The sequence below is a fragment of the Manacus candei genome, unplaced genomic scaffold (assembly GCF_025592945.1).
Source record: "Manacus candei isolate 608988 ecotype Guabito, Panama unplaced genomic scaffold, ASM2559294v1 h1tg000148l, whole genome shotgun sequence".
Classification (NCBI taxonomy): Eukaryota; Metazoa; Chordata; class Aves; order Passeriformes; family Pipridae; genus Manacus; species Manacus candei.
In genome coordinates this window covers 844,422-913,461 of record NW_026138196.1, presented here as the reverse complement: position 1 = coordinate 913,461, position 69,040 = coordinate 844,422, and the positions used below count along the sequence as shown (strand labels likewise).

Sequence of the window (69,040 nt, the reverse complement as noted above, 5' to 3'; positions counted from 1 at the left end):
AGCAGAGCCCTTCAGCTCTGTAAATATTCTTATCACAGGCTTTAAACTTGGTATGTGCTAAATCATTGTGCTCAAGTTGAGAACGTTAAGGACAAGAAAAGGATCTTATCCACTGTAATCACACTTTTTAAAAAGATCAGCAGAAATTACCCCATGAGCAGCCCCCCTTTGCTGTGCAATCCAAGGTTGGTTCCTCTTCCAATTAATCCTGAAACCGGTGTCAATCCCTGCGCTTCCTAATGCTTCACACATGTAAGAGGTTTATGTGTGTGGCTGGAATTATCCACGAGAACATTTCCCTCGGGGAATGTTCCCCTTCAGTCAGAGCAGAGGTCCTGGTGGGTGCAAGCAGGAGACATCCAGTGCAAAATACACTGATTTTATTTGAGGTAAACCAGCTTAGGCCAGCCTGGTTTAACTCCAGGTTTACACCTTGAGTAGGGTGCTGAAAGAAATAGTTTTCCTTTCCTTCTCAACCCTCAGATACCTGAAGAGATTAAATAAAATTAGAAATGTTTTTCAGTAGAATGACCAAAATTGTCCTCCCTGAGTTCAGGGTCTTAACTGAGATGCCATTTAGGATTCCATCTGCTTCCAGAGTCCCCTAGGGAATGGTGAGTAAGAAATCTCCTGAGGAGAGTCAGAGGTTGGAAAAGGTGATGGAAGGCTCCCAGGGCAACTGGACTCTGAAATGAAGACTCCCAGCTTTGGGAGGATGGGATGAAACAGGATTTGGGCACATGACAAGCTCCACTGTTTCCTGCATTAATTCAGGAAATTATTCTGGGGATGGGCTTGGATTAAAGAAGCTGTATTATTAAGGATTAAGCCAGGCTATGTGTCTGGAAAATCCAGTTTGGGGATTCAGCTTTAGTGTGTTTCTGGGAGGAAAGGGTGGTTCCCAGTGGGGTGGAGCAGAAACATCCCTGGATGGGATTTGCACGAGAAAAGAGAGTGGAGCCACACATTTCTCACACAGATGGTCCTAAGGAGGGTCTCAGACTCGAACAAATAAATTTATCCATCAGGGTCAGGACAATACTGAAGGCAAGAGCCAAGTGAGAGAACTGCTGAGGTTCTGGAGATGGAAATGACTGAGGTAGGAAGGAAATCGCAGCAGTTTTGGTGTGAAGTCAAAGAGAGCCGAAGGTGCCAAGGGTAAGGGGTTTGAAACAACCATGGCAATGGAGGGTGATGGGATCTGAGGCACTGCCAGCCCAGTTTTATGGCCTCTGTCCTCTGTGGCCCCTGCTCATGGCCATTTAGTGGGATATAACAGAGTAGGGAATGGGAGGACTGTGGATCATGAAAGGAAAAGGAAGGTCAGCACTGGGAGGCCACGGAAAGGGAGAAGGGGCTGAGTTGGAGTGGGAGAAGAAGGCAGCTTCCACCGAGGCAGAGGATGAATAGTGACCTAAAAGCCATTTCCTATGGAAACCAGTGATCCCGGGGTCATGGACTGCGCTGGAGCCAGGGCTGAGCCTGTTTGGGCCACATGAACTTGTCTTAAGGTCACACAAGGGCAGGGATGAGGTTGGGACACTACGGACAAAGGTGCTGATGAGCTTGGGCAGGGGAGAGGAAGAGCAAGGAAGATGAAGGGCAAAGAAGGCAAAGATAAAGGGGAGAAAAGTAGAAGAAAGATGAAGGACAAGAGGGAAGAAGAGCAAGGAAGATGAAGGGAGAGGAAGGCAAAGCTAAAGGAGAGAAGAGCAAGGAAGATGAAGAGCAAGGAAGGCAAAGCTAACGGGGAGAAGAGCAAGGAAAATGAAGGGCAAGGAAGGCAAAGATAAAGGGGAGAAAAAGAGAAGAAAGATGAAGGACAAGAGGGAAGAAGAGCAAGGAAGATGAAGGGAAAGGAAGGCAAAGCTAAAGGCCAGTGCTGTTCCAAGAATTAAATGGGTATTAACGGGCCATAGAAAGAGATTCTGGACATGAGGATGAGTCTAATCCCCAGAGGGTGACATTGCTGTCAGGAGTGTTTGTGCCAGATAAAGAGATGAGGAGGAAATTCCTCTTATCATGCAAAAAAACCTTCCCCAAGGATCTCTTTGCCATGAATGGCTGTTTTAGCCTCAGTGAGTGCAAGCTGTTTGCATTCATTCCCATCAGCACAGCGCTTGGCAGATGCAGAGTGTTCCAGATGTGCACATTTTGTGGAGAGAGGATGTTAATACCCATGGATGGCTGTAAAAAGGAATCTGCTGCAGCCCAGGGGGTGATTTGCTCAGCCCTATCTTCTGCAGGTCCAAGATTTTCCTCCTGACGCAGGAGAGCTCTGAAAATGAACCAGAAAAATCATGGGATGGTTTGGGTTTGAAGGGATCTTAAAGATCATCCAGTTCCAACCACATGCCATGGGCAGGGACAACTTCCACTAGACCAGGTTACTCCAAGCCTTATCCAACTTGGCCTTGAACACTTCCAGGGATGGGGCAGCCACAGATTCTCTGGTCCAGTGTCTCCATCCAAGAACTCTTGTCCACCAACCAAGGCTTGAAGGAGCCAGGCTGGAAAGGGATCCCAAGAGCTTCACACTGGAAGTGACAGTAGACCAGGGTGCTCTTTCCAACAGCACACTGGAGATGCCACACATCTAAATGGATTCAAGGCAGAGTCAACTAAATAGCCAGCAGGAAGATCCCTGAGGGTTCCTAAAGGAGCAGAGCACATCTGTGGTGGGAATTTGAGCTTAAACTAACTGGGCTCCTGGGACCAAGTTTAACACATGGAGGTGGTTGTCAAGCTGTGGCCACTGGGCTTGACAGATCCTCCATCCACCACCAGTTTTGTGCTCCTGGGGATGTTTCTGGAGGTGATTGACAGGTGTTCTGTGCTTTTTTGGCAGCTTTCTCCTTGACCTGTTTCTCGTGCAAAGACGCGACTTCCAACATCCACTGTCTCGGCACCACCAAATGCTCCGACAACGAGAAGTACTGTCTGACCACCTATTCCACCACGGGAATGGGTAAGTGGGGAGAGCTTTTCCAAGGCTCTGATGGCGAGATGGGGATCAGGGGAGGCTGATTGCAGAGTCTGCTCCCACCAGGAGGTGTGGTGGAATAATTAATGAGGATCGCAGCACGCAGAGAGTAAATCTTGCAGAACTCAGAGATTATCTCTGTAGCTGCACTGATTAAACACTCCTGGGAAAGGGAGACATTGGAATAGAAAGAATTTCCCTCCACAAACTCCTTCTCTCAACTCCAAGGTCAAGTAGGCGCTCAAGAGGTGGTGGAATTAGAAAGGGCCAGGCACTGTGGAAGGAGCCACTCTGGAGTTGGTCTCCAGAGGTCACAATATACACAAATAATGGTGCAGCCAGAAGGGAAACCAAGAGCAGCAAGAGGGAGTAGCCTGGGATCTACTACCGGATATTGCACATCCAGGTGATCATTGAGGCCTAAAAAAAATACATGAGATAAAAATCCTGACTTTTCCTGCTGTTTTCTGCCCCTCCCACCCCAGGCAGTGACAAGAACCAGCGCATCACCAAGAAGTGTTCTGCATATTGCCCGACAATCGACCTCAACATCGGCATAGCCGGGGTGGCCACCAGCTGCTGCCAGACCTCCCTGTGCAACATCAGCGGCGCCAGCAGCGTGAAAACCAGCGCCACCATCATCGCCCTGGGCCTCCTGGCCAGCCTGGCCTGCATCCTCAGCATGGGTTTTTAAAGGTTTTCCCAGGGGGAAATGAGGCCTTGCACAGCCAGGGCTCGAGGTGGCACCTGCAGGGTGGGAATGCCACCCTGCTTCCCCTGCTCGGGAGGTCACATCCGATGACAAAGCCCAAGGGCACTGCCATACCTCAAAAGGATATTTTTGGAAGAGAAAGGAGTGATGTGGAGCCCACCACGGGCACCATCTCTCCTGCTATTGGCACTTTCTAAATCAGTGCAGTTTTTCCCCTTCGTTTTGTCCCTCGTGCCGTTTTTTTTCTCTTTATACCACTTTTTGCCCTGCATCATTTTGCTCCGAGGAAGCCCTTTAATATCAGAGTTGTTAAGCAGCAACTGGGCACAATAAAGTGTTATTTTATCCTCTCGCGTGGCTGCGTGGTGTGGGACGTGGGGAGGAGCTGCTGGATGCATCCATGGCAGCAGGAATAAAAGTGGAGGCTGCAAGTGGAAGGGAATAATGCTGGAATATGCTCAAATTGCTTTGCATTCACTTCAGAAAGCCTCTCCCCAGATTTTATTTTTCTGCATTGGCAGAAATGTCATTTTTGTGACTCTGTTTCAGAATAAACTCTATTTAACTTGCTTTCAGTTCGTCTTGTGAGTCAGCTGCCCGAAGAGGAGTTGGGCTCCCCAGCAAACAGAGGGGACAGGGCAGGACTCCCCAGGAAGGGACCTCGAGCATTAAGTTTTCTTTAAACTGATGGAAGATCTTCCAGTGGAAATTGCTTTATTATAGGCATTAAGGATTATCTTGAAAGGGGAGAAAAGCATCTTGCACGGTGCTTAAAGGCAGGAAAGCCAGATGTGTGTCTGCTGGAGTCTGGAAATTCCAGCCTCATCTGTGACAAAATATGAATTTGGAAAATGAATCTTTTAGGTTTGCCAGTCAGGTGTCCCAGCGTGGGTAAAATGGAAGGGATTCATCACCCTACCCTACCCTTCCCTGTGGATAATCTTGGGAATGAGAGATTTCCTCACTCAAACCCTTCCAAAGGGAGCCAGGGGAGGATGAGTTGCTTTCTCCCGAGGCAGCTCTTCCCAGGGATCACTCCAAGGAAGATCTCCCAGGATAATTAGTTGTCTGCAGCTGACCCAGCTGGTTTTCCCTCAGTAGACTCGTGTCACAGGGAGAACAGCTGCATGTTCTGCTCCCCCTGATGGGCATTTACTCAGAAACAGCCACATCTTTGTTATTTTGAACAGGTTTTCAAAGGAAACTTGACCTCAAGACCAGCTCACCCCCACCTGCTCTCACCCCTTCCTCCCATCCATATCCCACCTCCAGCTCTGCACTCCTGGCTGTTTTCTCTCCTAGGTTTCCTCTTTGGCTTCTTCATCCAATCTTAGTCCTGTTTTTTCCACCCAACCTCTATTTTCTTGCTACAGCCTCAGCTCAGTGTTTTCTCCTCGGTGTAAATCCAAGGCTGGCCGAGAATACTCTATCTTTAGCCCCGAGACTCTTCCTTCTCCTTGTGGTTTTTATCATCCCCCAGCTGAGCTGGTTCCACTCTTCTGTCAGATTTACCCTCTTCCCTTTTCTTCCCCTCCTGCCACATTTAGAGATATTCAAGTGACAGGCAGATGTGAACACCCCACACGAGCCAAGAGCTGTTCTGTGGCCCTTGGGTGGCCAAATTCTGCCCCACACACAGATCACAGCGTGGCAACAGCTGAACTATTTGGAATAATCCTCAGCCTTTGCTATCCATGGGTTTAGGATTCCTTAGGGACTGGGAAAGGGCAAGATGGGGTTATTAAGGCCCCAGGTCTCGTTGTGCTGAGCTTGTGAGTTCAGGCCAGCTCTTGGCAACCAGGTTTAAAATAAATCGTGTTTTGTGGTGCCTGAACTTGGCAGGTGCCTCTGTATTGGGTTGGGAAGGAACCTGGCATGGCCAAAGGGATGGAGGCACATGGGACACAACCTGCTTCTTGCCTGATTTCTCCCTAATCCAACAGATTCCAGTCCCTACTGCCCAGCAACACGACCCCACGTGTGTGGGGCCAAAGCTGACCCACGTCTCGAGGTCCTTGTCTGGAGGTGGGAGCTCAGCTGCCCTGAGGCACAGGAGGTCCTAAAAAACATGAAAGCTCCCTTAGAGACCCCTCCCTGGGAGGGTTGGGCAAGAGGAGACTCTCTGCCAACCTCCCTGAGAAATCCTGAGGTGCCACCTCCCGCTCACGGACTGGTTCCTAATCCCACATCCCTCCACCCAGGCTTTCCGTTGGATCCCGTGGCTTCATCCTCCTGGCATGGGAGTGTCGAGCTGCCCAGCACAGCCACCTGGGATGCCTGGAGGGCTCTTGGGAAGGAGATGGGAGTCTCATTCAAATACCTGGGATTGCTCCTGGGAGGGAACTGCCTCTCTCTCCCTGTGGATTACATAAGAGCTCAGTTTTCAGGGCTCCAAGTCAAGATTTGGATCAACCAAGGAGGCCTTGCTCTGACTAAATTAGGAAGTGCTTTAACTTTGGCCCTTCCTCTCCTTCACTGGGGGTTTTATCACGGTTGGTTTTGAAGGATCTGTGCTGCCTTCTGCTCTCCTTGAATAATTCCGGTGTCTTTCCCCTCACAACATGAAATTTCTCCCCCTTTTCCCCATTTATCTGCATAGATACAACCAACACCTGGCAACTCAATGACAAAGCAGGAGATGAGATGGATGCAAAAGATCAAAGCAAGGCCTAAAAAAAGCTTCTGGAAGCCATGGAAAGGAACAAAAGCAACCCTTCTCCAAAATTTGCTGCTGCTCTGCTGTCACACAGCCAAGTGATGGCTCCAATTTAAAGTCCATTGCCAGCTCATGGCTCCAATTTGAGGTCCATTTTAATTTTCCCAAATGGATGAGATGAGATGACTCTACAGAGGTGAGTCAGAATCCTTGGGGTTTTTATTGTTTCCAGTCTTCCTCAATCTTGCTCCTCACTTGGTGGCCCTGGTGTGCCTGCAAGATCCTTTCTAGATCCTTCAGTGATGCTTTTGTGATTCATAATCAGTCCTCTTTGAGAAAGAAATCTCTCTTCCCACTCTCCAGACACCGGGAAGAGGGAATATCTCAGTGTTAGGACACCAAGGAAGACATTAATGTCCTGGAAACGGCCCCCAGATAAATTCTTGACACAGAAAAGCTCATTTCCAACCCAAATTTCTCCCCTTGGATGCACTGGGGGAGTTTTAACATCACCACTCCTTCAAATCTAACTCGATCCTATTGCAGGAAAGATCATGCAGGAATAAAATGGATGTTGGGAAACTCAAAAAGACATTTCAAGGCCAGCTTGGACAGACCTTAGAGTAACCTGGTCTAGTGGGAGGTAGATGAGATGATCTTGAAAGTCCCTTCCAAACCAACCCAGCCTATGATTCTCTGAAAGCCAGCATGAGTCTGTGGGATAAAACAGGACCAAAAATAAGGGGGAAATGGTTTCTTCCTTGTACCCTCATTGCAAAATCCCATCAAGAAGCCACACCCACTAATTAAGAAGGAAACCTGTTTATGACACCCTCGGTTATAAAGTTGCCCTCTGAGGAGCACGAGGCTGGATTTGATCATCACCAAGTCCTTGTTGACCTCACCAGCCTTCAAACCCCAGAGTGGGAATGTCCAGTTTGACATCAGGCTTGAACAACCCTGGAATTCACCCCCTGATGATGCCATTCCGGGAGCAGATCAGGACTCAGACACTCACATGGATAAGGAAATCATCCAGTGTTGGGATGATTCATATTAGAGATGGATAAAAATACCCTCCTGGTGGCTGCATCCAGGGAATTTCTGAAGTTATTCCATAATTGCCCAAAAAAGGAGGGTTTGACAATATTTTCTTTCGCACTTTCTGCTCTGCCTGCTGTCCAGGAGTGATTTTATTTTGGAAGAAGCTCTGTTGGGATGGCAACTCATGATGCATGTTGTATCAGGGTCCTCTTTCCCAGACTGTCAGAAACAGATTTTAAGAAATTCAGAGGAGAGGAGCAACACAGAGGAATAAAAGAAAAGGGTTGATTGGAGAGGAGAGAGATTGAAAAAGAGACAGTTTGAGAGATGGCTCTTTGAGAGCAGAGCTGCAACTCCAGGGAGCCAATTTGTGGTTTCATAATTTCGAGAAGCTGTTGGCTTTCTGTTGGAGAAAATCAGCTCCTCTGAAGGATCCTTGGAAGAGGAGCCAGACTTGATTAAATAACAAGCGCCCGGGGTATTTGAGGATTACGAGAGAGAGAAGAGGGATTAACGGGAGGGGAATTGATAAAGGAATGAAGAGTGACATGGAAATTGGAGGCAAATCTTCTGTTTAACTAACCATTAGCTAATTTAATGTGCTGTAAAACACACTGATTTTATTTGAGGTGCTGTAAAACATACTGATTTTATTTGAGGTAAGCCAGCTGAGAGCCTGAGGCCGGTGCTGGTGAATAATTAAGGGAAAGGAACGGTACAAACCCTGATCCATCACTATCCAAAGGGCTTGGAAAAAGTCATGGCTAGGACTGTATCCCTGTGCCTCCAGGCTCTGTTGCTGCATCAGAGCAGCGAGCAAAGTGAGAAACTCTGAGGAGAAAAGAGCAGATCCCAATTTCCCATTGCTCCCAAGACCAGAAGGGCAAGAAATGTGTCACCAAAAGGGTTTTTCCCCCCCTGAGGTGCCGCAGCCTGGAATTGCTCAGACTTTTAGGAATTTAATCTTAATATCCCTTAGCATCCCTTTTTGTACAGATCTCCCATGTTTTCACCACAGGACGTTTAAACCATCACATATTGGCATCACATTCCAAACGGATTTAAGGACAGGCTTTTACACCTTTCTAGCCCGGTGTAAATCAAGAATAAGAGGTTGCAGCTTTCTGGCCTAAAAGAGGGACAACAGAAAACATGGAGGTAACTTGTTTGATCCCTCTCACGCATCTGGGGTCCCATCCAAGATCCCAATAACCAACTTTTGATCAAAACTGTCGATCTTTCAGCCCACCAAAGAGGGTCTGTTGCCTTTTCCAGCTATAAATTCGCTGTTACAGTTAAACTGCATCCGGAAGAACTCTTAAAAGGTTCCGAGAGCTCCAGCCTGGAAAACTCCCACGTGAAACATCCCCCGCCCGTGGGCTGAGTCTGTGTCCACCTGTGGGAACCTGTAAAACTGCTGTTGCAGAGGTATAAAACCTGCCCTCCAAACACCTTCCCAGTGCAGCTGGGAGCATCTGCTGGAGATGAGGACTCCTCTCGTCACCCTGCTGGCTGCTGTCCTGTGTGTGCAACAAGGTGAGCCTCAGCTGCTGCTTCTGGCTAAGATCAGGGGCAGGGAGAAGGGGAGGGCAAACTTTTCAGGTGGCAAAAAATTTAGAGGGTTGTCCCCAGTTTTGTTGTCGCCAATGTCCTTTGGCACCTCGATTGATTTGAGCACCTTCTGTGCTCCAACGATGCAGAAATAAGGTCTTGATAAATTAATCTTCTTTGGATGCCAGGTTAAATCCACTCAGTGGTCTATGGGATCTTCCCAAAAGCTGCAAGCTGGAAGTGCCAGAGAGCCTAAAAACCTGTAATTTTTTAAATGAATACTGTTTTTTGGGTACTTTTAGAGACTTTTCTCTACTGCTGCTTCCTCCACTGTGGTGATCCACGTGGTTTGCCAAGTGTCTTCCACCCTAGGAAGTGCAACACTGGGAATTTTATAGATTAAATCAGAGGCAGAGCTGAAAGAACTTCTCTGTGCCCGTGTCATGTTAAAGGCATCCTTCTCCCAAAGGGAAGTCTGAGGTGCTGGGAATGCACCTCCTCCTTCTGGGACTGTTCCATGTGTTGCTCCATTGCTCTTGGCACGTAGGAATAATGACCAGATTGCCAATATCTGCCCCACACCTGATGGTTTCCCAGAAACCACGATACATATCTAGCAGGCCTTGAGAAAGAGGCACCTCATTAATTCCTGCTCTCTGATGCATCAACCCCCTCACTCCCACGTTTTTGGGATGGATGGTTTTGAAGCGCTCCTGGAAGAGCGGGAGCTCTGGCCAGTTTTGGGGTGGGAAAAGGACTATTTATTATTAAAAAAAAGAAAGGATTTTGTGCCCCTAATTCCTGAATGAAACAGCAGAATGAACAGAAGAGGGTAATTTTCAAAGCAACATCCTCAGTGTGAGCCAGGATAAAACGGAAAGCTCAGGGATGCCGGGCTCTGGAAGCACACGTTCCTGGGGGGATTCCTTACTGGTGTAGGGTTGATGATGTTTTATATTGTCATCAGATTCCAAATGGATTTAAGGACAGGCTTTTACACCTTTCTAGCCCAGTGTAGATCGAGAATAAGAGGTTGCAGCTTTCCGGCCTAAAAGAGGGACAACAGAAAACCTGGAGGTAACTTGTTTGATACTTCTCTGGGGTCCCATCCAAGATCCCAATAACCAACTTTTGGTCAAAACTGTCGATCTTTCAGCCCACCAAAGAGGGTCTGTTGCCTTTTCCATTATAAACTCACTGTTACAGTTAAACTGTATCCAGAAGAAATCTTAAAAGGTCACAATCCTTCCCACAGAATCACAGAATCCTTAAGGTTGGAAAAGACCTCCAAGATCATCAAGTCCTTGCTGTTGGACAAGACCAGGCAGATGTTTGTTTAAAGTATCTTTGAAAGTTTCCAGCAAGGAAGATTTCATGGCCTGGAATTGCTCAGACTTTTAGGAATCTTAATATCCCTTAGCATCCCTTTTTGTGCAGATCTCCTGTGTTTTCACCACAGGACGTATAAACCAGTTTATTATTTTCTCCTCCGCTGCCTCCTTTTTCCTTGCAGGAAGGTGGTTATTGTGCCTTTCCTCAACATATTCTCATTTCTAATAAACACTCTAAAGGCTTCCACCCTTTTCCACGAGGTCACATTTCCAAAACTCCAGTCAGACCCTTTCTCCTCCCTCTCCTCCCTCTCTCCAAATGCCCTGCATAGTTTCTGAAGTGCCGCAGACAGATTTGGGCACCGGGTTTGGTGGCTGGTGTTCCAGCTGAGCCTTTGCCAGGGTGGAAAGGCCACTTTGCATATCTTGCACATGACATTGTGCCTGTGTTCCCTTCCATCCCTGGAATGTGACACTGTTGACTCCTGCTGTTTGCACTGCGGTTCTTGATCGTCGCCGAACCACTCGTTCGTCATCCGACGTTCAAGTGTCTAATTTTTATCCAAGTGTGATTTATTTGTCTTTGTTGAACTTCATTCACTGTTTGTTGCCTTTTTTTCTCTGCTCTTTTATTACATCCATCTGTCAAAATCAGTTGGGATCATAGAATCTTGGAATTATGGGATCATAGAGTCACAGAATCACAGAACGACCTGAGTTGGAAGGGACCTTAAAGATCATCTCATTCCAATGCCCCTGCCATGGGCTGGGACACTTTCCCCCAGACCAGGTTGCTCCAAGTCCTTCCCAACCTGACCTTGGACACTTCCAGGGATGGGGCAGCCACAGCTTCCCTGGGCATCCTGTGCCAAGGCCTCCCCACCCTCACAGTAAAGAATTTCTTCCTAATATCCAATCTAAACCTATTCTTATTTTGAAGCCATTCCCCCTTGTCCTGTCACTTGTTTCTCCATGTTTCTTGTAGCTCCTTCAGGTGCAGGAAGGTCACAATCAGGTCACCCTGAAACCTTTACTTCTCCAGGCTGAACAAACCCACCTCTCCCAGCCTTTCCTCCCAGCAGAGCTGCTCCATCCCTCTGATCGTCCTGGTGCCTCCTCTGGACTCTCTCCAGCAGCTCCATGTCCTTCCTGTGCTGTTCCCCAGGGCTGGAGGAAGCTCTGCAGGAGGGGTCTCACCTTAGAGGGGGTTGGAGGGGCAGAATCCCCTCCCTTGCCCTGCTGCCCACACTGCTTTGGATGCTGCCCAAGATTCCTTGGCTCTGCTTCCAGCACTTACAGAACTCTACCCACAGTGTCTTCTCACCTTTGTTGTCCTTGGCACCATCTGAAAACATGATGTTCATCCTCCATCCCATCCCTTCTGTCGCCAGGGATGATGCTGGACAGACCTGAGCCCACAGCAGAGCTCTGGAGCTGCATTGCTCCAGTTGGTTTGACCACTAATCATCATGAACTACCCTGTGAGAGAGTTTCCATGCCTGGCTTTGCACCCATTCTGAGGCATTTTCACCGCCTTTTCTTTCCTGGTCTTGCTTAAAACATCACTCAAGACTGTGCCAAAACTTTGGCAAAATCTCACTGAATGTCCTCTACTCTGCCCATGAAAATTCAACTTTTAGTGCCAACCAAAGCAAAAAAGATAAACATTGTTCTGACCCTCACAGGATCAACAATTGAGGACTTTTTCCTTCCCTTCCATCACAAACTTCTCATTTAATGGTCTGACCTTTGTTGTCCTTCCACGTTCTCGCCGCCAACTTCTTATCGGGCAAAGCTACTCTCCCAGGAACGTGTCCTCTGCTTGCTTTCTGCCCTTGCCATGCTCACAGACTGCCCCCAGACTTAGCACCAACTCGTGTGGTGCTCTGTTTGCTTCCCTTCAAAAACTATCCGTGTTTTTAAAGGAGCTCATCCTGTCTCCTTCCCACAAAACCACACACTTCACTCTGGGCGATTTCGTGAGCCCAGAACTCGACCGCCACCATAAAATCCTTCAAACCATCTGCCCAGCTGACACTTCGGTGTGTTCTCTCACCCAGACAGTGTCTTTGCTCTTTTTCCTCTTTTTCTTTACCTTCCAGAGGTCTGTCCTACCCCATTCTGGCTTTGAGGGCAAGTGTGTAAATTGTTGACAGGAAAGACAACTCATCGCTGCGAGTTGACGTGAGTCACTCATTGACATGAATCCTCTACCAGAGTTGCAGATATGAATTATCTCACCAAATCTCCCTTTACCACTTCAACCAGACTTTTGGTTAAGACTTTTCCATTTATTCTCTGTTTTACACTACAACAGGACCTTGGTAGAGCATTTGGCAGCTCTCCCCAGACTTCTTAGAACTGAGGTTAGGCCAGGTCAGTGAGTGATGTCCGACTACAAAAAAGGAGATGTGACAGCAGTGTTTGAGCCAGGAAAGACAAGCAGGACACTGGGCATTGTCCACCTCCTCCAAACACCCCAGACACCCTTAAATTCTCCCTGCCAAGCCCTGCCTGGTGTTGCCCAGGAGAAACCACTGGGCAGGAACTGGCAACTCACGTGGCAGAGCCGTCAGGATGGAGACGCTATTTATTGCTCGGCAATAATCGCTAGCATAAAAGCCCCCAAATCCTCAAATTCCACTCACATCTCCTGCTCCCAGAGATTGCAAACAGATCAATAACACTCCTCAGCCTGAGACACAAGAGACAGAGAAGGATTTAGCACAACTGCCACGGGTCAAGGGATAAAGAAATCAGCGGTCACCCACACACAAACATTCATCAGCAAGGAAAACGGAGATCTCTGGGCAGCAGCTTTTGTGGTTCTCAAACCATGTAATGTGCTTTCTCTGTTTTGCTTTTTTTTTCCCAGCTTATGCATTCATGTGCTACACCTGCCAAGAGCAGGAGTCCAACAAGGACTGTTTGACCATTTCCATGTGCTCCGAGGAGGACAAATACTGCGTGACCGTGAGGAAGGACGTCAGAACGAGTACGTTCCTGAGAAGCACCTTGTTTGTTCTGGAGAGGAGCAGCCCCAGGAATGGGCTTTCATCCCAGTCATTGAAACAATAGGCCCTGATCACCAGCTTTTAGGAGACATGGACCTTGTGCCTCCCTTTTGCAGTCACTCAGTGTCGATGTTGCTGCCGGGAGGTGGGAAGTGCTGGAGACACGTTGAGCAGCACCAGGGAGTGAACTCAAGCCTGGGGGTCGAGTTCATGTGCATTTTTCACTCTTAGAGTTGTCTTTAGAGGTTTTTGGGGCAAAAAACTCCATGGCTGACTCCTTGTGCCATGAACAATCCTTCAGGTCTGTGCCCTCAAAGACCTCCAGGTGCTCTCAGCCCAAACCTAAGGTCATGCAGAACATTCCCCCTGTTTTTGTGCTGTAGGAAAACCATCCTGGTGGGAAGTGACCCAGCTTGGGCATCACTTCAGGGAGCTTGAACTGAAAGGCACCCACAGGTGATAATTCCTCCAGGAACAGAAGAGACCTGGAGCCCAGGGAAGACCAGCATCCTGTTGGTGGGCACGCAGGGTGGACGTGGCCAGATTGATGCTGGTCCTGAGCAGAGGACCAAGTCATGGTTGGACTTGATAATCTTAAAGTTCTTTTCCAACCTTAACAGTCCTAGGATTCTGTGACATTGTGGCTGTCCCATCCCTGGAAGTGTTAGATGTTATTCTGAGCAACCTGGTCTAGTGGAAGGTGTCCCTGCCCATGGCAGGGGAGTTGGAATTAGATGATCCTTAAGGTCCCTTCCAACCCAAACCATTCCATGATTCTATGATTCATTCCACGAAATTTGCCTTGAGCATTAGTGCCTGCCCTTCTTTTATTCCCCAGCACCGATTTAGCCATGAAAGCAACTTAACAATGATTTTTACATCCTACTCTTCCTTTATTTCCCCCCTTCTCTTCTCCGTTAGAGCCCAACAAGCCCAAATACATCATCTCCAAGATGTGCTCTCCGACGTGTCCAGCAGCAAGTCAGCAACAAAGCTCTCAGAGGGTTTCTTGCTGTGAGAAACCCTTGTGCAACGTGAATGGAGCCAACAGCAAGAAAAGCAGCTTTGGAGTGATGTCTCTGGCTGTCCTGGCCAGTGTCACCTACATCTTTGCACTTGGACTGTGATGGGTTGGGAAAAGCTCCCCGTGATGGCTTTGTTGGCTGAAATAAAAGTGGGATAATTTCTGCTCTCAAAGATTCGTGTTTTGCGGCTGAGCTTCCCCTCGGGATTTTTGAGAGAGCCTGGATAAGTCAGGTGCTGAACTCCTATTGATTTCCTAAGCCTGCTTGAATCCAAAGCGTCCCCAGACATTCAACTCACCTAAGGAAACCTGTAAAAGATGAGCCTTTTGACATGTTCAGGCTTCCAATCATTATTGCTCTGAAGAGATCCTTGAAGGCGTCTTTTTGTCTCTTTAAGTTTCAAAGCACTGTGAGGAATAACAGCCCACCCTGGATAAAACCCAGGGAATGGCTCTGTCAGCACAGAGGGATGATCAGGATCTTCTGTTCACAGGGAGTCTGGTGATCACACACCGGTTTATAAACAAGGAAGAAGAGGTAGAGCTTTTTTTCTGGCAGCATTTTGGACATTTTTCCAGCCGTAGTAGGGGAGCAATTTCTACCTCTTGGCTCTTGGTGGGGTTTTATCACGATTTGAAATGGCCATCCTTTATCACCCATGTGAGAAAATGGGGAAAGGCAGGGAAAAAGGGGGAAAGGCAGAGAAAAAGGGGGAAAGGCAGAGAAAAAGAAAGGTGGCTGAGAGAGGAAAGGCAGAGAAGAAGAAAGGTGGCTGAGAGAGGAAAGGCAGAGAAGAAGAAAGGTGGCTGAGAGAGGAAAAAGATGGGAGGGAGAAGGGAAGGGAAGAAGCAGAACACGGAGCTGAGAATTACCCTCACGCTGCCTCTTCATGGACCTGGGCCAGCTGGAAAACACATCCCCATATCTATTTCCCTCTTCTTTTCCAGGGTCAAACCAACCTCCCAGCTGTTGCCAACCCAGTCATTTAGAGCTTGTGAGCTGGTTTCTACAAAACCACGTTCCTGGCACAGAAACGACCGATTGTGTCGGGCTTTGTTCTGCTTTGCCCTCCTGGCTCTCGGTTCCCTCCTCTCCCCGCTGGAGCTGCAGCTGAGGGGACACAGAAAAGCTCTGTGGGAGGCCTGGGAGTGTCACAGAGAAGAAGAAGGGCAGCCAGCCAGGCCCTAACACAAACAGCCCAGAGCCCCTCGGGTCATAGCCCTGCTGCAAGCCCGTTTTTCCTGGAAAACATGCAAAAAAAAAGGGAAATCTGGCAGCATCACTAACTCAGCTGTGCTCTGGGAGAAACCAGAGCTGCTCCAAACAAGTGAAGGGTGGGTTTTGTTTTGGGGTTTTTTTGTAGGATGAGATGTTGCACTTGATGGCTAAATGAGATCTGAAGCGTTGCCTTGGAACTCTGCTGTGTTCTGGTGGGAAGATGAGCATTTTGGAGACATTTCATGTTGCTTGGATGACAAAGCAACTGGTTTTCCAAGAGCAGCAAAGATGCCACATCAGCTCCTTGTTTTCTGTTGTGAACTTTAAATCCTGGTGCCTGATTTTAAACACATTTTTAAATGGAATTCCACGAGGATGATCAGCCAAAGACACCACATCAGCTCCATGTTTTGTGCTGCGAGCTCTGAATCCTGGTGCCTGATTTTAAATATTTTGTTTAATGGATGGTGGAAAATGAAGCAAAAAACGAGGTGACACCACACCGGTGGGAAAGGACAAGAAGATGCTGACACTCAGCTGTGTTTTGGTTGCACATATGGAAGGATGAGTATTCTGAAGATGTTTCATGTTGCTTGGATGACAAAGCAACTGGTTTTCCAAGAGCAGCCAAAGATGCCACATCAGCTCCTTGTTTTTTGTTGTGAACTTTAAATCCTGGTGCCTGATTTTAAACATTTTGTTTAATGGAATTGAAGCAAGTTAAGGAGGTGACCCCACAGTAGTGGGAAAGGACTAGGAGATGCTGACAGCCTGTGATCTGAGCAGACTGGGGAGCTGTGATGACAAGATGTCAAAAGGCCCAAATGTGAACTTGCCAGCAGAACCAGCTGATAATTTTCTCTCAGAAAATACAACCACAAAAAGGAAGCAAATTTATGGTGGAGAAGTGGGAGAGTTTTTATACCAAGAAGAAGGAAGAGATGCCCAGCTGGTGAGGGCAGGGCTGGCAGCACTGGTAGGGGCTGTGCTGCATCCCATGCCATGAGCAAGCGCTCCATGGATACCTAGTTCTTCCCTGGAATACCTTGGGTGCCTTCAAAAAGCTCTAGGAAAGTTGGACTCTGAGCCAAAGCTGTCACTGCTTTGCCACCTGTCGAGTCTTCCCAAGAAAGAGGAAGCAGAAGGAGCAATTTATGTCTCAACCAGTTGCACTGGATGTGAGAAAGCAAAGACCTGGTGGGGGAGACCAACTGGAGGGGAGGGAACAAGTCAAAGGGTGAGATAATTCCACTGAGGGTGGTGGGGTGGGGGCAACCAGGACAAGTAGAGCAAAGGGGAGAGGACAAACCTCCTCCAGATCCTTTGCAGAGCCTTGTTGCCTTCCCAGCTCTTCCCTTCCTCTTCCCCACTCTGGTTTCAGTACTGATGGCACCCACAGGGATGTTGCCTCCCACAAGATCAAGTGGAAAAAGTGGTTCCTGGATCTCCTTGTCCACAACTTTAGAGGAGTTTCTTGTCTGGAAATTTCTGGATGCCAAAGCACCGGGATTACACTGTTTGATCCTGTGGAGGTGAAGGGACTGAATTTAAAAGGATTTACCTGGTTCCTGGAGTGAACAGGAACAGGAAGAGGTTCCTGCTCCTTACAGTTGTGGGAGCAGAAGGTGTCTGAAAAGGGAGCATTGGGGGTGGGCTTTAGGAATGGATTTTGTCAGAGCTGGTGCTTTGAGTGGAAAATCCCTGAAAGTCTTTCAGATAAAGAAGGAAGAGGGACCTCCTTCTTGGCTGGAGGTGAGAAATGGGATAATGAGAAGGTCACAGCTCCTTTTCCACACTGGTACCTGCCTTCCCTGAGCTGGAAGAAGAAGATCAGGGCTTCTCTTGGTTCAGAATTTTAGGCACAAACAGCCAATTCTCCTCTTCCCCCACGGAAAAAAATCCCAAATCTGTCACATCTGCCTTTTCCAGTGAAGCTGCACTGTGAGGTTTGGTTGGTGGTGCTGTCAGAGACTGAAATGGTTGATGATTTATGCATTCTAGGAGACTTTTGCAGGCTTTTGACTTGCATGATACCTCTGATGAGCAGTCGAGCCCCTCCCTCCCTCCAGTGCTGAAGGTGTGAAGTCCTGAAAAAGCAAGAGCTGACCTTGCAAGCTTTTGACTATTGATGCATCTGATGGGCAATCAAGGCCCTCCCTCCCTCCAGTGCTGGAGGTGTGAAGTCCTGAAAAGACAAGAACTGACCTTGCAGGCTTTTGACTATTGATACATCTGATGGGCAATCAGGACCCGCCCTCCCTCTGCTAAACTTGAAAGGCGGGAACCAGGCGAAACACAAAAGACACAGCACAAGGCCTAGAAGATGCCTCAGGTGGACTAAGCCCAAAAAAGGAAAACAACCCCTCATGCCAGGGAGGTGCCAGAGCATGCTGAGGGTATATAAACTGACTGGTGACTTTGAGAATTTGGGAGTTCTCCTTCTCCCCCACCGCCTGCGAATCAAGACCATCGCTCTCAAGCATCGCTGGATCCAGTGGGCGGTGACTATGCCCATTTCTTTTATACTCTCAGCTTCTCTTTTCCCTTACTCTCATCCTGGTTTTCCTCTCCCCTAAACAGTTTCTCCCCCCCCCCCAAAAGGGGTTCTTTTCTTTTCTCTTACTCTCCCTGGCTCTTATCCTGCCTTTCTCTCCCCTACGCATTTTTCTCCTCCCCAGAAAGGTTATGACAGCAAGTGTTAGCTTACCTATTGATTATGACAGCACCCAAAAATGTTAACTTACCTGTTGATTCAAAATTGTTAAAATAAATCTTATCAATATATATTTTCATACACCGATTATTTAGTGTCGTTTCGCTTTAATCCACCCCAAAGGAATTTTTGATAAAACCTGGGTTACCCCCCCCCCTCTTTTCCTGGGGCGGGTCGTAACAGGTGCTCTCCAGGCTGGGCTGTGCCTGGTGGGAGAAGACACCCAGGTAATACTTGAAGGTGCCACATCCAGAGTCAGGACATGTGTTTGTGCTTCCAGCTTGATATATATGCAGAGTTAAAGGGAAGACAAGTGGGGAGGCACCAACCACATCCAACACAAGAGCAAGAACCATTTTGCTGCCAGAGATGTTAATGAGATGGACTAATTAACACATCAAAAGCAAAGAAAAGTGATGTTTTCCCTATGAATACACACATGGCTGAGGGATGTCTGCCCAAGTGGTATCCAGGAGGAGGCATTGGGAGAAAGAATCTGTGGATTCCTTGGAGATACCAAGCCCAGCCTGTTCCTCCAGCTCCTGTTTCTTCACAGCAGGGAAATCTGGGTGTTCGTGACAACAAATCACAGGCTCACAGAATTTAGGTTGGAAAAGACCTCCAAGATCATCAAGTCCAACCTTTGGCCCATCCCCACCTTGTCCCCCAGCCCAGAGCACTGAGTGCCACGTCCAGGCCTTCCTTGGACACCTCCAGGGATGGGGACTCCAAACCTCCCTGGGCAGCCCCTTCCAGTGCTTAACAACCTTTTCCATGAAGAAATGCAGCATCCATCAATAAAAAGGGGGCTGGGGACACTCTGGGGACACGCAGAGCTCAGTATTGGGAAAAAAAGCTCTGAAAAAAGATCGTCAAGCAATTTGCAGTGGTTTGAGGGCTACCGAGGAGATGGGGGGTGAGCAGCAGGACTTTAGTGACAGATGGGTGTTATTCCCACCTGTGACAAGATAACAAAATGTGTATTTAAGGTAAAAGTGGTACCTGTCACACAGCTCAGCGTTAATAAAGCTTTTGGCACCGTGACACGTGATGGGCTCGAAAGGAAAACTAAGAAAACACAGTGTAGCTAAAAATCACGAGCAAAATAACCATGGACAATTTGCTGTCAGGTTGGAATGATCCATTAAAAAGGGTCATCTGTGGCTTGTCTTGGCTCTAGGACGATGCAAAGTTTTAATTGTCGGTTTGAATGATGGATTAGGGAATAAATCCCTCGAGCTCACAGGTGACAAATGGAGAGAACCTGCAAACAGGAGAATTTTGGGGGATTCTGAGGGATCTGAGTGATAGTCTCAGAGACAAAGAAGGGGGTAATTCAGGAAGGACAAGCACAAAGCTCTGCAGTTAATGGGGACCCATCACATGCACAAAGAGGGGATGAGGAAATCTCCCTGACAGGAAAAGAGGAGGTGTCAGATCACAGGTTTAACATGTGCCAGACTTAGGGGGAAATTGTGGAAATTGCTGGAACTTGTTGGAAGTCTGCAATCCTTTGTGTTTGGGAAGTTAAACTGGTGAGTGATGGGATGGGATCCTTCCAGGCTCTTCTCCAAGGGGTTGCTCCATTCTCCCCACTTTTTGACTCAGGGTTCACACAGCAGCAAAGAGGGTTTTGGGTAGGATCAGTAAAGATTCCTGGCACCTGACATGTGGTGAAGAGCTGGAGAACTGCCTCCAGAATCAGCAGCTTTAGCACCACAACCAAAATGCACCAAAACATAGAAGAACAGTGTCCTCAGCATCAACCTTGGTGTCTCCAAGGGGCTGGAGAATGAACTCAGTTGCCTCTCCTGCTTCTCTCTGTCTCCTTTCTGTCATTCCCATGTGGAGCTGGTTCCCTTTCCTAGAGCAGAATTTCCTAGTGCTGTCTAAGCTTGACTTGCTTTATCACAGGATGTTTTGGGTGGGAGGGAACCGTAAAGATCATCCCATTCCAACCCCTTTGCCATGGGCTGGGACACCTTCCACCAGACCAGGTGGCTCCAAGCCAAATATACAACTTGTCTACCAACAAAGGTGACCCAAAGATGCTCCTCCACTTGCATCGCGCAGGAACTTCACTCCAAAGGATGTTTGTTCAACTTCCAGGACACCCCCAGTTTTCCCAGAATCTCAGTCAGCATAAAAGTGTGTGGAGAGAGCTCTGCATAGGAATGACAGGTGGTTTTCCCCTCTTCCAGCTGATCTCTCGCTTGGGCAAGTCCTTAAGCATCATCGTCCAGCACGGGAGTGTCAGGGATTCAATATTCCTTGGTCCAGGAGAGTCAGGAAACAGGAGCTGGCTCTGTGCCCGGTGCTCCCAACAGCTCACCCAGCACCTGCCTCCAACTCCAGGGCCGCCTCCAGCCTGAGATGTTAATCAGCAATTAAAGAAGGTGCAGACGCCGCTCCTGGGAAAGGGGAACTCCCCTCGGCAGCCCGCAGGAAACGGGAGTAATAAAACTCGCTGCGAGATCTTCTGGGAGGACAAAGAAACGTCATCGTGCAAAGATCTCTGGATAAAAGTGGCTTTTGTCCTCTCAGGCTTCTCCTTGAGGATTTCATTTAGTCACAATGATATGTGTGACCGGGTCATCTGCCTGTGTCACTTTTACACCGGTTCTCGTCCTGCCTCAGAGGTTGAGTGCTACGTAAAGGTAAAAGGTGAAAAGCAAAGCACAAACCCCCCCCCCCCCCGATTTTGGACTTGCTTTTTATTGATTTTAAAGAGAGGATTCTGTCTTGGCTCCCTTTCCCTTTCGTTTTCCCCCTTTGAGGCGAAATGGCGGAATATTCCAGCTCTTTTCTTTGCTTGAGCTGGGTGTTTTATGGCCCCCACCCTTAGGTTCTTATCTAAAATCAGTTTATCCAGGGTCAGTTTGTACCTCCTCTTCTTTTGACTGGAGGCAGACACAGGAATCTCCACGACAATGAAAACACCCCTTTCCTATTTAACTCTCCACCTGTTGTTTCTTCTCAGTCCTTTCCTGCCCTGGAACGTTCCCATTCCAATGTTTTTGACACCAAATTTAACATTTCTACTGTAAATCTCCACAATCCCTTGCACTATTTGTGCTGCCTCCCTGGATCCCAGGGAATTCTTTGCTTGGAAAGAGGCACATTTTTGGTGGAAGGGATGGGGAAAGGACTGAAAAGCCTTTTCCTGCCCCCAAAAAACCTGGAGATTTATTTCATTCCCATGGGATGCAGCAGAGTGGCCTGTCAGTGACAGCAAAGAAGCAGCTGGAACTTGGTTTTCCCAGGAAAAACCTGTGTCTGGAGCATCCTTGGATGCTCCAGATAATTTCCTGAAGGTCTTCTGGGCAACTCTGATCCAGAGCAACCACGAGGGACTTGAGGAGGAGGCAAATCCAGGGAGGGATGATGATTTATTCAGCACGCTGGGTCTAGTCTCATACTGAGTTTTTTGGGGAGAAAAGACCCTTTGGGTTCAAATTTCATGCATTTTATAGTTTTACAAAATCCCACCCATTTTCAGATAAGTTTAATCTATTCATTTTTGCCTAAAAAGGTTTCTTTTCTCTGATAAGGGGCTTTCCCTTCCTTCCGATTGGGTACGAAGGGTCCTCTGTCAAAAACGATGGATATTCCTTTGTTCTTAGCCCAAAGAGAGAAAAGAAACCTCTGTGTACAAAATTTCCACGTGGCCCCAAAGGATTTTAATTTTTAGGAACTTTTATATTTCCCTTATCCAGCTGAAAAAGACGCTGATGCCCAGGTCTAGTTTGGAACTTGGATATCTGACAACTTTGCAATAGGCCTAAAAAAACCCCATATTTTATTTCTCATTATGTCCTCCCAGTCCTCTGCCAAACCAATAATCCGTGTTTTACAGTGATGTGGTTTTGGGAGGTGGGACAGGACTCTTCCACAGAGCAGTTCCCATCCTCTCCAGAAGAAGAGGAATCAGAACATTCCTCATCTCCAGAGGATGATGCAATGACTGAAAAGAAAGGCCTTTGTCTCCTTCCTGTGTCATCAAGCCACGAGTTGTTTGAGCAGTTTTGTTTCACTGAACATCTCATTTGCAAATCCCACCGGGTGAGAGCCACGTGCACGGGCCTGGCCAGGCCCAGGAAGTCCCACACAAGCCCTGAAATAGAAACGTGGTGTGGAAGGAACCTCTGCAGGTGCCACAGAAGCTGAGCAAGCTTGTGGTGAGCCCACCTTTCAAGCCTGAACTCCTCAAGTGCCCGTTCAACCCCGAAGCCTCTCCCTGCAGCCCCAGTGAGTCTGATTTGAGTTGCTGCACCATCTCTGCTCTCCTGAGCCATGAAAGGAGCTTGGCACTCACCATTTCCTGATTTAACACATGCCTCTTCTTCCCTCACATGCCAGTAACCTTGAAATATTTACCCAGGCACCAGTTTGCTCCTTGATCCAGCCCCTGCCTTATCTCCTTCTCCCTTAAGAATGTTCCTGTACCTGGCTCTGCCTTTCCCCAGCACACACCACATTCCTGCTGTTGGACTCTACCTCTGCTGCCTTTTTTACTGTGTCCCTCCTCTTGTGAAGAGATGTTTTTTGGCCTTGTATTCTCAACATGAAGCCAACGGTTCAATGACGCCTCCAACAACCCCAGACAACCTTCCAACAGCCCCAAAACTCCAAGGAATTTGCAAGAAGAGGCTGGAGCAACCAGGGCAGTGTTTTGTGTGTTGGTCTAGAGTAGAAATCTCTGTTGAGCTTTGCAGCCTGTCCCACGCCACAGCCTTGGTAAGGAGGTGGGAGACACAAGCTTAGACCATGCAATAACAAATATCCTGAGTTGGAAGGGACCCACAAGGGTCATGGAGTCCAAGCAAGCCTTCAGGAGGGCTTCCTTCCTTTCCTGGTGCATCTTCCACCACAGGGAATTGGTTCCTGGTTTCTCAGGTCACCTGTTCATTTGCAGCACCCTGTAATTAATGCTGTCCCTGCCCAGCCATTGCAGAGTATCGGGATGACTCCGGATCCTGTGGTTGGTTGAATCTCATGTGACTCTCAGGTCCTCCCTCTTCCTTCCTATTAACAGACCTAATAACAGACAGGCCTCCTCCAGGAAACAGTGGGACTGATAATGTGAAATTAATGTGTCGGAGAAAACCAGGAAGCTGCAGGTCCTCGGACACTTCTCCTGGGGATGAGGGGAGCGTCTCATGGAATCACAGAAGGGTTTGGGTTGGAAAGAACCTTCAAGGTCATCCAGTTCCAACCCCTTGCCATGGGCAGGGACACCTTCCACTATCCCAAGTTGCTCCAAGCCCCGTCCAACCTGGCCTTGGACACTTGCAGGGATGGGGCAGCCACAGCTTCTCTGGGCAACCTGTGCCAGGGCCTCCCCACCCTCTGAGTGAAGAATTTCTTCCTAATATCCCATCTAAATTAGTTTAGCAGACACTGAAGGAAGAGAAGAGCTGAAGGAACATACCTTCGCCTTCCTGATACCCAGAAATTAAATCTCAGGTGCTGCACATCAGTGCTGTGAGATTGCTCATGTGTAGCCACAAAAAGCCAGACAGACTCTCATACGCAAAACCTCACCTTGTTAAAGAGACAGGGGGTTGATGAGTGTGTTTGAATTATGGTTTCTCAGTTACCACAAAGCTGCAACTTCCCAGTTTTTTAGCATTTGGTTTGTGAAGCAGAGAAGAAAACAGTCCCAGCAGCCTGTTCCAGTGGAAGATGTTAGACCATAGAAACACACTGCTCAGAAGGCAGTTCCTGCTACAATACCTGGCAATGAGAAATAAAGATGAGAGAAAAGGGAACCAGGAGTTTGCAGGCACAGATTTGTTTCCCAAGCAGAGTACTCTGAATGCACTCTGACAAGACAGGAGCTGGAATTTCTTCTGACAGATGCATTTGCCAGGAAATGCTGACTCTGCAGAATAAACCCCATCTGTGGCATGGAGTTTGTCAAGCCTGCTTGTTTCCTGCTGGCTCACCAGCCAGCTCCTCCATTCCCAGGCTTTCCTGACAGCCAGCTTCCCAGGATCCCTCCCCCACTGCCCTCCCTGCAGCTTGTTTCTTGGAGGATTTAGTTATTTCTATGGGACCTACTCAATTTGGGCCACTCCAACAAACCTTTCTGGTGGACTTGTTTACACTCTGAGGCCTCATCCTGCCAAGCAGCCCAGGCTGTCCCATGCCATCCCAGCTCTTCAAGCTTCCCAAATCCTGTGTGTCTAATCCAATTTAGGCTCTGGTAAACAGATGGGGGAAGTCGGTTCTGTACGTGCTTGGCTCTTGGATGGGGGGCTGTGCATGCAGAGGGGTCCTACACGAAGAGGGGGTGTCATGCATTGCAGGGGTGGGTTATGAATTTGCGGGGGGGGGAGGAGGATGCTGCATGCAGGACATCCATGCAAGGAGCCCTGAACACAGGGAATATGTGGGCACACCGGGAATACGTGGGCACACGGGGAATATGTGGATACAGGGTGGTTGGGAGTGTGTGGAGGGGGTGTGTGTGCGCTCAGGGCGTCTGTGAATGGTGATGTACAGAGGAGGGGAGGGAGGCACGAAATCGGCAGGTCCTGCGGGTACAGGGAGCCGTGAACCAGGGGGTTGCACTTGAAAAGGGCTGCGCACTAGTGGGGTCCCGCACATGGGCAGCACTCCCGCTCCTGCCTCCTCCTTCACGGAAGCAGCAGGGACACGAAAAAAAGGGGCGGGGGGGGGGTAGGAGTGTGTGGAAAAACCCTTTGGAGCAGGGCTAGGGCAGACCCGGCCCCTCTCCTCTCTGCGGGGCGGCCGCTCCCGCCTCTTTCCCCGGCGCCGGTTCTCCCGATCGGGAAACCGAAAGCGGGCGCGGCCGGAGGGGCGGAGGGGGGAGGCGGCGCGGGGGCCGGGCCCGGCCCGCGGGGCGGGGCCGCCGCCCTTTGCCCACCCCCGGTGCCCGGCCCTGCCGCCAGCCCTGCGCTCCGCCAGCCGCCCCTGCGCATCGCCACGGCCACAGCCCCGCAACATGAAGGCGCTGCTGCTCGCCGTGCTGGCCGCGGTGCTCTGCGTGGAGAGAGGTAAAAAAGGGAAAAGGAGCGGGGTGGGCCCGCCAGCATCACCTCCTCCTGGGGGGGTATCCTGGTCCCTCGCCAGCTCTGCGTTGAGAGCAAATTGGGGGGGGTTGGGGGGGGGCGTGGGGGGGAAGGAATGATGCGTGTAGGCGCTGGAAGTTGGAGGTTTGCAGGGGGATGTAAGGGTTGGAACGGGGCTGGAGGCGCAGAGCTGAGCCGTGGGAGGGTTTGGAGCGGGCTGGGGGGTGTCTTTCCCAGCCCTGCCTCGGATCAGTGTCCCTCTTGAAGCAGGAACTTCGGGGCTTCTCTGCCTCTAGGAATAGGTGAGCGTCTCCAGCTGTAGCATCTCCAGCTGCGCGCGTGGATATCCTGGAGCTTTTCCCAGTTGCGGCTCGAACAAAGACCCAGGGCCGGCTCCTCTCCCCCCTTTTTCGGCGCGGCGAGCCGGGATAACGGCGCTGGGATGGGCTGGGATGCAGCCGAGGGGAAGGAGGGTGGAGGGGAGATGCAATGGCTGATGGAGCAAAGTCTGGGCAGATCCTCTCGTGATTCTGCCCCCTCCGAGCATCCTTGGGGCGATGACCCCCCCAAGGGACAGTGCCCTGTGAGGAGCATCTTGGGGCTGCCACCGCACCTGGGGAGAACCCGGGGGAGAACGTGGTTCCTGTTGCTGGGCGTTGAACTGCCAAGTTGCCCAAGTGGCAGGGCCTGCCATCCCCTCCTTCCCGTGGGCTCCATTTCTGACTATCCCAACTCCAAGGGGGCCGCGCAAAACCGCGTATTGTTTCCATATGTCGCTGTTTGGAGATGCCGAACAAAGAGCGAACGGGAGAGTTCTGGCCTCTCGCAGCCCCCGCTCGGCAAACACGGGCCCTTCTTGCCTTCTGAGGGCACCGGTGAGACGAAACGAGTTATTTGCTGCCCTTCCCACTCCCCCCTCCCGGTGGGATCGGGCAATTCAAGCGTTGAGTCTCGGGCAGAGCCCAGCTGGTGTGTGCTCAGTTCCAACTGGGAGGATGTGCTGTCCAGGCCAAGGCAGAGAAGGGTTTTTGCTTCCCTCCCCCTTCCAAAAAACCTTTCAGCTTTAAAAGTAAAGTTCTGAGCCAGGCAAAAGGGTTTGGTGCAGGGAGTTTTATCCCCAAACGCTTCCAGCGTATCCAGGGGGTGTTTTACAGAAAAGCTTTACCTCCTGCTCAAAGATCTTGTCCGTGTTATTTAGGGATCTTGCCTATGGTATATAATGATCCAAGAGCCATGGAAAAGGGAAGAGTTTTTGGCATCGGGACTGAATGGAAGAGCTACCAAAGCAGCAGCATTTTCCCTTGTGTCGCCGAGCTTCAGACTCGGCTTTTCCAGGCTTTTTCCCCCCCACCTTGCATTGCTTTTCACAAGAACGATTCAACCTCTTATCTGAAGGAATTCCTTCAAACGCTCTGCTCTGTTTTGGGAGCTCTTTGTTCCTCTGAGCAACAAACAAATAAACACATCAATCCTTAAGTTGCTGTAAACGCGGCTTCCCTTTTGCATTGGTCGGGCTTGGGACTATTATTTTTTTTTTTCTTTTCCTGTAGCCTTGAGCTCCAACTCTTTCCTCCTCCAGCTGCAGTAAATTAATTCTGCCACCCTTCTTGTGCCTTTTGTCTCAAACACTCAGCCTGCCTGTGCTCTCTGAACTCTGCAGGGGGTTATTTAGGTGGATTTTGGGGGCAGCAAGGGACTGAATGTTTCCTCACTTAAATTATGTCGAAGGACTTGCCTCTCCTGGAAAGATTCCGTCTCTGTTAAGGGGTAATAGGTGGGTGTGACAAAGAAAAACATGGGGACAGGTAGGAGATGCTGTAGATTTAGTCACATGGCAGAGAATGTCATGCCTAAAGGCACTTTTGTGTCATGGACAAATATTTCTGGTGTGTTTGCTCCTGGAACTTCTCGAGGTTTAATGAGTATCATTGAGCTACTCGTGCCTCCAGCATAACGAGCAAATCCATGTGGGGACATCTGTCCTGCCCTAATGCCCACAGGAAGCCTGTAATCCACTTCATCCCTGCTTGCAGAGGGTTCCTATGCAATGGGATGAGTCAATTTGCCTCCTCAGAGTGGTTGCAAAGTGGAGGGTTTGGGACAGGTCACCTGAAGGGGACGAAGGAGCAGAACTGGGTTTCACTCTGACGTCCCACGGGGAGTTTTGGCCAAGCCATGGGAGCGCTTGGAGGGCTCAATGACTCAACAGCTGGTTCCATCCTCCTCCCCCTCTCCTAAATCCAGAGCCAGGGCCCACTGAGGAATCTCTACTGGGGTTTTTGACTCAGCTGGTGGCCCTGGAATCCTGTGTGGTGGCTGTGGCTGCCGCTCAGGTAACCCGGCTTTGTTGCAGGGATCCTTGCCAGAGTGATGATCCTTGGAGGGTGGATGAGACACTCCAGGAAATTCCTGCTCGGGGGGTTGTGGTGTTGGCTTCCCTTCCAAAGCAGAGTCCTTTGGCTGCCCTGATGTGACATTCAGGACCTCCCACTAACCCACTTTAATCTGTTTCTGTGAGATTATGTTTTGTTTTCTTTTCTCCTCTTTGGCTGTGGCTGCTCAAAAGTCATTCTCCTGAGAACAATTGTTAGGGCTTTTTTTTTCCTCAATTTTCTTGTAGAAACCTTTTATTTTCCTGAGAGAAAAACCTCAAACCTTTTATTTTTCTGAGAGAAACAAGATTGAGAAGAACCTTGACCCTTTTATTTTCCTGAGAGAAACAGGATCGAGAAGAACCTCAAACTTTATTTTCCTGAGGGGAACAGGATCGAGAAGAACCTCAACACGTTGTGCAGTTCCACAGCAGTGGGACAGCTCTGAGAAGTATTTGTCCAACCTATTCTTCAAAATATCTGTGACAGGGACTGCTGAGCCTCTGTGAAGCTTCACATCTTTGGGATAATATTTGAAAGGGCCTACAAAAAAGCTGGAGAGGGACTTTTTAGTGATAGGGCAAGCAGGAATGGCTTCAAACTGAGAGAGAGTAGGTTCAGATGAGATATTAGGAAAAAATTCTTCCCTGTGAGGGTGATGAGGCCCCGGAACAGGGAAGTTGTGGCTGCCCCATTCCTGGAAATGTTCAAAGCCAGGTTGGAGCAACCTGGGATAGTGGAAGGTGTCCCTGGGGGTTGGAATGAGATGATCTTTCAGGTTCCTTCCAACCCAAATCACTCTGTGATTCTGTGCTGATCTGTTCATGGTGGGAGCAGGAATGATTCTGCCTTGAACTTCCCATCCTGGATCAGCCCCTGCTCTGTTTTGCATCCTGTAAATACAGAGGAGGAAGGAGGTGCCTCGTGGAAGAGCTCAAAAAATCAGAGCCCCTGAAACCTTGGGAAGAGCCCTGATCTACCTGCAGATGTAGGTCAACAACTGCAGTGTGGGTGTGATGTTCTTGTGTGTAAAATACAGAGGAGATCAAAGTCCCTGCATCTCTGCTGAGTCCAGGCTGTTTCCACAACCATTTCTCACCCCCGAATGCTGGTTTCCAATATTTCCCCTTTCCTGAAGGATGAGGGATGGGAACCAGCTAGTGCAGCCCATCCTGCTGGTGTAGGGTAAGCCATAAATATTGTGCCAGGGGAGGTTTAAATTGGATATTAGGGAAAATTTCTTCCCTGAAAGGGTGGCCAAGCATTGGAATGGATGGAATCACCATCCCTGGAAGTGTTCAAAAAACCTGTAGATGCTTTGCTTAAAGACTTGGTTTAGTGGGGAACTTTGCAACTAATGGTTGGACTCAGTGATCTTAGAGGTCTTTTCCAGCCTAAGTGATTCCATGATTTAAGGGAGACCTGCCTTGGAGGAAGGCATGGAAATGGATGCTCCTGCTCCAAATTGAAAAGCTTGGATGCACAAACTGCCCTCGTAGTGCTGTGACTCCCTGAGCAGTGGGATGGTGCAAGTCCTTGCAGGTCTTGCTGCAATGCTGGACTTGCTCCAGCTGAGAAATCATTTCCACCAGGTGATGTAGGTCAAGTGGAGCCTGATCTTGGTGTCACAGAATCACAGAATATGCCCAGCTGGAAGGGACCCACAAGGATCATCGAGTCCAACTCCTGGCCCTGCACAGGCCCAGCCTCGAGAGTCCCACCCTGTGCCCAAAGGCAGGGCATGGAAAGCTCGAACCCATGAGTATGTCACACAATCATGGAAAGGTTTGGGTTGGAAGGGACCCTAAAGATCATCCAGTTCCACAGACAGGGGCACTGTGTCCATGGTGGCTGAGCTGAATAAGCCCAAATCCCAAAAACTTGCCTCTGCTGTTTAGTTTTGTGTCGGCAACTGTGGCTTGAACTTGGTGCAAACAGGAGGGTGTTATAAACTACCAGGCTGTGGTTGTATCCAGGCTTTAGCTGATCCTTCCAAGAGCTCAAAATATATCCCTTATGCTTGAATCTTTCACTAGGCCAGTTTTTTTGGGGAAAAAAACCCCAACTGCAGGTCGATACAGGTGAAATAGCTGCGGGGGGATGCGATACGTGCCGTGTGTCGGAGGTGGTGACGACCAAGTGAGGAGATCTTCCCACCAGCCTTAACTGAGGTGTCTCTTTTCTCTTGCAGCCCACACACTCATCTGCTTTTCGTGCTCTGATGCCTCCTCCAACTGGGCCTGCCTGAAGCCTGTCAAGTGTGGGGAGAATGAGAACCACTGCGTGACGACGTACGTCGGAGTGGGACTCGGTGAGTGCTGGCAGCGCCTCCTGCCCCTCTCGGCCGCTCTCCTGGGGCACCTGCTGAAGCTGCACGAAGGCTTTTCCTTCCTTTGGCTGGGGAAAAAAAAAGGGAAAGTTCTGCTTAGCAACCGCTGTCGGACCATCCCCCGGGAATTTTGGGGAGGGACGCGCTGCCGGGAGGAGTCACGTTAAGGCCCACGTGCCGCTCCAACGCCGGAGGAGTCCGAGGGGAATTCAGGGAGGGGGTGGGGAGGTTGTGCTGATGAATAAGTGAAAGCGTGGAGGATGCTGCAGGCTTCCTCTGTGGGAAGCTCCAGGCTTGCTACTCCTGCTTTTTTTTCCCCCCTTGTGTCTGGGTTGTTCATCCCAGAGCCCCACCTGGGCTTCTTCGCTTTCCGTGGCCGAGGCAGGAAGGGACATTTGTGTTTTTCCTCCCTGAGTGGCAGGAAAGGTTTGGGAGGCTCTGAGCTTCCCAGCTGCTGCTCTGAGAGAAGCAGGGTACTCTGGGAGGTCTTTGCAGAGCCAAGATCCCATCCTGGCTGTGCCTTCCAGGAGGAAGGTATGTTCCATGCCGGAATGGGTGGGTTGTGAACGCCTGGGAGCTTTAATAAACTCCCATCTCAGCCCAGTGCTGATTATTTCCTCTTCTCTGCCCCTTCATTTGGGCTGTGCCTCTCTGGAAGTGCACACTTGGCTCCAAAGTGCCTCCCTTGAACACCCAGTGCTCCTTGTCTCACTTGAGGAGTCCCAGGGTGAAGCTGGAGTGAGATTTTTGGGATTCCTCAGCAGAGCTTTATATGAATTTTATATGAACCAGGCCCTGATAACAATGGGCTGTGTCCATGACACATCTCACACATAAACAACACTTAGAAAGTTTATAAAGTCTGAGCCGAAAATGAGCATCAGGAAAAGGACAAAAAGAAAGCAGAAGGGTTTTGTGTCCTCCCAGTCTCTACTGGAACAAATGGATGCCATTACCTGCACAAGTGATGGCACAGAGCAAAGAAACAGTTTATGAGAGCACAAACTCTTCTGTCCCCAGTTAAAAGTCTCAGCTCCTGTTCAGGCTCTTCTCCCACTGATTTTGCCACTGCACATTTGTGTGGGGTCTTGTGGAAAAAATTCCTGGCCTTTTTCTTTTATTTCTTTTTTTAACCAGAGAAGAGCCAAACCTTGCTTTGTGATTGTTAAATTCATAACTGAACACTTGAGCCCTGTATAAATCTATTTAAGGGATTTTATTAATTGAACTGAGGCCACGGATTGCTGAGGACACCTGAAAAATTACAAGAGAGATCTGTGCTGAACCAAGTCCAGTGTTTAGAGCAGAGAAACCTTAAAGGTTTTTTTCCAGTGCAAAATTTGCCCTCACACACTGATTCTTTCCAAGTCTTGTCTTAGGAATACTCCAAACCTGTCTTTAGAAACATTCTAACCTTGTCTTTAGAAACACTTTAAACCTGTCTTGGAAACACTCTAAACCTGTCTTTAGGCACATTCTAACCTTGTCTTTGCAAACACTCTAAAGTTGTCTTGGGAACACTCTTAAACCTATGTCTTGGAAATGCTCTAAACCTGTATTGGGAACATTCTAACTTTGTCTTTAGAAACACTCTAAACCTGTGTCTTGGAAACACTCTAAACTGTCTTGAAAACACTCTAAACTGTCTTGAAAACACTCTAAACTTGTGTCTTAAAAACACTTTAAACCTTAGTCTTTGGAAACACTCTAAACCTGGGTCTTGGAAACACTCTGAACCTGTGTCTTGCAAACACTCTAAACCTGTGTCTTGGAAACACTCTAAACCTGTGTCTTGGAAACACTCTAAACCTGTGTCTTGGAAACACTCTAAACCTGTGTCTTGGAAACACTCTAAACCTGTGTCTTGGAAACAGTCTAAACCTGTGTCTTGGAAACACTCTAAACCTGTGTCTTGGAAACACTCTAAACCTGTGTCTTGGAAACGCTCTAAACCTATGCCTTGAAAACACTCTAAACTGTCTTGAAAACACTCTAAACCTGTCTTTAGAAACACTCTAAACCTGTCCTTAGAAACGCTCTAAAATTGCCTTTAGAAATGCTCCAAACTTGTCTTGGAAACGCTCTAAACTTGTCTTGGAAATGCTCTAAACCTGTCTTATTTTCTTCCTTCCCACCCCACCCCAAATCCAGGCGGCAAATCCGGCCAGTCCATCTCCAAGGGCTGCTCCCCCATCTGCCCCAGCGCTGGGATCAACCTGGGAATCGCGGCCGCCTCCGTCTACTGCTGCGATTCCTTCCTGTGCAACATCAGCGGCTCCAGCGGCGTCCGGGCCAGTTCCACCCTCCTGGCCCTGGGGATCCTCGTGAGCTTCTTCTACGTCCTCCGGGCTCGAGAGTGACGGGGTTGGCCGAGGCAGAGCCACCTCCTGGAGGCCCCCCCGTGGGTCTCACCAGCCGATATCTTCTCTGTCGCTGTCTGCAAGGAGATCCTCCACTTCTCAGCGGGCTTCCGAGGCCGTCATTTCCCAGACTTTCTGCTCTTCCAAGCGTCGGAGCCGTGGGCGGTTCAGCTGAGCTGTTGTCTCTCTCTCTCTCTCTCTCTCTTCCCGTGGACAAACCCCGCTGCGCCCTCGCGCCTCCTTGGCCAAGGTGGATCGTTTTGGAAGGGTTTTCTGCTTTTCTACCTAATAAATAACCTCCCCCTTCGTTTCTAAGGTTGGTTAAAAGCAGGCTGGGACTCGCCAAGATTAACCCCCCACAGCACCACCAGGTGAAGAGCTCAGACTTTCCTGCCTCTCTCCTGGCTCCAGCACGTGGGTGGCACCACGGGCTTTGGGAATGCATGATCCAAAGGGAGACACATTCCTGGCCCCCCCTCCCACCCCCTTGCAGCTGCAGTCTGTCTTTTTATAGAATAATTTCGTTTCTTCTGAATCCTGGGCTGACTTTTTCTGGAAAAAGAGTGACCTGTACCTTGTCCTTCTCAGCTCTGTAAGTGCCAGACCTGAATAAACATGCTCCTGTTGGTACCTACGGTGGGATGTGTGCTGTGTTTCCTTGCCCCAGGCAGAGATTAGGAATTCTCTTATGGAAAATCCAAACCTTTGGGCCTCTCACCCTCCTGAGCAGCTTTTGAGAGCTTCATTTCAACGTTCCCTTTCACCTCTGAGCAGCAGGTGCATCTCTCCTCCCTGTTGCTGTCCTTGCTGATTAACCCTCCTGGGCCTGCTTGCCTCAGCTCTCTTGGGAATCGCTTTTTCCAGGTGAATTTTAGTGAAAAAATGCCAGTTTTTGAGGGCTGAGTCAACCCCAATGGAGCAAACACAGCAGGAGCAGGACCTCTGGAAGTTCATCTGCATCTTACAAAGACTCGGTGCCTCAGTTTCCCCAACTTTGGACTTGTGATGGTGAGACACAACAACACGCATCCCTAAAGGAACCAGGTCTGTCTGCAAAATTCAGTGGAGTCACAGGCCAAGATGCCAATATTCAGATCTCTGGGCTCGACCTGCAATGCCTGATGGTGCACATGGACCTGCTGGGGGTGACTTCATCTTTCCTGCTGTCCCCTCAGCTCCCAGGATCTTCCCAGCATTGCTCCTGGAAGTTCTGAGCTGTCCCATGGGAGATTTGTCCTCCTGCCATCTTTGTGTCATCCATCCTGCCTGCTTTGCTCGCCTGTGGACCTGCCAGACGCAAAAGCAAGCCAAAATTCAGCCTTAAAGTTCCAGTTGAAAGCTTGTTGTCACTTCCACTGGTTGATCAGAGGTGCACTGGGCTTTTTTTTTCTTCTTTCTAGCAGCAAAAATCAGGTGGTTGGCACTTCTTGGCCCTGCCTTCCTCGAGGTTCTCCTGTTTTGTGTCAAAATCCAACCTAAAGCTCCACACACTGTTCAATTTTATGTCTGTCCCCCCTTAAATGAGTTGACAAACAGCTTCTTTTGAAAGATGGTGTAGAAATATTGGCAGCAAAGGCGGTTTCGTGGTTTTTAACCCCTCCTTCCCCCCGTGTTTTAATTAAATGACACGTGTTAATGACAGGCTTCCCGACAGGAGGGACCGGTCGTGAGGATGTGACCTGCAATTAATGAGGAGTTTGGGAAGGATGAATCACTTGTGTGGGTCCTCAGATGTGCCTTCCTCTGGGTCAATCATCCTCCCTCACCTCCTGGGACCTGCTGGGGCCATGGGGCCCCACAAACCTCTGCTATGCACGTGGAGCACAGGGAAAACTGGGGAAAAACTTCCTAAAAATAAGGTGAATGTTCCCCAGCTTCCCTGTGCCTCGGCCTTCCTCCCAGGAGGGTTCCAAACCTCCTTGCTTGGGTTAATTTGTTCCTCAGCACTTGGCTGTGACACCGAGGTGGCACCCAGGGTGCTCTGCCTTGAAATGGGGCTGTGACTCTTTTCTGGCCACCTGATAACAGGTTTGGGGGTTGATTTTGGACTTAAAACACCTCTAGGAAAGAGCTAAACTTCAAGCCATGAGCACAGCTGTGTCCTAAAGCCTGGCCATTCCTTTAGGAGGCTCCTGAAGGTGCCAAACTGTACAAACCTGAAGCCACAAGACCTGGTTGTCTCTTCCAAAAGCCATTTCCTTCCTATCTCAGCGTTCCAGGGTCTGCCGGTGCCAAGGATTTGGTTCTAAAGGGGAGCAAAGGCTGGTGGGAGGAGCATTCAGAGGCTGCTTATCCCATAAAATAACAATTTATATTAATGACATTGCCAGGGGACAGAGCTGAAGGTCATTCACTCGTGGATTTGAGCTATAAATGATGGATAAATTGCATATTTTGGAGATTTGTTTTCCCTCTTCACTCCCTTTTTGTCTTCCCTCCTCATGTGCTATAATCCTTATGGAAAAAAGAGATATTTTCACTTTTGAACACATGTGCAAAGATCTCTTTGACAGATTTAAGTATGTTTGAGAGGGGGAGGGTGTGACAGCTCATCACAGTTTAATCCTGAGCATTTTATCACCAATTCTTCCAAACCTCCTAATTTCTGCTCCTGCCACAGAGGGTTTTTTTTGCCCCCCAAATCCCCAGAATGAGAATCCATGTGAGAACCTCAGCTGTTGTAAAGCCCAGGAGGGGAAAAAGGCCTGCAAATGGGCAGCTGAAGTGATTAAAAACATTAATAATAAGACAATAAACAGGAAGAACCCGGCGTTTATAAAGTGATAAAACCTGTGGGTTGATGAAGCAAGTGCCGGATTTGGAACTTGAGGGCCGTGGTGGGACAGCCCTGAAGTGCTTTGGAGGTGTTTATGTGGACTTTGGAATTAAGGGACAGAAATCTGAGCGGAAAACTTGGATATTCACCTCTTCCCAGAGGACAAGAGGTTACGAGGGGAGGCAGCTTTGCTCCCTAGAAGCCTAAAATATCCTGGAATAGTTTTTACTGGAAAAGAAGAAGAGCTTAAATGAAATACCTGCCTGTTTTGGAGCATGTTCATGAGAGAAAATGGGTTCAGTGCTTCCATGCTGGAAATGGCTGTATTTCAACAACCATCTACCACCAAGGGCTCTAATTTTTTTTTTTTTTTTTTGGTGTATTGTCCAAAAAAAACCACTCAGAATTTATTGTGGCATCAGCCCTTTCCACCCAAATTCTGGGTGTTTGCTGTTTGCCAAGAAAGAAGGACTTTAAAATGAACCGAGTTCTTCCAGGTTTTTTTTAAGAATTGTGGGTTGTTTTTGTTGTTTTTTAAAGGGCAAAATGTCTTCTTTTGGAAAAGACAAACCTGAGGTGGGGGAATTGTACAAACAGAAGGAACGATGTTTAATTATTACTCCAAGGATCCACCTCGTTACTCCAAGAATGTTCTTTCTCGGTGTTGATTTACTCCGGTTGGGGGTTCTTGGAAGGGATTTCTCTCCCAGGGACCTTATTTTCCACAGAAGAGGCTTTGATTCTATCACCCCTGTGGGAAGCCTGGTAGCTCTGTCTGATGTCTGTATGTCCAAGGAATGAGTTCTGGGCGTCTGTGCCCTCTGGGAAAGGCAGATGTGCTGCACATCTGGATATGTGGAGGTTTAGGGTCCTCAGTGGGGTCTCAGGATGCTTGGGATGAAAGTGGCTCTGAGTCCTTCCTTGATCCTGAAGGAGTTCTTTCACCCCTGGAATGGGATCTGAGCTGGAAAGGGATCACAACCCCCCAATCTGACGTTTTGGGAACCCAGGGAAGCGAAGTCCTGCCATCTACTGGTTCTTCCCAGACTCGGGAGAGGAGCTTTGAAGCCCCAAACTCAGAAATCAAGGAGGAAGAGCTGCCTTTAACCAAATAACTGCACAAAAAGCAGAGCATCAGCGACATCAGAGACAGATTAAAGGTTTTAATTCATCCAGCTTTGCTCTGATAGTGAAAATTGAGAAATAAAAGGCTTAACAGGCTTCCCAGGTCCAATATTTTCCGAGAGAATGCCTTTTTTTTTCCCCCAGCCCAAATCTTATTGTTTCATCAAAACTGAAATGGAAATCTAATAAGCCAATAAAGTGTTGCTGAAAAAAAAAATCAAAATATTGATACCTTTTATTTCAGCTTTGTTGGATGATCTTTTTTCACTGGGGTGGTTCCACTGAGACGTTGGTTTTACTAATCCATAGGTGTGAGATTTGTAACTGTGTATTACCTTTGTTGTAACAGAATAAGCAGGATAAAGCAGCATCAATTCCTTTAAATATATTAATGTAAGTACAAGTGGAGTGTATGTCACATATTGTTTCTTATATTCTAATAAAAAAAATATATGGAATTAATAAAAAAGAGACACTTGGAACAAAGTCTTTGGCTGATTCTGTGGATATTACAGATGTTATTCCTTGTTTTGGGTGAAAGGAAAGTGCTTGGATGGGATTCAAAGCTGGGTCAAAAGGACAGCCATGAGGCTGAGCCTCTGGAATATAGGAGGGATAAATCCATCCATGTCATCTCAAGGCCTTTGGAATCTCTTCCTGTGATGGATAAAGAACAGGGATTGTCTTTGCCTTCAATAGCTCATAAATATCCTTGACTTTTCTGTGACCCTGCCGGGAACGGGGATGAGATTTGTCCTTGGAGCCTGAGCTCTTATTGGAAAGGGAGGATATTTTGGGCACAGAATGGCCCCTGGGTGGGTGGTTGGGGGGCAGCTGCTCCTCTTCCTGCACTCCCAAGGTTTGCAGGGATTGCTCCAACCCCGCTCCTGCCTGTGGACAGATGGACACAGGGACACACAGACATGGAGCTCAGGAGACCCCCCTGCTGGCCCAAACCGGGGATGTTCACAGTGCATTGTAAGAATGGCTCACTGGAATTTTTGTTTAAAATTTTTAAAGAATATTTTATTGTTTTATTACATTATTTTATATATTATTATATCTTTTTATACATGATATGTACTATATGTGATATAGTATATATTTTTACATGCACTCAATAAATATATTTTATATGATATAGTATATATCATATATTATATTTTATACACATTATATATTATTTATTAATTAATAATTTATTTATCACATTATTTATTATTAATGTATTTATATTATTTATATAATATATATAGTATATAATATATAATATATAATATATATTATATTTTATATAATATATATTATTTTTATATAGCATATAAATATATATTTATATACAAAATATATATTATCTAGTAATAGTATATATTATATTATATATATTACATGATATTATTTGTTATTGACTTGTATTTATTATTTATTCTATTATTTAATAATTACATGTTATTTATATGTTATATATAATATAAACCATATATATTATATATATATCTATATTACATTTTTATATATTATATATATAATCATATATATAATATATATTATATATTATATATATTAAATATTGTGTATTGTATATATTATATATTACTATATATATGTATATTATATATTACTATATATGTATATTATATATATATGATATATTACTATATTGCATTTATATATATTTTATATATATATATACACACATATATATTTTTATATATATATATATTTATGTATATATACTTTTTGAGATCCTGGTTGGATCCCATGGGAGAAAGGGATTATATTCCTTGAGGAATGTGAGACAAACAGAATAACAGTGATGGGCTCAGGGGTTCTTTAGGAATAACTAAAGGCTGTTTGAAACAAAGATATAAAAATACCTTTCCTTCTCTGGATAAACCTGGCCTGGACACTTTCTGGGAAAGGGTCTTCTCCACTGCCCTCCTTCCTTGAAATCCATATTTATAAGGGATTTTGGGGATGGGAGGCACCAGTGATGACAGGGAATATTTTGGGGACTGGAGGACATTGCACAGCAGGGGATCACAGAAAAAACCTGCTCTTCAGAGGCTGCACCTCCCTCCTCCCTGGAATTCCCAACATTTCTTCTCACATTGCTCCTGATACTCCCCGAGGACCTGCCTGTCTCTGGACAGGCCCGGGATGGGCTCTCCCACATTCCAGGTGTTCAGAAAACCAGGAAAATGGTCCCAACATCTCCAAATCCAAGAGGGGGCCTCATTAATGTTTTGACAAAGAGATTCTGGAGCTGCTTCCTTCCTTCAGGTCCATATTTCCAGGTGAGCCTTGTTAAGAGATGTCAAATGCCTGGAATTGTTTCTGGGAACTATTCCCAGTGTTTCTCTTCCAGTTGGCTCTGGAAGAGATGCTTCTCCTTGGTATCCTGAGGTTGTGTTGATCGTCTCAGAGTATGAGACATCAGAAAATGGGTCCAAAGTGGGAGAATTCCTGCCTTCCCATCAGAGAATCATGGAATGGTTTGGGTTGGAAGGGAAATTAAAGATCATCTTGTTCCAACCTCCCTACCATGGGCAGGGGCACCTCCCACTATCCCAGGTTGATCCAAGTCCCATCCAACCTGGCCTGGAACACTTCCAGGGATGGGGCAGCCACAGCTTTGCTGGGAATTCCATTCCAGCCCCTCACCACCCTCCCAGCCAAGAATTCTTTCCCAATATCCCATCTAACCCTTCTCTCTGGCAGTGGGAAGCCATTCCCTGTGTCCTGTCCCTCCATTCCTTGTCCCAAGTCCCTTTCCAGCTCTCCTGGAGCCCCTTTAGGCCCTGGAAGTTCTCCCTGGAGCCTTCTCTTCTCCAGGCTGGACATTCCCATCTCTCCCAACCTGTGTCCAGAGCAGAGGTTCTGCAGCCTTCTGATCATCTTCATGGCCTCCTCTGGGCTCATTCCAACATGTCCACATCATTCCTGTGCTGAGGAATCCAGCCTGGATGTAACAATCCTGGTGGAATCTCATGAGGGCAGAGTAGAGAAGTTAATTCCCGTCCTTTATTGTCCCTCTGGACATGCCTCCCCTCTAACCATGGCAAATACAGGTTTTGGAGGAAGAAATAGCACTGGAGTCAGAGAATAATCTCCAGAAAGGTGATTCATTGGGAATTTTTGAAGTGGAGGAGTCAGGAAAAGCACGTGGGTGGAGAATTTGCAATTTAAAATTGGAGTGATGCTGAGGGAAGGCAAAAAAATGACTGAACCGAGAGCTCCACCTTCCTGCCGGTGCCGACCCTCTCCTCCTTCTGTCCTCCTGCTTCCCCTGCTTCCCACTTCATGGCTTTTGAGGGCCACACGAGAGACCATGAAGGGGCAAAAGGGTGAAGATGGCACCTCCAGGTGCAACAGAGGAGGCTGGAAAGGTGGGAAGTGCTTTGCACGGCTGTGGGAGCATGTTCCAACCTTCCCGCTTGTCATCTCCCGAGGAAAAGAGATTTAAAACCTTGCACAACATACCTTGGCCTCCTTGGGTTTGGAGATCTGACCCTTCCTGGGATACAGGGACACTTGGCCAGTTCTGATGTCACCGTGACTCCGGTACCTTCGTGTAGAAGGAATTAAAGTTGCAGGAGTGAAATGTAACATTTACAGCATCGAACTCACAGAGGAAGAGGTGTGAGGAACATCAAATTCCTGGAGGAAGAGCTGTGAGGAGCATCAAATTCCTGGAGGAAGAGCTGTGAGGAGCATCAGACTCCTGGGGGAGAGATGCAAGTAGCACCTTGCTCTCCTTCTCCACTCCAGTTAACACCACTAACAACTGGGTGGATCGTGTTTCACACACATTCCTGTGACATTCCTGTCACTCCTGCATCTCCCAGAGCCAAGTCCTGTGTTTTTCCATAGGTTCCAAGATCTCCTGGCTCACGTCATGTCTCTCATTGCTCAAATTGCGGGGATGTGGTGACCCTTTCTCGCTCCAGAGTCTGAGTTTCACCCCAAGGCTCCTTGCTGAGCTCAGACCTGTTAAACCTGCTGGGTCCAGCCCCCATTTGGTATCACATTTCAAAATATTAGAGGATAAATGACCGAAAAAACAAGAGCTCTCAGCAGATGAGGGATGGTGACACCTTGTGTGTGATCACTTTGGAGTGTTCAGGGTCTTTGCCACATTGGAATTCAACTCATGGGTTGTTCAAGGCAATTTAGATAATTTTTTTAGGTAATTTTCCACCTTATTTAGGAAAAAATTAGAATTTTTTTCTCCTTAATTAGGAAAAAAATAGAGATTTTTTCTCCTTTTTAAGGAAAAATTTAAAGAATTTTTCTCCTCATTTTATTGTCACAGGAGGTTTCTCATCCCAAAGCTGGTTGCAACCAAATGATTCCAAAACCCGAATTTTGGAAATAGTGAAAAATTAATAATTACCAAAATAGTCCTAAAAATTCCTCCCTTCCTTCCTCGGGAAACGGGCTGGGATGCGGGATTTGCATTCTCTCCTCTCGTCAGGAGGTGGCAGCGCTGGGCCCCAGTTCTACCAGTGCATCCCGGTAGGATGTACTGGGATGGGTGTGTCGGCATTCCAGGACCACAAGCCCCTTTTTCCAAGGAGCAGGATGCAGAAGGAAGTTCACCAGGAGTCTGGAGATGAGAAGAATTCCAGCCCAACCTTCTCCCCGACCCTTTTTCACGGCAGGTGCTGTTGGGCCTCCCGAGCCCTCCCTTCTCATCGTTTTTCCAGGCTGAACAAATCCATCTGTTTCATAATTCCCTGTATTGCCTGTGGTCAAATCCATGGCCAAACCACCTGGAATCTTGGGATCAGAGGGAAGTGGTGGGATAGGTCACAGAATTGAGGGCTACCACGGCTGGGCTCTGAGCAACCTGGTCTGGTGGAAGGTGGGTTGGAACCAGATGGTCCTTAATTCCAAATTAGACCATTCTATGGCTGGATATGGAATGGTTAGGAAGGACAGGCTGCAAAAGTGAGGAAGAGGAGTTGCTTTTATGTAAGAAAACAGCGAAAATCCCTCAAGCTTGGCCTGGGGATAGATGATGAGTCAGCTGAGAGCTTTTGGGCAGGTGGATCAGCACAGGGGATGTTGTGGTGGGTGTCTGATACAGAACACCTGCTCACAAAGTGGATAGAGCCTCCCTCACACAACTGGAAAAAGCCTCACATTCTCAAGTGTTGGGACTCAGGGAGGGCTTTCAGCATCCCAGTATCAGCAGCACAATCTTGGAGGATTTTGGAGTGAACTGGTCACAGATTCCTGAGGAAAGAGGGATTTTTGTGGACCTCACAGTTGTGAAAAAGGAAGGACTTGCTGAAGGTGTGAAGGTTGGGCTGCAGTGACCGTGAGTGGTGGAGCTCAGGATCCTGAGGGTGGGGAACAAGACAAAAAGCACCATCATGAGCCTGGAGCCAGCACGGATTCCCAAAGGAGATGTTGGGCCTCACCATCATGAAATCCTTCAGCCATGAGGGGACTGGTTTGGTGGATGAGGAGGGAGAGGTGGATGTGGGTTTTCTCCACCTCATTAAGGTTTTCAACACTGTCCCACAACATCCTCCTGGGTGAGGTGACAAAGGAAGGGTTGGACAAAGTGGACAGGGAGGTGGATTGAAAACTGGTGGATCAACCAGTTCCAGAGGTTTGTGACCAGTGGCACCAAGTCCAGTTGGAGGCCAGTCACCAGTGGGGGCACCACAGGACTTGTTTTTGGGGTCAAAGCTGTTCACGACCTTGAAGATGTGGCAGAGCCTGCAGGTTTGCAGGTGACACAAAGCTAGGAGAAGTGGTGGACGTGGACATGCCACCCAGAGGGATTTGAACAGCTTGGAAAAATAAACAGTGGGAATAAAGAAGAATAAACTTTGGGAAATTCAGCCAATGGAAATGTGGAGTCTAGGATCTGGGGAGGAGCAACCCCAGGCAGCAGGAAAGGCTGTGAGATGGTGAAGATGGAAAACAGCTTTGCAGAGGAGGAGCTGAGGATGGTGGACATCAAGCTGCACATGAAGCAGGAATGTTCTTTGGTGGTAAAGCCAGCTAAGGACCTTCTGGGCTGTGCCAGGAAGAGCGGGAGGTTCAGGGAGATGATCCTTCCCCTCCGACTCAGCACTTGTGAGGAATCCTGTGTCCAATCCTGGGCTCCTTAGCACAGGAGATCCGTGGACATTGGAGCAGAAGCATCTTCCTGAAATCTTCTGGCACCGGGAGGCCAAGCCTGGGATGTTTTTTGGTTCAAGACACACACGATACCTTCATTTAGGTTTTCTACTGGTTTGGGCAGAAATCCTGAGAACACATTCCAAGATGTGGCTATTTCTAGCTTCGATTCCAAGTGCTGCAGTCTAGAGGGGGATGAGAAGGGCCTGGAGGCAAAGCTGGTTCTTCTCAGTCTGTTTTACATGTGTTGTCCTTGTTCTTCCCTTCTGGGTCAGCGAGAAGTGACTCAGGTAGGAAAGTATCTCCTGTCCCTTGGATTGAAGGAGGCAGGGGATAATTAAAGCAGGTGACAGCTACACTGAGCAAGTGATTTACATTCCTGCATCATCGTTAACAATGCCTTGGAAAGCTGGATGGAGCAAATCATCTCCAAACAAGTGATTAGTACCTCAGTCAGAGTTGACAGGAAGGGAAAAAAGAGCTTGGAAGCAAAAAGAATAAAAGGAAACTGGAAGAAATTTGATAGGGAAGGAAGACAAATTCCCAGTAGTTATAAAAATATGATCAATCCTTTCTGTGCACATCATAAACACAGAGAGAGAGAGAGAACATATTTGAGTCGTTATTAATTCCCATAAGATCCTCCCTCAGGACAACTCTATCCATGGCCACCAGCCAGGGAAGTGATGGATGTGAAGGTCTCCCCCAGAAGGAGTTAAGTGCTACACAGAGGTTAATCTAAATAATAACCTGGAGATAAGAGGTGCCTGCATGGAATTCAAAGAGGGAGAAAAACAGGTTGGGAAAAAAAATAAATAAGGAGGCAGGTGAATGTTTACCTGGAGGGAACAAGACTCCTCAGGAAAATAAATCAGCTTGTTCCTGGTGAATATACAAAACATCCCTGATTTTTAGGCACAGCTGACATGGCTGGGGCAGAGGGGGGATGTAGGGAGGTCTGGTGGGAATGTGGGATGAGCAGCAGGGTTGGAGAAGCCCTTTGTGCTTGTGGTGTGGTCTGAACTTTGTGCCCCGGGTCTGGCACTGCCCAGGCTCCCTCGTGTCTCTGGTGCAGCCCCGGGAGCCAACAGAGCCCTGGGATGCAGCAGAAGGATTTGGGGCACCAGGCTGAGGGAGGGGATTCTCCCCCTGTGCTCCACTCCCTGTAGATCCCACCTGGAGCACCTTGTCCAGCTCCGGGGGCCTCAGCACAAGGACATGGAACTGTTGGAGTGAGACCAGAGGAGGCCACGGAGATGCTCCAAGGGCTGGAGCACCTCTGGAGCCAGGCTGGGAGAGCTGGAGGTGTCCACCTGGAGAAGAGAAGGCCCCAGGGAGACCTGAGAGCACCTTCCAGTGCCTAAGAGGCTTCAGCAGAGCTGGAGAGGGACTCAGGACAAGGGATGGAGGGACAGGACACAGGGAAAGGCTTCCCAGTGCCAGAGGGAAGGGTTAGGTGGGATATTGGGAAGGAATTTTTGGCTGGGAGGGTGGTGAGGGGCTGGAATGGAATTCCCAGTGAAGCTGTGGCTGCCCCATCCCTGGAAGTCTCCAGGACCGGTTTGGACAGGGTTTGGATCAATCTGGGATAGTGGAAGGTGTCTCTGCCCATGGTGGGGGGGGGGGGGGTTGGAAGGAGATGATCTTTAATTTCCCTTCCAACCCAAACCATTCCATGATCCTATGTCCCAGTCCACTATCAAGGTGGAAACCAGTGTGGAAAGAGCTGCCAAGCTTCCTGAATCCATCTGCAGCTCCAATCCACGTCAGACCCACCCGTTACCTGCCCAGCCGGGTGCTTTGATCCTCCTGCTTGTCAGATCCAGGGAGGATCTGCCCTTTGCCCAAGGGCACCTTCCAAAAACTCACTTGTGGGAATCACCCGACCTTTACAAGCTCCATAGGTGAGAGAGAGAGAGAGAGGGAGGGATGAAATGTCTCACAGAGCTATGCCAATAAAAGGGGTTTAGAGCCAGGCAGAAAAATGCTGGATCTTGGCCATGCATTGTAGGGAATGGTAGTAAAATCAATTAGTAGGAATAAGGCTGCTCTGACTAATGAGCTAATGAGTGGTGCCTCAGTGAAAATGGCTCTGAAAGAGCTGCAGGGTTGGATTCCTGCTGAATTATTCACAGGGATAGGCCAGAGTCAGGCTTGGGGCTGTTTATGTCTTATACTTGGCTTTTCGAGGTTTCTCTTGAATTTTTTGAGATGTTCCCCGTTAATGGAGGAGGGTGGAGGTACCTGTTTAATTCCTCCCTTTTTGGTGCAAAGTGTCCCATCTCTGGAGAGTTGGGGTTTCTTGGGGATGCAAGTGGGGGCTGGGATGTGTCAGAGGGGAAATTTGTGGTGGTTTAATCCCTGACACTCTGAACACCAGGTTTGCTGATCACACAAACCCATCCTCGCTGCTTCCGTGAGTTCCTTTCATTAGTGACCCGTGGAGTTGCTGGAACAAGTCCAGAGGAGGCCACAGAGATATTCCAATGGCTGGAGCTGCTCTGGAGCCAGGCTGGGAGAGCTGGGAGTGTTCACCTGGAGAAGAGAAGGCTCCAGGGAAACCTTAGAGCTCCTTCCAGGGCCTAAAGGGGCTCCAGAAGAGCTGGAGAGGGACTTGGGACAAGGGATGAAGTGATGGACAAGGGGGAATGGCTTCCCAGTGCCAGAGGGCAGGGTTAGATGGGATATTGGGAAGGAATTCTTCCCTGGGAGGGTGGTGAGGAGCTGGAATGTATTTCCTGGAGAAGCTGTGGCTGCCCCATCCCTGGAAGTATTCAAAGCCAGGTTGGAGCAACCTGGGCTAGTGGGAGGTGTCCCTGCCCATAGCAGGGGTTGGAACTGGATGATCTTTCAGGTCCCTTCCAACCCAAACCATTCCATAATTCCACGATCCCATAATATTTACTCCTCTTATAGGAATGTTTTTGAATTTAAACTTTCTGTAGGTGTGTGAGAAGACCTTAGCACTGGGATTGACACCGTCCTTTCAGCATTCCTCCCTTAAATCCAATCATACTTTTTTGCTCCTGCATCCCTCCACCCTGGAAGAAATCTGGGATTCATAGGAGATATACAAGAACTTATCAGAGTAATGAGAATGCAAAGTTTAAAATAGTGAAGTCAAGAAGGCTCTCAAACCCAACCAGCCCCTGAAACTCTGCTCTGGAGGTGGATGGGTAATTTTAGGATTTCCTAGTGGGATCTCAGCCTGGTAATGGGGCAGCATGAGCAGATCTATTGGGAGGTTTTGGGATTTGGAAGCTCTTTCCAGTGTGGATGCAACTGCTCCCATCAGATGCCTCCACCCAGAGACTATCTCAGCTGGTGAGGTAGGACAGGAAAGGGCTTTGGCACAGGTTTCTCAGGCTGGAAGTAAACATTTGGCTGAACTTCTCCTTTTATTTATGACACAAACTCCTCTGAAATGCGGAGAGTTCTTGTATTAATTTACCTTTGAACACAGACACTAAAAATACCTATTTTTTTCCCAACCATCCCGTGGGTCATTGAGGCAGATTTATGCAGCTTCATAATTCTTTTCTCTGTGGTTAATGGGAACCCCCCCAACACAGTGGTTATGGTTTCCCATAAAATAATAAAAGGAATTCAATAAAACCCTCGTTGGATGTTCCCATTAGTTCTTCTTGTTCCTCTGGGGAGTTGCCAGCCCTGCAAGGCAGCTGCCACACAAAAGAGGAGACATTTCAGGCCTTCAAGACTCAGATAAGATCAACTGAAACCATAAACAAGCCAGGTATGTTGACACCCCCCAAAAAAACAACCCTCCAAACCCAAGGAGGGAGCAGCATTTAAGAGCAGGGTGTTGGCACATGTTCTTCCCTCCAAGATTTGACAAGGCAGTGGAGATCACATTTCAGATGTGCATGTGAAACCAGTCATTTGGCACATTGTTGGAGGCCTCTTAATACCAAAAACCACACCCCAGCCGTATTAAATTGTTTTCTTTTCTTCCCCCCTTCAAGAACAAGGCGAACACAATCAGCAAATTTCTCTCTTCTTAATAGGATTATAACATTCCCCTGCTGAACAGGAGGAATGGCAAAGCCAGGATATAGCAAAAAAGTCTTTCCCTGGGTGATTTTGGGGCTGGAAATAACTGCTTAACTTTCATAATCGACATAATTACTGTATTACAGAGGCAACCGTGAAAACAATCTGTCTGGATTCCTGAGGATTTAAGTCATCCAGGAGTGCTGCTTGTAAAAGAAACAGGGTTTGTAAGATGATGAGACCACATTTAGTTGAGATATTGGGGAAAAATCCTTCCCTGTGAGGGTGGGGAGGCCCTGGCACAGGGGATAGGGATAGAAAGGATGAGGGAGGATCTTGGAATCATAGAATAGAATCACAGGATGGTTTGGGTTAGAAGGGATCTTAAAGATCTTCCAGTTTCAATGCCCATCATGGGCAGGGACATCTCCCACTATCCCAGCTTGCTCCAATCTGGCATTGAAGCCTTCCAGGGATGTGGCAACCACAGCTTCTCTGGAACATCAAGGATGGTGGGGTCATTCCTTATGGTGACAAACTCCCAAATCCTCCAAAAAACCGGGAAAGACCCCAAAATACTTCACACTTGGTTGTTTTCTGTGGTGGCCTGATGAAATTTTCTTTACTTCAGGTAAACCAGAGCATGTTAATAAACAGAGCTCTAAACAAAGACACAATGGTAGGATAAGAGAGGATGAGAGGGGTAGAGTTAGATGGAATTTTGGGAAGAAATTGTTCCCTATGAGGGTGGAGAGGCCCTGGCACAGGTTGTCCAGAGAAGCTGTGGCTGCCCCATCCCTGCAAATGTCCAAGGTCAGGTTGGAGCAATCTAGGACAGTGGAAGGTGTCCCTGCCCATGGTAGAGGGTGGGAACTGGATGATCTTTAAGGTCCTTTCCAACCCAAACCATTCTATAATTCACTGGAGCTTCAGATTTGGAGAGAAAATGATTGGGTTGTTCGTTCAATATTCCCAGAAAATCTTGGAATGTTTTAAGACAGAGCGAGACAAAACGGCCACAAGTTGCACCAGGGGAGGTTTAGATTGGATATTAGGGAAAAGGTCTTCATGGAAAGGGCTGTCAAGCACTGGACTGGGCTGCCCAGGGAAGTGGTGGAGTCGCATCCCTGAAAGAGTTCAAAAAACCTGTGGATGTGGCCCCTGAGGACACGGATTAGTGGTGCTGGGTTTGTGGTTGGACTTGGGGATCATAAAGGTCTCTTCCAGCCTTAATGATTCTACATTGTAAGAGTTCAAGTGAATAACCCCGAATAAAGTCCCTCTGATGGTGTGATACAACAAAAGTGGTGGGAATATCTCCTGAAGTGTCTTTATTTCACCTTTCCCTCCTTTGTCATTAAAAGTGTGTGTTGAGAGAGCACCTGGAACAGCCAGGAAAGGCTCTTCTTGACCAGTTGTGGCAATCCCACATTCCAAATTGTTCATCACACTTTCCAGGAGGATTTACAAACATGCCACTGGCCTGAGGCACAGGACAAACCTGCAGGCGCCTGATGCAGCAGGAATGGGGATGGGAAAGGTGTTTGGGAAGCAAAGGAGTCAGGAGTTGCAAGCACACGTGGAGAGGGTTGGCCCAGAGCAGAGGAGCTTCTCCCCGCACCATCCTCCTTGAACCCTTGGGACACTGAACCTGAGACATTCCCTTGGCCCAAATTTATGGCCTGGTCCTGTTGTCTTCCCAGTGCTCCATGTTTTTTCCTGTGAGTAAAGGGATTTCAAGCCAGTTTTCCACTTTAAGGCCAGGTTGGATGGGGCTTGCAGCAACCTGGTCTAGTGGAAGATGTCCCTGTTTGTGGGAGGGGATTGGAATGGTCTTTAAGGTCCCTTCCAACTCAAACTATGATTCTCTTAGGGATAAACTCTGTCCCCAACTGAAGGTCCAAACACAGAGGAGCAAAGTCCTTGAGGCTCCAAGCCTTGAAGTTCACAGCCACTAATGCTTTTTCCCCCAGGATTTCTGGAAACCACCCAGACCTTCCTAAAAAGGAAGGAGAACTATCACCAGGCTTCAAGGCAAGACAGGGCCACCGGGATTATTTAACACCCCTGGGCTTCCCCGTCACGAGGCACCCACCTTAAACAATCCCAGCCATTGTCCAAAGCCTGAACCCTAATTTTCTTCTCCAAGGAACATGAAAAGAGGTGACGGTGGAGGCAGGAGGTGGGGCCTGATTTGCAGCTCCTTCAATTCATTTATAGCTCAATGGGACTCGTTTTTCCAGTAGATTTGGAGCTGGGGACACGATCAGTGCATGGGAAACCCCCAGGAAGTTTGACATCAAAGCCAGTTGAAGAGCAGTGACAACCCAGGCAACAATGAAGGTGTTTCTGTCTCTTCTGTTGGCTGCCTTCATTTGCACAGAATTTGGTAAGTTCCTACTCTGATTTACCCAAATCCCACCAGGATATTCAGCAGGATGGGGTAGGATGTGTCCAGTACCCCCTGAAATTCAGGCCTCCTGCTTGGAGCAGTTTTCAGCCCAAAAGAAAAAAAATCTATCTTTGGAATATTTCCAGCCTGTCAGACGGTGTCACTGGGATTGTTGGTTCAGGCTCTTTAGGAAGTGTTACAAGGCAGGGTGTGATTATGCCATGTCATCTCTTTAATGCAAATTCCAGCTCTCACTTTTTTACAGGTCCTTGCTCACTATCACTCCTTTTTATTTATTTTTTTAATGTTATTTTTAACTTTGAGGATCTTTTTTTTCTTAATAATTAACCCTGAAAGTTGCCAGCCAGTTTAATGCAGTGTGGGTGGAATTTCTCTAAAAATATGTTCCCTGTGGGATTTATCAAGTTTTAGCCACCAAAAGTAGGAAAGAGGGGCTGGGACAAAGCTGGTGGCCCATGTGCTGCAGGGTTGATGTTTGTTATAGGCTGGTTTGGGTTTGAAGGGACCTTAAAGATCATGGAATTTCAAACTCTGCCATGGGCAGAGACACCTTCCACTAGCCCAGCTTGCTCCAACCTGGCTTTGAACACTTCCAGGGATGGGGCAGCCACATCTTCTCTGGGCAACCTGTGCCAGGGCCTCCCCACTCTCACAGGGAACAATTTCTTCCCAAAATTCCATCTAACTCGACCCCTCTCATCCTCTCTTGTCCTATCATTGTGTCTTTGTTTAGAGCTCTGTTTATTAATACACTGAAGTAAAGAAAATTCCATCAGGCCACCACAGAAAACAACCAAGTGTGAAGTATTTTGGGGTCTTTCCCGGTTTTTTGGAGGATTTGGGAGTTTGTCACCATAAGGAGTGACCCCACCATCCTAGATTTCCCAGAGAAGCTGTGGCTGCCCCATTCCTGGAAGGGTTCAAGGCCAGGTTGGAACAACCTGGGATAGTGGGAGATGTCCTTGCCCATGATGGGAGTTGGAACTGGAAGATCTTTAAGATCCCTTCCAACCCAAACCATCCTGTGATTCTATTCTATGATTCCATGATCCTCCCTCATCCTTTCTATCCCTTTTATTCTACCTGCCTACTCACTGGAGGGGATAGACTTGGAGCAGGAGGTGTGTGGACAACAGCAGCCTGATATTTGGGATGATCTATCTGGGATGTGGAGGTGGGGAACAAGCCCCATGAATCCAGGCATGCCATGAAAAACTTCCCTCTCTGTTTCCATCAGTGGGATTCAGTTGTTTCTCCTCCATCACCAGCTCCATGAAGCCAAGTGTGGAATGACATTTAGGACACTGGTGTTTTAATCCCCTAGAAAGCAGGGAATCCCCTCATCCTGGGAAGATCTACCTGAGAAGTGATGCCATAACCTCTAAGGGTGGAAGGGGGCTGCCCAGAGGGAAGGACATCCTGGAATAGATTCCCCATCCCTTGTTTCCACCACCACAATGACTTCTTGCTCCTTCTGCTGATCCCAAAATCTCCTTTGGTGTTCTCCTGGATGACCAAGGAAAGTCCTGTGCAAGAGCTGGGACTATTAACTGGGATATTCCCAAAGCCAGATGGTTTAGGGTGTGATTTTATTTGTGTCTGGATGGGACATGGAGCTCTGTCAAGATTTTCTTTCAATTTTTATTTATTAATTTATTTTTAATTTTCTACTTCGTTTTCCTTCCTAAATCCTGGGACCTGCAAGGGGCAGATTCAGCAGGGGAGGAACAGGTGCTTTGTTTGGTTTTCTTTTCAGAGAGCAACACAAATGCTGTGGTTTGGATTTGCAAAATCTCCTGAAACCTGAGACCGGTGACGATTCTTCCCCCCCAAAGATGTGTTTGACAACTGTCAGACTCAGAATTAAAGCAAACAAAACATTATAAAGTTTGCTTTGAATAAAAGCAAGAAAATTCCCGGGTCTGTTTAGAAAAGGGCTTTTTTTTTTTTTTTCTAGCTTATTAGTTGATCTCTATTTTCACAAGATGACTTTCTGACATCCTGTTGTGGGTGTGCTGGGATGAGCTGAATCCTTGCTCTTTTTCCAGTGGGATTTACAGGAATTTCAGCAGGAATGTCACACAGATAAGGTGACAACTGCCTTCCAGACCAAAGAGGGGCTGCTGGGCTGTACCAAGTACGTTGCTGTGATTTTAAGACAAATTCAGGTTTCTCCAAGGGGGTGGAAAAGAGGATCTGGAGTAGAGGACCCACATCAAGTGTTTGGTTCCTCAGGAAAACCTGCAGAATGCCCTGAAAATCTTATCCTGAAATATCTTTCCTGTTGATGGGAAACACCAGACACTATTTTGGCTTGACACCTTAAGCTTGGAGTGCTCTGTGTCACAACAATTTGGGCTCTTCGGTGTTTTTCTCTAAAATTTCTCCATCTCAGAAGAATTTGGACAAGGAAAGACTTGGGCTGTGGTTATTTTGTGTGTCTGGGAGCTGAGAGGAACCTGCAGCTGGAAAGGGCCTTTGCAGCTCAACATGGAGCTGATGAGGAACACCCATAAACCGGTGAGGAACAAGGCAGGGTCAGATTTGGAGTCCTGAGTACCAAATTTTGTTTCTATGGCCTCCATGTGGAGCAGAAGATGTCCCTATAGAATTCATCAAGGTGGTTGTTTACATGTTTAATTCTTGCCTGTGAGGGTGGTGAGGCCCTGGCACAAGCTGTCCAGAGAATTTGTGGCTGCCTCATCCCTGGAAGTGTCCAAGGACAGATTGAAGCAACGTGAAGAATGAAGACCATCTCATTCCAACCCCTTGCCATGGGCAGGGACACCTTCCACTAGCCCAGGTTTCTCCAAGCCCTGTCCAACCTGGCCTTAAAGTGAAAAGCTGATTTGAAATCTCTTACTCGCTGGAAAAAAACATGGAGCACTGGGAAGACAACAGGACCAGGCCATAAATTCGGGCCAAGGGAATATCTCTGGTTCATTATCCCAAGGGTTCAAGGAGGATGGTGCGGGGAGAAGCTCCTTTGCTCTGGACCAACCCTCTCCATGTGTGCTTGCAACTCCTGACTCCTTTGCTTCCCAAACACCTTTCCCATCCCCATTCCTGCTGCATCAGGCGCCTGCAGGTTTGTCCTGTGCCTCAGGCCAGTGGCATGTTTGTAAATCCTCCTGGAAGGTGTGATGAACCAGTTGGAATGTGGGATTGCCACAACTGGTCAAGAAGAGCCTTTCCTGGCTATTCCAGGAGCCCTCCCAATATGCACTTTTAGTGAGAAAGGAGGGACATGCCATGGGCAGGGAGACCTTCCGCTAGACTAAGTTGCTTCAAGGCCCATCCAACCTGGAGTACCTTCAGGGATGTGGAGTCCACAACCTCTTAGGATAACCTGTTCCAAGATTCTCATGGACAAGCTGTTGAGGTATGGGCTGGGTGAGCAGACAGGGCTTGAAAACTAAATGTCGAGGCCCGTAGATCAGTGACACAAAGTCTACTTAAAGACCAGTAACTTGAGGTCAGAGATCAAAACTGGCTCCAGCCCCATCCAACATCCTCATCAATGATCTGGATGAAGGGGCAGAGCACCCTCAGCAAGTCTGTGGGTGACACAGACATGGGAGGAGTGGCTGATACATGGGGGGGGGGTCGTGATCCCACCCAGAGGGACCTTGGCAGGTTGGAGAAATGGGTGAAGGGAACCTCATGACATCCTGGGTTGCATTAAAAGAAGTATCAGTCGAGGTGGATGATCCTTCCCTTCTGCTCAACACCTGGAGCCCCATGCCCTGTTCTGCACTCCCCTCAGGAAAAATCACATGGACACACTGGAGAGAGTCCAAGGAAGGGCCATGAGGAAAACCAGGGATGGCTCAACCTGGAGAAGAGAAGCCTCAAAGGGAGAATCTCAGAAATGTCTATAAATCCCTGGAGGGAGGGGACAAAGAGACTCTTCCCAGTGTCAGGACTGCAGGCAACAGCCACAAACTGGGACGCAGGAGGTTCCCTCGGAATGCCAGGAAACACTTTTGAACCAGGAGGGGGACTGAGAGCTGGCACAGGTTGCCTGGGGAGGTTGGGGAATCTCCATCCTTGGAGAAATTAGAACTCAGTCTGGACACATTCCCGGACAAGGGGTTTTAGGTGGTCCTACTTGAGCAGGGGGATTGGAGCAGATGAGCTCCAGAGGACTCTTCCAAGCTCCCCCGTGATTCTGGGAGTTTGGGAGTCTCTGGTGCCTTCCTGATGTTCCAGCAGTGCAAAGCCAAGGAGAGAAGGAGCTGCAGAGACCGGAGCTGAGGTCGATCAGCCAAAGGTCTTTCCTGGTTCACGGGGTCTTCTGGGTGTGGGGCTTTGTCTTGCTTGACTCTGGGGTCACAAGGGCTCCGCTCCCACCTCTGAAGCATAAATTATAAATCACACCCAATTAATTAATTAATTAATTAACCCCTCTACTCCTGTTATCCCTCTTCCCGTCACCGCAAGGCCCAAGGTTCCTGTGGAGCCTCCAGACATCCCGAGGGTCCTGTATTGATCTGGAGGGTCCCAGATTGATCCAGTGGATCCCAATTGATCCAGGGGATGCCGTATTAATCCAGGGGGTCCTGATTGACCTGAGGGGTTGCAGATTGATCCGGGGGGGGTCTGGATTCATCCAGGGGATCTCATATTGGTCCAGGGGGTCCTATATTGATCTGGAGGATCCTACATTGATCCCGGAGGTCCCAGATTGATCTGGGGGTTCTGATTGACCTGAGGGGTTGCAGATTGATCCAGGGGGCTCTGGATTCATCCAGGGGATCCCGTATTGATCCAGGGGGTCCTATATTGATCTAGAGGATCCTGCATTGATCCTGGAGGTCCCAGAGTGATCTGGGGGTCCTGGGTTAATCCAGGGGATCCCATATTGATCTGTGGGGTCTGGATCCCAGAATGGATCCAGGGGGTCCTGTATTGATCAAGGGTTCCCAGATTGATCTGGGCATCCTGATTGATCTGGGGGGGCCCAGATTGATCCAAGGGACCTGGATTGATCCAGTGGATCTCAGACTGATCCGGGGGGGGCCATATTGATCCAGGTGTCCCAGATCGATCTGGATGTCTTGGGTTGATCCAGGGGATTCTGCATTGATCCAGGGGTCCTGGATTGATTGTGGGGGTTCTGATTGATCTGGGGGGTCTCAGATTGATCCAAAAGATCCCAGTTGATCCGGGGAGCTTCAACCACCAGCCCACTGTATTTCCCATTCCCATTGGCACAGATGCATTTTACCCTTCCATTTCCGTTCTCAGCGTGAGGATTTGGGAACATCCCTCCCCAGGGAGGGGCACAGACCAGCTCTGGTGTTCCACACTGAGCCCAAGCTCGTGTTTTCTCTCCTCCCAGCTCTCACCTTGCAGTGCTACACGTGCAAGAGCGAGACCCCCGTGGAGAAGTGTGTGACCATCGAGAACTGCTCGGAGACTGAACACATGTGCAAGACCACCATGTATTCCCTGGAGGAGGGTAAGGACAACGACCCCTTTATCCCTACTTTCCACATGAATCCTGAAGGAGGGTAAGGACAACGGCTTCTTCATCCACACTTTTAACAAGAATCAGTGTTTCTATGGTGAAGCTGCTGGTGTGGAGAGCAGGTCCTTTTTTTTACTTAAATGTGGGAAAGAGCTCCCGTGGGGCAGAGTCTCTTGCTGCTGCTGCTGAAAGCAGTGTTTGTGTGAGTAAATATTTAAGGTTCTCAAGCTCCCAGTTAATGCTGAGCATGGTTAGAAATAAGAGTTTAATTTTTTCCACGGTCGTGCAGCAATAGGACAACAGGGAATGGCTTTAAAGAGGGTAAGTTTAGGTTGGATATTAGGGAGAAATCCTTTCCTGTGAGGGTGGGGAGGCCCTGGCACAGGTTGCCCAGAGAAGCTGTGGCTGCCCCATCCCTGGAAATGTCCAAGGCTGGGTTGGACAGGGCTTGGAGCAACCTGAGATAGTGGAAGGTGTCCCTGCCCATGGCAGGGGGGTGGAACTGGAGGATCTTTAAGTTCCTTCCCAACCCAAACCGCTCTGTAGTTTTATGACACCAACTTCTGGTCACCTGAAGGTGAAAGAGGAATGCCCTGAAGTTCTTTGTAGCTCTCACAGAGGCTTTGCCAGCCTGACTGGTGACCCTGAAGGTTCTGGAGATGGAGGTTCTCCCTTTGGAAGGTCCTACTGACGAGTCCCTGGTCACGCTTGGAGAGGGAGGAGATGGTGAGGAGAGTCCAAGGAGAGGCAGAAAAAGTGGCTAATGCACTTTTTTCAGGGTAATGCTCATCTAGGCAGGACAAAGAGCTCAGTGGTCACTCAGGGGGAGCTGCTTCCCATATTCCTGGTAGGAATCACATTGTGTTTGAACCAGAACTAAGACTTTGGTAGGGAAGGTGAGAAGAAGCATTTCACTAGGGACAAGGAGAGCTCTCCATCATTTCCCCCAGCCCTAAACATGCCTTCTGTCTCTCTTTGTGTCAGTTTATCCCTTCACTGGAGTCTCCACTGTCACCAAGATGTGCTCCTCCGTGTGTGTCCCGTCGGACGTGGACGGGATCGGGATGACCCGCCCCGTGTCCTGCTGCTACTCCGACCTGTGCAACGCGGACGGTGCCACAAGCCTGAGGATCAGCCTGGTGCCAGTGGGGCTGCTGGCAACTTCCCTGTGTGTCTTCTTCTGGACTAGACCCTGAGGAGCTGATGGGAAGTTCTTTCACTCTGGAGAACCCAATGAAGAAGAGGAGAAACCCCCCACCAGCCCAGCTTTCCCTTCGGATGCTTCATGAACAACCTCCAATTCCAACCTTCGAAAATCCATTCTTTCTTTTTTATTATTATTATTATTATTATCCACCCCTTTCCCACGATTAACAGAGGAGCAAAACTCAGGAAGTCCCAACACAATTTTTTAATTTTAATTTTTCAACCGCTCCCACAAAACCAGCTGTGGAGTTTCATTGCTCTGCTGGGCTGGTTGGTTTGGAACTGAAAAATTCCGCTGTGTGAAGTATATTTAAGGCAAAAAAAAATATTATAAGAGCCTTTCCTGGCTCCTTAGAGCAGGTCTTTTCCACCCCAAAGTTTTGGGCTGACTCTTTGTTCTCTCTAGGTCTTCTTTGTACCCAAGAAATTAAGGAGACCCTTCTCTGTGTCCAAAATATGAGGCAGGAGATTCAACTTCCCAGGCCAATGATCTGATCCAGGGAGGCCGAAATCTCTCGTTTTCTGTACCCCTTTGAGCAGAATAAAAAGAATGTTGTGTTGAAAGGGTATTGATCCCATTTAATTGTGTTATTTTCTGCCCAAACCCCAGTTCCAGCTTTCAGGATTGTTTATACATGGAGATGAGTGAGGTTTTGTGGTCGGTCTTGTAGGAGATTTCCAAGAGGTTTCCAGTTATCCCTCATTGGCAGTGGCCTTCCATGAACATTTCTTCCACCAACATTTCTTCCACCAATTCCACTGGAACAAAACTGTCTTGACTTGGAATTTTGGGTGATTTGTGTGATGATTCTGGCCTGAATTTGGAATTAAGTGTAATTTTCCCCCTTTATTTTAATCCTCCAGAGCATCACCTGAATTCCTTGTGTGTTGGCCAAAGCTCCCACATTTTGCTCCATCCTGACCTGGTTCTGCATTTTCCTATAATCCCCTTTTTCAAGTTTCAGCAAGAATATTTGCCTTCAGTTATCATTCTGCTTGTGATATTTATAACAGTCAATAAAGTTGTGATTTAAATGGGATGTGATTTAAATGGGACGTGATTTAAATGGGATGTGATTTAATGGGATGTGATTTAACTGGGATGTGATTTAGAAGCTATATGGTGTGAAATACAGAAGGCTTCCGAGAGAGGTGGTTCAATTCTCATCTTTGGAAGTTTTCATTGCTCAGGTGGATAAAGTCCTGAGGATACTTGGGAGCTTCGATCAGGAATTTGGATTGGAAGCCTCCTGAGGTCACTTTTCCAGCCTGGGCTCCCTACAGTCCCACCCTGAGGTCACCAAAACACAAACACCAAATATTTCCAGGTATTCTCCAAAGTCTGGGAGATCTTCCTGCCATGATTTTCACCTCTCCTGCTTTGCTTCCCGTTGCCAAACCGAGCCCAAATTTGGAACGAGCTGCAATTCCAGATCCAAGCAGAGCTCCCAGGTTGCTCAAATATAATTCCTTTGCTGGAAGAACATCGTGTACTTGGTCATGGTGCTGCCCTGGCATGGAGAGGGCTGGATCAACCACATTCCTGGCTCTGGAAGGGCTTTTGGAATGAGTTGAAGGCTTAATTAGCTGGCAGTGGGAGTTTTGCAGTGTCCTCTACCCACGAGCCATGGCCAGAGCTCCATTCCCAGAGGCAGTTTTGGATTTCTCCTGCAAAAAGACAAATCCATGGAGGTTCTCCCTTTTAACCTGCCTGTTCTGGCAGAGCAGCCTCAGGTTTTGCTGGACCCCCAAGAGCAAAACACCACCACAGAGTCCCATTGCACATTGATTTTATTCCCACTCCCAGCCTTCACTGCACCTTTTGAGTTTAACTCCAATATTTCATTGAGGGCAGTTTGGTTCTCTTTGAAACCCTTCATCTCACAGTTTTCTTCAGATTCCTCATTCTCATAGATGAGAACACTCCTTGTCTACCCTTCCTACATCATTTATATTAAATATGTTAAATGTCCACCCTCTATCCACCTTTCCTACATCATTTGTGTTATATGGCCCTGTGTCCACCCTCTATCTACCTTTCCTACATCATTTATGTTATATAGACCTGTCCATATAACCTGTCGACCCTGGTAGCTCTTTTCCAAGCCCCAAATCCCTTCTTTAAATCCAGGTATCCCTCATGAACCCATGAGAACACGAACCCATTTGTACTCCAGCAGAGGACCATCAGAAACCCTGATAGAACCTCATGGAGAAGGAAAAGTGTCCCAGATCCTCACCAATCCCAGGACATGCTTGGAAGTGCCAAGATGTGAAGTGGACACAATAAATTCCTTCTGAAATCTGAAGAAAAATCGAGTCTCCCTGAAAGCAAAGCTGGAGCCAAGATACATGGATAAGAATTTCCTCATCTGTGTGTGAAGGCACTTGTGACAAATTCTATTTTAACTTCTTGCTCCAAAAATACAATTCCAAAGAAAGTTCCGTTTATTTTTCACTGTTGAAAATGAAGCAATGGATGGAATGAATCACAGAATGGTTTGAGGTGGAAGGGACCTGAAAGATCCTCTCATTTCACCTCCTGCCATGGGCAGGGACACCTTCCACTGTCCCAAGTTGCTCCAAGCCCTGTCCAACCCGGCCTTGGACACTTCCAGGGATGGGGCAGCCACAGCTTCTCTGGGCAACCTGTGCCAGGGCCTCGCCACTTTCACAACTTTCTTTCTTTCTCTTCTTTTCTTTCTTTTCTTTCTTTCTTTTTGTTTCTTTCTTTATTTTTTTCTTTTCCTTTCTTTTCTCTTTCTTTCTCTCATTCTCTCTTTCTTTCTTTCCCTCTTTCTTTCTTTTTTTCCTTCTTTCTTTCCCTTTTTCTCTTTCTTTCTCTCTTTCTCTCTTGACCCTGAATTGGTCAGACAATTGGACTGTATGTCCCTTCCAACTGAAACCCTTTTCTTTTCTTTTCTTTTCTTTTCTTTTCTTTTCTTTTCTTTTCTTTTCTTTTCTTTTCTTTTCTTTTCTTTTCTTTTCTTTTCTTTTCTTTTCTTTTCTTTTCTTTTCTTTTCTTTTCTTTTCTTTTCCTCTCTGAACCACTCCTTTTTTTCCCTTTGCTTATTTTTTCTTTTTTTTTTCTTTTTTATTTCTGTTCCCCAAAATGCAAAATCCTGCTTTGGGGGTGAAACCAAGGAGTGAGTGTCTTGGCTTGGGGGTTCCTGGATACTTGGGTGATACAGCCCACATTTATATGACCAAAATTCCCAGCTACTCACTTATTTCATAGGGATAAAAAAAAATATCCCACATTTACCATTTGCTGTCCGGAAGTGTTTGTGTGTCAGCACTTCTGCACATGAACCAACATTAATTTCAGACTCACCAAGTTCAGTAAGAAAGACGACCCTCCCAGATTTTCACAGCACTGCCCTTTCTCAGACACGAGTTACTGGGCTCAGCCTGGCCTGGCCTTGCCCTGTGGTGGTTGATCAGCAGGGCAGTCACGGCCCAGGACATCCCAAAATGTCCCTGTCAGAGAGAACTTAAAACCAAATACATCAGGAGCCAACTATGGTGTTGTGTTGGCATCTCTGAGAACAGCACTAAAAATTCCACTAAAATTCCGCTAAAAATTCTGCTGGAGCCATGAATGCTGAGAGCCCAAGTCATGGGCAGAGACACAAAAATAATGGAATCACAGGATCACAGAGTGGCTCAGGTTGGAAGGGACCACAGTGTCTCATCTGGTGCCACCTCCCTGCTCCAGCAGGGCCATCCCAGAGCACAAGGCACAGGATTGTGTCCAGATGGGTCTGGAATATCCCCAGTGAGGGAGACTCCACACCCTCTCTGGGCAACCTGTTCAGTGCTGGGTCACTGCCCAGCAAAGAAGTTCTTCCTCATGTCCAAGTGGAACTTTCTGGGCATCAGTTCCTGCCCGTTCCTCATGTCCCATTGCTGAGGCCCCCCTGAGCAGAGCCTGCTCCATCCTCTGCCCCCTCCCTGCACACTCTGACAGCCATGGGGGAGGTCCCCTCTCAGTGTCTCTTCTAGAGGATGAACAGCCCCAGCTCCTTCATCCCAGAGATGTTCCATCCCTTCAGCATCTCCGCAGCCTCTGGACCTGCTCTGGGAGCTCCACCTCTCTGCTGCGCTGAGGAGCCAGAACTGGCCACAACCCTCCAGATGTGGCTCCCCAGGGCTGAGCAGAGGGGCAGAGTCACCTCCCTGACCTGCTGTTGAGGTATGGGCTGGGTGAGCAGACAGGGGATTAGCTTGAAAACTAAATGTCCAGGCTCGGAGATCAGTGACACAAAGTCTGCTTGAAGACCAGTAACTGGAGATCAGAGATCAAAACTGACTCCAGCCCCATCCAACATCCTCATCAATGATCTGGATGAAGGGGCAGAGCACCCTCAGCAAGTCTGTGGGTGACACAAACCTGGGAGGAGTGGTTGATACATGAGGGGGTCGTGATCCCACCCAGAGGGACCTTGACAGGTTGGAGAAATAGGTGAAGAGAACCTCATGACATCCTGGGTAGCATTAAAAGAAGTATCAGTCGAGGTGGATGATCCTTCCCTTCTGCTCAACACCTGGAGCCTCGTGCCCTGTTCTGGGCTCCCCCCAGTACAAATCACATGTCAGTGCTCTTCCTGATGCATCCCAGGATCCCAATGGCCTTCTTGGCCCCCCAGAACATGTGGAGAGCTCCTTGTCCACCAGAACTTTCAGCTCCTTCTCCATGGAGCTGTTTTCCAGCAGGTGATTCCAGCAGGCTGTTTTCCAACCTGCGCTGGTGCAAGGGGTGATCCTTCCCCAGATGTAGGACCAAGGCCAAGCCACTGCTGGGCCTGGGAAGCTGAGCAGAGCACATCTGGCTGATGGAACACCACCAGAAAGGTGAAGACAACCAAAACCAGCTTGCAAGAGACGCTGATACAGCTCTGCCTCAATAACAAGAAGCCACACTTTTTTTTATTGAGTTTGCAGGTCCTCAGGGCTGGGGCTTGTTGGGTTTGCTTTGTCTGAACTTGTCCTGACCTGAAATGAGCTTTGTGTTTGCTTTGTTCATCTGCAACAGGAGCTTCCCTAATTGGCCAGGTGATTATGCCCGAATTTACCTCACTTTTGTTTACCTTTCTCTGGTGCAACTCTAAGTTTGCACAGAGGGTTGTCACAAGGAGTTGTGTTGTAGGAGGAGATGTTTGTGACAGAAAGAAACACAGACCTGGTACAGCAGCAGAGGCCTCAAGAGCTGGAAAAATTTCTTCATGGAAAGAAAGGTGGAGTCACCAACCCTGGAGGGATTTAGATGTGGCACTTGGGGATGTGGGTTTGGTAGTGCTGGGTTAGTGGCTGGACTGGGTAACAGAGGTCCTTTCCAACCTAAAAGATTCTATGGATGTGCAGGATGTGGCACAGGGCAGTGCTGGCATGGGGTGATAGGACACAGGGTATTAAGCAAGTCCCCAGTGGTCAAAGAAACAGAGACCTTGAGGTGGGAAAAATCAGCTTTAGGAACAGCAAAGAGAACAAAGAGCAAAAAAAAAAACAAAACATTTACCACATCATAAAATCCCTTGTGAGGCAGACCTGAGCCTTCTGACGCAGGGAAATGGAAGGAATGGAAATGGAAATGTTCTTCAGCCAGAGAGTGGTTGAGCACCCAGGGAAGTGGTCACAGCACCAACCCTGTCAGAGCTCAGGAAGAGTTTGGACAGTGCTCTCAGGCACATGGTGGGATTTTTTGGGGTTGTTCTGTGCTGGAGTTGGACTTGGATGATTCTTGTGGGTCCCTTCCAGCTCAGGATATTCTATGAATCCATGAATCATAAACCAAATGATTCCCAGCAGACCCTTTGTTGAGGGAGAAGAATCCATTTCCACCATCATATTCCTCCTAATGGAGGGCTCAGGGTGCAGGTTATTAATAATAGTAATAATCACATCAACAATAATAATAATAATAACCTTTCTCTTTTTATGTCTAAATAATTAGATCTTCACTACTCATAATTTTTTGATTAAACTGTTATGATTTCATATGTAGTAGCAGATAATAGTAATAATAATTCATGCCAGTAATAATACAGAGTAAGGAGAGAAATAATAAACTTTTAATTTTACGTAAAAGGTGTGTTTCATTTTTGCCCATAACAGGATTTTGAGTGTAACAAAACCACGGAGATTCCATGAGGAAAGGAAATCTGGTAACACAGGACCCTTCTTTTCCCAGGAGCTCGGATGGATCCTCTCTGAGGGGAAAGATTTTTTGGAGCCAGTGATGGAACTGAGAATTGGGGCAGAATTGTGGTGTAAAGATCCACACTTGAGCTTCTCATGGCTCCCTTGGGAATTCTTGGAAAGAGAGAGAAACAATAAATTTGATGTTCAAAGGGGTTGTGGTTACTCCATCCTTGGAAGTGTCCAAGGCCGGGTTGGATGGGGTTCAGAGCAACCTGGGATAGTGGAAGGTGTCCCATGGCAGGAATGAGATGGTCTTTAAGTCTCTTCCAACTTGAATAATTTTGTGATTCCATAAAATATTCATCATCCATGAATAAGGGGGAGCTGCTGGCTCGGGCCAACTCAGTTCCCACCCCACCTCCATCCTCCTGTAGCCTAAGGAAAGTCTCTAAAACATTCCATCCCCCCAGAACGGGCTTTGGAGGATTCAATCCACATTTCCCAGCTGTTTGTGCAAAGGAATATTATTGTCCATGATGCAGCTTTGGGGATGGGGAAGGGGAGGACAGAGCTGGGCTGCCATGGGCTCTGCTCATGTGTGGAAGAACAGGAATCAGGGAAGAGCAGTTGGATTGTCTCCCAGTCCAGCCCAGGGAGTTGCACCACAGACCCCAGAGCTGCCTTCCAACCTCATGGGTGTTGTAATTCCAGATTTTTGATCCACACTGGGAGGCAACTCCTTTTATTTCAGCTTTCCCCCCAAAACACCTTTCCCCAGACACCAGTGGCTGTCACTTCCAGCTGGAAATCTTTCCAAATATCAGGACCAAGCTCTGTTCTTCCCCTTCAGAGGAGCACAGAGCAGTTCCTGTGCTGTCCCCAAGCCTTTCCCAGCTTGTTTGCAGAGAGGACAGTGAAGTTGCCATAGGGAGCACAGATCTGTAGAGGAATAATTATTGCCTGGTGGCACAGCCCTGCCCTTGAGGGCCTGACTCATGTTGCCACAGCCTTGAAGTAAAAAGATAATCTTCTTATGTAACCGCCTTCCCTGATCGAATTAAGTCATCGAGATTTGTTTTTAAAAATCGGTTTTGAAAAGCACTTCCTGGATTTTACAGGTATTTCCTGGTCTGTGCACACACACAGCTCTGCTTGCAAAATGTGATGCTCGCTCTGGGGACAAATACCCAGTTTGTTTTTTTTTTTCCCAGCAGGGTAATGTAGCACTGGCTGGATAGGCTGGGAGAGCTCAGGGTGTTCAGCCTGGAGAAGAGAAGGCTCCAGGGAAACCTTAGAGCACCTTTCAGTGCTTAAAGGGGCTCCAGAAGAGCTGGAGAGGGACTGGGGACAAGGGATGGAGGGACAGGACACAAGGAATGGCTTCCCACTGCCAGAAGGAAGGGTTAGATGGGATATTGGGAAGGAATTCTTCCCTGTGATGGTGTAAGGGGCTGGAATGGAATTCCCAGAGAAGCTGTGGCTGTCCCACCCCTGGAAGTGTCCAAGGCCAGGTTGGAGGGGGCTTGGAGCAACCTGGGCTAGTGGAAGGTGTCCCTGCCCATGGCAGGGGGTTGCATGGAAAGGAATGGGAAAGCTGATCTTTAATTTCCCTTCCAACCCAAAGCATTCCTTAATTTCATGATTGCTGAAGGTGGGTGTCTCCAGGTTTGATCAGAAAGGTACATGGAGAACCAGAACACAAATAAGAACAGACAAGAGGAATAATAAATAAGCAGTAAATGAGATTAAGTCCTGCTGTGCAACTCCATGGACATCAGGGAACTGCAGGGATGCACTTCCAGAGGGGACAGCTCAGGCACTGCTGAACTTAAAGCTGCAGCTCATGTTTTCAGCAGCAGCAAAAGGCTTGTTCATGCAGAGACATAAAAGAAAAAATCCTCTGGATGCTCCTGAAGGGCTCTGTCATCCCAGCAGGGGGTCAGAAGTGCTTCCTGGAACACTTCTTCTAGGAAAGAATCAGCAACACAATGGACTCCAGTTATCCTGTGAGGATTGGAAGCAGACACAGATCGGAGTTTCTCATTTAGAGGCAGCAGTGGAACATTCTGATTCCCGGTTTTTCTTGGTTGGGACGTGTCAGGCAGTCAGGAAGGTGGATTTTTACCTGGAGGGCTTTCAAGAGGGCATTTCCCTGCCCAGCTGCTGCTCCCTTTGCCACTGGGGAATGGGAGAAAACACAACACGTTCAAAGAAATGTTGTACAGTGATGTGTTTATCCAGACTCCTGCCTGGCAGCTGCTGCTCCCAGGGGAAAACAACCTCCTGCTCCAAGGGAAAAACTGCTTGGGCAGCTCCAGGGCCCGTGGGAAGGACTCTCAGCTGGGAGCTGAAGCAACAAACCACAGCCAGATCGTTCTACAAAAATTCATCTCTGAGCTGGGACAAGAAGAGGACACAAATCAAACATCAGGTGGCAACTCATCCCAGCCCCATCCAGTGTCAGGAAGGGGTGGGATGCAAACCAGCCTCTCTCCACTGACCAAGGAAAGTCCTGCCTGGTTTCCTCAGCTTTTGGACACATCCAATTATTCACCTCTCTCTGAAGTTCTCCTTGCCCTGGAACATGGACTTTTGGTGCTCTCCCAGCATTTTAAAGAAGGTGTAGGAAAGACTGAGCCAAACTCTTCCCAGAGGTCACAGGATAAGAGGCAAACCCAAAGTGTTGGGAATGCTCAGCAGAAAGGGCAAAAAGGGAGCAAAAGACTCATTTATAAACAATGGGGGGGCAAAACTGCAGGGAGAGGCTCAAAGAGCCTCCAGGGGTGAGGAGAAAAAAAATGTGGGCCCAGGGGTCAACTGGATGAGAAGGGAATTACATTTCAGCAAAAAAAAAAAAGAACAAAAAAAAAGATAAAAAATAAACAAAAAATGCTAAAAAATGCTAAAAAAAAAGATAAATACACAAAAAAATTAAAGAATACTCAAAAATGATACAAAAATACACCCCAAAAATGTTGCTTTTCTTTTGTAAGGGGGGGGAATAAATAGGCAGAGACATCATTTCCAGAAGCAGGAAAAGTGCAGACAGCTTTACACCAGGTGAGTGGAACAGAGCTATTCATTAATTTTAATATCAAAATACCTGCTCCAAAGAGAGGCTCAGGTTTCTGCTGAACCAGGAAGCATCTTCCTGTGTTTTGAGAGCTTTGTTTTGATCTGGGGGATGAAAATAGGAACACAAAGCCTCACCCTCCACAGATTTTCTGCTTTTCAGCCTCAATCTCTCGCCGGAGCCGTGATCCCTCCTGTGAGAGCTGAAAGGAGGGAAATATGCTGCCAAACAGGCCAGAGATCAAAGAGGTGAAGCCTCCAAGGCCAGTGGAGGAGGGGAAGATTAAATTCCTCCACGTGGTTCTTGTCAAAGCCATGTGGGCTCCAGGGATGCTCCAGTGACAGCATGGAGAGGTGGCTGCAACCGGCCCTGTCTGGGGCTTGTCATGGGTGGGGATCTCCACAAATCCCCACAAATCCCCTTGGTCCAAGTGCTTCATAAACAGGAGGGATGAAGGACACAACTCAATCACAGAATCATAGAATCAGCCAGGTTGGAAAAGACCCCCAGGATCATCAAGTCCAACCCTTGATCCAACCCCGCCGTGGTTCCCAGCCCATGGCACTGATGCCACATCCAGTCTCACCTTAAACACCTCCAGGGACGAAGAATCCACCACTTCCTTGGGCAGCCCATTCCGATGGCTGATCACTCTCTCTGGAAAGAATTTCTTCCTAATATCCAACCTAAACCCTCCCCTGGCAAAGCTTAAGACAGAGACCTCTTGTCCTACTGCTGGTTCCTGGGAGCAGGTCCCTTCCAACTCAAACCGTTCAATGATTCTGTGACTCTGGGATTCCATGAACTTACTCATCAGATCCAAAGACACTGGAGAGGATGGTGGAACCGAGGAGCAGCTGATGGAATTCGGGAGCAGTTCATGAAAGGGTTGTTGAGCAGCAGAAACAGGGGGGCAACACTGTAGTGATTAAAGTTGAAAATCTGATCTAAAAGGCTCAGCCCAAAGGCCAGGGAAAAAAAGTCATGATGGAAGCAGTAGATTGTGGCATCACAAGCCAGCTGTGAACCCTTTCCTCACTTAAACAGATTTTACAGATGCACAGCAAGACAAGAGGAAAGATAATAACTGTGAAGAGGTCTCCCTTGAGCCTCCTCCTCTCCAGGCTGAACAGCCCCAGCTCCCTCAGCCTCTCCTCATGGGAATTGTGCTCCAGACCCTTCCCCAGCCTCATTGCCTTTCTCTGGACCTGCTCCAGCCCCTCCATGTCCTTTCTGAACTGAGTACCCAGAACTGGACACAGCACTCCAGGTGAGGTCCCACCAGTACCCAGTCCAGGGGCAGAATCCCTTCCCTGCACCTGCTGCCACACTGAATGAGCCATTTCACCTCTTATCCCAAGGATGGAGGGATGTGACCCCATATCACAGGATGGTGTTGGGACTTTCTGATTTCCTCTACCTTTTGTGCTCAGCCTGCTTGGCTCCGTGACTCTGTGGATTTGGGATGGCTGGAGAAATCCCTGCCAAGGACTGCTCAGAGTTTCCCAGAATCATAGAAATATAGAATCATGGAATGGTTTGGGTTGGAAGGAACGTAAAGATCATCCAGTTCCAAACCCCTGCCCTGGGCAGGGACACCTTCCACTATTCCAGGCTGCTCCAAGCCCCATCCAACCTGGCCTTGGACATTTCCAGGGCTGGGGCAGCCACAGCTTCTCTGGGAATTCCATTCCAGGCCCTTACCACCCTCCCAGGGCAAAATTTCTCCCTAAAATCCCATCTAAATCCACCTTCTGTTTCAAACAGAATTGTTTCTTTTTGCTGTGACATGTTTACAACCTGCTTCTGATTTGTAGGAGTAATTAATCATTTAAATCTGTTCTCAAACCACACAAAGCCTTTTTTTTATTATTCTTTTTAATTTATTTATTGCAAAGGGCTTTGGTTCAGTGTCACACACGAGGATGTGCAGGATTGTGACACAGCTTTTTGACTACAAAATGAGAGGAATATTTATCAGCCAGCTTTGATGCTGAAGTCCTTGTGTCTAAATTCAGACTCTGAGCTCAGAGGAGAAGTTGCTGTAGAGCTTCAAAGCCTTGTTGGGATGATTTGTTAACTTGGCAGTGAGTCCTTCCAGTGCTCCCACTTGATTTATATCTGGGGAATGCAGGACACTTTCCAGGTGCAAAGGTGCTGGTTTTCCTGAGAAAGGGATCTCCCAGAAATCTCGGCTGGGACTGTTGTTGCAGTTTTCCCACCCCAAAATGAAGGTCTGGATGCCCAGTGCATCCTTGTCCCAGTTATCAGCCTGAATCAGAATACGCAGCTATTTATAATGAGAACCTACATCTTGATACCAAAAATAGATTTGAGTAAAAACCTCGGAAGGAATTAAAAAAACATGAGAAAAAACAGCTCTGCATTTCGACAGCTCAGGTGTGTGGACCTGCTTTGCTTAAAAACAGTATTTCATGGAGAATGGGGGCTGGTGGTATTTGGAAAGATTTCCAGCTGGAAGTGACAGCCACTGGTGTCTGGTGAAAGGTGTTTTGGGGGAAAAGCTGAAATAAAAAGATATTTGGATCCAAATATGGATCCAAATGCAGAATTATAACACCCACGAGGTTGGAAGGCAGCCCTGGGGTCTGTGGTGCAACTCCCTGGGCTGGTTTGGGAGACAGTCCAGCTGCTCTTCCCTGGTTCCTGTTGATTCCCACGTGAGCACAGGTCTGTTCTCCCCTTCCCCATCCTTTAAAAGCCGTTTACTGCACCTACATCTTTCCAGACCTGCAGGATTTAGCCCAGGAATTGAGCAGACATTGAGTGTCCAGGAGAGAAGTGATGCTATGAAAGGAGGACCAGGAACGATTTGGCCCCATTCCTCCTCCTGTGATCAGGAAAAACATGATCCCACTCTGTGCTGGACTCACCTGGGCTGCAGAGGGTTAGTGCAGCAACCTGTTGCCACTCATCCCATGGGATATTCATTCCCAGGCCACGGCAGAGACATTTCCTGGGACTATTTCTGAATGCTGGTGCCGGGAGGAGGTCACTGTGTCATTCCTTCTCCCCAGAAATAAAGCAGGAGAATCTTGGAGCCAATTAAACTTCCAGGGGGTTGTCCTTATCTCCTTCAAGCTCCTAAAAGCCTCATTAATCTCAGATGCACCTGATCCTCCTTAATAAACCCATCATGTTGTCACATGTTGTTGCAGAGCCTGGGTGATTACAGGATTCCATAAATCCCATTAACTCTTCCTTGGCCTCCAGGGCTGTGGGGAGGCTGCCAAATAAACGAGGTTATTGAGCAATCAGGGAGAGAAAACAACACAGGGACATCCATCCACCCACACCCAGAGTCCCACCTGCACGTGCTCCTGCAGGCCTGGCCTTTCCCAAAAACACAGACACTCCCTATGGCTCCAAACCACTGGCACAGCTGGCACAGAGTCTGGGAGAGAGTTGTGTCCTCTGTGGGGTGGATCCCACCACTCTGGCTCAGAGCTGAGTGAGTTATTGAGGGGCTGGAGCAGGTGCAGAGAAGAGCAGCGAGGCTGGGGAAGGGTCTGGAGCACAGTTCCCATGAGGAGCAGCTGAGGGAGCTGGGGGGCTCAGCCTGGAGAGGAGGAGGCTCAGGGGAGACCTCACTCTCTGCAACTCCCTGACAGGAGAGGGGAGCCCGGAGGGGGTCAGGCTCTGCTCTCAGGAACCAACAGTAGGACAAGAGGGCACAGCCCTGAGCTGTGCCAGGGGAGGTTTAGGTTGGACATTGGGAAGAAGTTCTTTCCAGAGAGAGGGATCAGCCCTTGGAATGGGCTGCCCAGGGAGGGGGTGGAGTCCCTGTCCCTGGGGGTGCTGAAGCAGAGCCTGGACGTGGCACTCGGTGCCATGGACTGGGTGCCAAGGTGGGGTTGGGGCACGGGGTTGGTTGGACTCGACGATCTCAGAGGTCTTTTCCAACCCAGCTGATTCCAGGATTCTGTGAATTCTCAGTTTGTAGAGGCTATTCTTGTCCTTCCCTGGTTGCTTTTGGGTGGAGGATGGATGAGCTCTGCAGGTTGGAGACATCCTTGGCATCAGGGCAAGTGGAGAAACGAAGGAGTTTGCATCAAATAAGTAAGAGGAGCTGAACACTTCAGCTTGGGAGAGATGTTAGGAAGCATTTCTTCCCAGAGGGAGTGGTGAAACACTGGGACAGGCTTCCTAGAGAGGTGATTGATGCCCCGAGCCTGTCACTGCTTGAGAAGTATTTGGACAATGTCCTTAATAACATGATTTAACATCTGATCAGTCCTTAAGTGGTCAGGCAGTTGGACTAGAGGATCATTGTAGGTCCCTTCCCTTCCCTTCCCTTCCCTTCCCTTCCCTTCCC

The 69,040-nt window shown here is 48.1% G+C and overlaps 4 protein-coding genes and 1 long non-coding RNA gene across 6 annotated transcripts in view; 4 read left to right on the top strand and 1 right to left on the bottom strand.

Moving 5' to 3' along the window:
- LOC127462998 (lymphocyte antigen 6E-like) overlaps window positions 1–4,046 on the top strand; it is a 5,403-nt gene extending 1,357 nt beyond the window's left edge. The window contains exons 2-3 of the mRNA XM_051771966.1: window positions 2,849–2,968; window positions 3,469–4,046. Coding sequence (XP_051627926.1) covers window positions 2,849–2,968; window positions 3,469–3,677 — 329 coding nt within the window. The 3' untranslated portion in view covers window positions 3,678–4,046. The remainder of the gene's footprint in view (window positions 1–2,848; window positions 2,969–3,468) is intronic.
- A 4,828-nt stretch (window positions 4,047–8,874) lies between these two features.
- LOC127463002 (lymphocyte antigen 6E-like) lies at window positions 8,875–14,418 on the top strand. Its single transcript, XM_051771969.1, has 3 exons — window positions 8,875–8,931; window positions 13,153–13,272; window positions 14,213–14,418. The coding sequence occupies exons 1-3, from the start codon at window positions 8,880–8,882 to the stop codon at window positions 14,416–14,418; spliced, it is 378 nt and encodes a 125-aa protein (XP_051627929.1). The 5' UTR covers window positions 8,875–8,879.
- Window positions 14,419–25,122: 10,704 nt separating this feature from the next.
- On the top strand, window positions 25,123–32,982 carry LOC127463001 (lymphocyte antigen 6E). Its single transcript, XM_051771968.1, has 3 exons — window positions 25,123–25,269; window positions 29,848–29,967; window positions 32,137–32,982. Exons 1-3 carry the CDS (start codon window positions 25,218–25,220, stop codon window positions 32,343–32,345), a joined length of 381 nt encoding a protein of 126 aa, XP_051627928.1. The 5' UTR covers window positions 25,123–25,217; the 3' UTR covers window positions 32,346–32,982.
- LOC127463006 (uncharacterized) lies at window positions 31,571–32,093 on the bottom strand. 2 transcript variants are annotated; one of them, XR_007900636.1, is made up of 3 exons: window positions 31,939–32,093; window positions 31,723–31,842; window positions 31,571–31,583 (listed from the first exon to the last, which is right to left on the bottom strand). It is a non-coding gene; the product is annotated as an uncharacterized LOC127463006 (long non-coding RNA). The 2 variants fall into 2 exon arrangements; XR_007900637.1 differs by lacking the exon at window positions 31,571–31,583 and adding an exon at window positions 31,637–31,698 and having other exon boundaries at window positions 31,771–31,818.
- Window positions 32,983–48,714: 15,732 nt separating the features above from the next.
- On the top strand, window positions 48,715–55,480 carry LOC127462974 (ly6/PLAUR domain-containing protein 2-like). The gene is made up of 3 exons (XM_051771909.1): window positions 48,715–48,787; window positions 54,156–54,275; window positions 55,269–55,480. The coding sequence occupies exons 1-3, from the start codon at window positions 48,736–48,738 to the stop codon at window positions 55,478–55,480; spliced, it is 384 nt and encodes a 127-aa protein (XP_051627869.1). The 5' UTR covers window positions 48,715–48,735.
- The last annotated feature ends 13,560 nt before the right edge of the window (window positions 55,481–69,040 follow it).

Bases quoted from the DNA above. Each gene is read 5' to 3' on its own strand.
- LOC127463001 (XM_051771968.1), top strand. From the start codon at position 25,218: ATGAAGGCGCTGCTGCTCGCCGTGCTGGCCGCGGTGCTCTGCGTGGAG. The intron at 25,270-29,847 runs GTAAAAAAGGGA...TTTCTCTTGCAG, and splicing joins GGTGCTCTGCGTGGAGAGAG to CCCACACACTCATCTGCTTT. The intron at 29,968-32,136 runs GTGAGTGCTGGC...CCCCAAATCCAG, and splicing joins GTACGTCGGAGTGGGACTCG to GCGGCAAATCCGGCCAGTCC.
- LOC127462974 (XM_051771909.1), top strand. From the start codon at position 48,736: ATGAAGGTGTTTCTGTCTCTTCTGTTGGCTGCCTTCATTTGCACAGAA. The intron at 48,788-54,155 runs GTAAGTTCCTAC...CTCTCCTCCCAG, and splicing joins CTTCATTTGCACAGAATTTG to CTCTCACCTTGCAGTGCTAC. The intron at 54,276-55,268 runs GTAAGGACAACG...TCTTTGTGTCAG, and splicing joins CATGTATTCCCTGGAGGAGG to TTTATCCCTTCACTGGAGTC.
- LOC127463002 (XM_051771969.1), top strand. From the start codon at position 8,880: ATGAGGACTCCTCTCGTCACCCTGCTGGCTGCTGTCCTGTGTGTGCAA. The intron at 8,932-13,152 runs GTGAGCCTCAGC...TTTTTTTCCCAG, and splicing joins TGTCCTGTGTGTGCAACAAG to CTTATGCATTCATGTGCTAC. The intron at 13,273-14,212 runs GTACGTTCCTGA...CTTCTCCGTTAG, and splicing joins GAGGAAGGACGTCAGAACGA to AGCCCAACAAGCCCAAATAC.